A 71,702-nucleotide genomic window follows, 5' to 3' on the forward strand; every position below is an offset into this window, starting at 1 on the left:
CCCAGCTGGATTTCCCCTGTATCTTGCTCTCCAGATAACCCAAATCAAAGTGGATCACCCCTCCTTGCTGCTGCTAAACACTCATCTCCCTCACCTTGGCATGCTTAGCATCCCGAACCCCTCACCTACCAAAAAGCAGTTCAGCATTCTCAGGGTTAAATCAGATTTGGTATCCAACCAAGACCTGGCAGCTGAATTTCAGCCCAGCATGAGACTTTTTATGATCAAATTATAGACCCCAGGAAAAGAAGAAAATATACCCCAAAAAAGTCCAGTCTGAGGTTTATAATGGAAATCATGACAGAGCCCTGATTGTAGTAGCAGGAACAGCATCACCCTAACACAGTCGTAAACTGGTACTGTCCTGCGGGGTATTGTAAAAGGGAATAAAGGCGCCTAAAGTGTGCTTGGTACCCACAAAACCTCTGAGGGGGTGGGTGCCATGAGTGGATGGGAAAAGGGCTGCTTGCCAAGATGAACTTTAAAGGATTAAATCTACTTCCTGGTGTAAAACGTCAGCCATGGTGTCCATGTGTTGAGGGAGGTGAGATGCTGAACCGGCCTTTTTGCAGGGCTCATGGTGGATCTTTGCACCCTTGGGGTAGGGAAAATGAAACATGTCCATTTCCAGGATGGATGGTTGTCTATATGGGAATAAATTCAAATTATATTGGGCTAAGCAATGCTGGACTGCAGTGATTTTTTCATAATGTGGGTCTAACAAGGTGGAGGCTCAGCCTTTTCCAACATTAAAGCAGAAAAGCAAAAAGTAATGAAGCTTCTGCACCTCATCTTTAGTATTATCTGGGCCATAAAGGGAGGCAAAGCATTTGTGAACTGTTTGCAAATCCCAGCTTCTGAACTCCTGCTCTAGATGTTGGGTTTGCAACGAGTTTGGTCCATCCTCTCCAGGACCTCTTAAAGATCTAGTGTGAGGCATCCCTGCCCATGGCAGGGGGGTTGGAACTGATCTTAAGGTCCTTTCCAACTCAAACCATTCTATGATTCCATGATTCTATGGAGCAGAAATGATGTTAGGCTTCAGCAGAGAGAATGATACAATAAAGAACAAAATACTCACATTTTATTGCATACTCACCCATGGTTTCTTGAGTATGACTTATGGAAGCTTTGATTTACACTGGTGCAAGGTTTATCTGCTGCTGTCTTGGCCAGCTCATTCTTAATACTGAGACCTATGGGCCTCTGCTGACTTTCTTGGTTAAATAAATTCAGGCAAATATAAATGTTAATGGAAGGCTCTTTATTTATGGCTAGATTGGAGCACAGCCTCTTACACCATGGGTCCAATCCAAAACCCATTAATCCGAAGCCTACTGACATCCCTGCATCAGGCCCTATCTTTGGGCTTTTCCTTCTCACTATAAAAAGGGCAGTTCAAAATTCACTTTAAACCCAACTACATTATCCCACAAAAGCCATTCTGCACAAAACTCCCAGCCTTTGGCACCTCCAGGGAGGCCGAGCATCAGGATGTTTTAGTGGCTGTTGTTTGAAGGCTGAAGATATTCCTCCCATAGCGATGCCTCTCCCCCTTCTCCTCTCCATGCCAACCATCCCACCCTCTAAATATCTCCTTGTGAAGCGTTTTGCAATGCATCACGAGCTGTTTGTGGCCAAACACATTTTTGGCTCTTCTGGATGATACAGAACCTACTTGCAGCAATTCAGACACTTTCTCAGATTGTTCCTTGCCAAACCCTGATTTGTTTTGGCCAGGTTGCATGGGAGAGAGCTTTCTGCTGCTTTTATTAGTATTATCAGTATTGTCTTGTTATTGTTTATTCAGGGATGCTTTCTGCCACATGTGCTTGGATAACCGCTGGCTTGTCATTCCAGTGTCTGCCTGAATGCATTCTTATGCTTCTTCCCTTCGCCCCTCTATTTTACCTTCTCCAGTTCAAAAAAACCCCAAACCAACCCCAAACCACCACCAAAGCAAGAAAACAAAACAACACCCCAACAGCCAAAGAACAGTTGCGTGCTCTTTTGGTGCTGAAGAAAGAAGAAGCAGCACAAAACGTTAAAAGCGTGGAAAAATATAGGAGTTGTCCCACAGCGGATTAAGATGAGTCAGTAGTTGAAGCTGTTGTGTTTTCACATGGAAGTAGCAAGTTCTGGGTTATTCTCTTAGCATAAAGACTTATTGTTATCACAGCTGTGGGAGAGATAAAAGGAGCAGTGAGAAGGAGGATCAGCTCCTTGGTGAATATGAATTATTATAGTTTATTAAGGCTGGGGCTTTTCACATCTGATCGTGTCTTGTTGGTATCAGTAGAGCTTTTACACGGAGTCAAGTGGGGACTGGATTCAGAAGCTAAAAGGCAAGAAGAAAGTGTTTGGTTAGACCTCCAGAATGGTGAGAAACAGCAAATCTACCCAAAGCATCAAGCCCTAAACCTTTGTGTGAGCACAAATGCATCCTTTAGGACGGCATCCAGACTTGTCGGGTTCATAGACAGCGTGGTCCTTCCCAACCGTGCCTGTTAAAGCATGTGAGCATGCAGGCATGGTATGTGTGGCTCTGTAGGATTAGGAAGCTGCCAGTCTGACACAGTGGGATAATTCAAGGCTTCCTGATGCCTTTATATCTATGTTTAAAAATAAAGAATACTATTTATATTGCAACAGTGGTGTTTGGGAGCCCTGGCTTGCTCTGTGCCAGGGAACTTGTATGCATATAGTAAGAGGGATTTTGTACCCTCTGGTGTACCATGGTACTATAGTCCAGCCTACAGACCAGATCTGGGGACTGCTTGCAGGTTGGCTGCACTATTTCTTACTGAATTTAGGATAACAACCCTGACTTCCAGGGAAAATGGGGTGTTAGGCAGGAGGGATGGGATGTCCTCTATAGGACACAGCCTATGTGAGCTGGTGGAATAGCACTATACTCCCAGCTAGGTCATACCAGCATGGCCACACTCTGCCAGGCACATCCTTTGGAGGCATCCAGAATCCTCCTTAGACTCATCTCACAGGGCCTAATGGGGACCCGGGATAGAGGTGGGATCAGAAGAGAGGATTTTGCATGCTGTCTTCAGGCTTTTGTGGCTGCTGGGCATGCAGCTCAGCATGGGAAAAGTCTGCTTGTGTTTTGCCTTCCTTTTCATGCACATCAGCACTGGTGGGATATAGAATCATAGAATGACCAGTTCCAACCCCATACCATGGGCAGGGACACCTTCCACTAGAGGAGGTTGCTCCAAGCCCCTGTGTCCAACCTGGCCTTGAACACTGCCAGGGAAGGGTCAGCTAAGGTGGCTCAAACAAGGCCCTATTTCTCTTTCCCATTACCTCACCTTAATGAACTCCCTATAACCACCCTCCTGCCAAGCTCTTGACTTTTTGAGTGAAGTGACAAATGGCTTTCAGATCTGCCTTGCATTTTGCTGAGGAGAGAAGGAGCTTTGTGAATATTTACCCTGCAGATTTCCTCAATTAAAATAGCTTGGAGAGTATTTGTTCTGTAGATTCCATGCAATTAAGTGAATAAGCGATAAGGAGCAGCCCATGTTTTCCAAGAGCAGGATGATGTCCAAGCCATAGTGCAGCAATGGCAAAAGGAACAAATGCCTGCCTGTGTTTTTATGCCAACCTATAATTAGCCCTTGGAATAGCTATGGAATAAAATTCAAGTAACTCAGTGCAAAGTCAGGCCCTGAATCCATACTACAACATCAAAAGGTTAACCAAGCCCAGTGCAAGGTCGTACACCTGGGTCGGAGCAATCCCAGGCACAGCTACAGGTTGGGCAGAGAAGAGATTCAGAGCAGCCCTGCAGAGAAGGACTTGGGGGTGTTGGTCGATGAGAAACTGAACATGAGCCGGCTGCAGTGTGCGCTCGCAGCCCAGAAAGCAACCGTATCCTGGGCTGCATCAAGAGGAGCGTGACCAGCAGGTCGAAGGAGGTGATCCTGCCCCTCTGCTCTGCTCTCGGGAGACCTCACTTGGAGCATTGTGTGCAGTTCTGGTGTCCTCAACATAAAAAGGACATGGAGCTGTTGGAACAAGTCCAGAGGAGGCCACGAGGATGAGCAGGGGCTGGAGCAGCTCCTGTATGGAGCCAGGCTGAGAAAGTTGGGGCTGTTGAGCCTGGAGAAGAGAAGCTGCGTGGAGACCTCAGAGCAGCTTCCAGTGTCTGAAGGGGGCCTACAAGGAGTAGGGATGGGCTGGAGTAACCTGCTGTAGTGGAAGATGTCCCTGTCCGTGGCAGGGGGTTGGAAGTGGATGAGCGTTAAGGTCCTTTCCAACACAAACCTGTCTGGGATTCTATGAATCCATAAAGCAGAGTCATCTGGGACAGATTTTCCTTGTCCAAATGGTTTCCGGCTGAGTTTCAAGGCATTGTACTTTGCCTGGGACTTGCCAGCTCTTGTCAATTAGGTCACGATGTGATTATGCCATTAATTCCCTTTCTGTCCCCAGTCTCCATCAAAAAGGCAGCTTTTTCTCACAGTTGCAAATAGAAATACTTGGCTAAGATGGGGCTTTGGGATCCTTCCCATTCTGGGTGCTGTAGGTTCTCCATTCTGTCCATGGATTGCAATGAACCAAAGTGATCCATGTCTCATCTTGGTTTTGCTTTGTTCTGCCTTGCCTGAAAATGTGTCCCATCAGCAAAGTCATGACTGGATCTTTAGAAGCGTTCAGCCCCTTTGATCACAGCTGGGGTTGAAGGATGTGCACCCAAACAGCATGGGAATAGTTTCCCAAGAGCTTTGACAGCAGAAAGTCCACGTTTCCTGCAAGGCAATCTTGTCTGAAAACCTCTCCAAAAGCCCTTTGGATAACCTGGCCCTCATTCTGCCTTGCATGAGGTGGTCCCAAGACCCACTGAGTAAGAGCAAAACCTGGCGCAGCTCTCTCCTGGTCCCTGCTTCCCACTACGGAGTCTGAATGGATGTTGGGATCAGGGACTAGGTTAAAAATGGGCAGAAATAGGGATGTCTAACAAATGTCTTGCTCACAGATGAGGTGTTTTCACTCTCAGCCAGCATTTGCAAAGCCGGGACCATAATGGCAGATGCTCCTCTGAATATTTAACACTATTCCCTCTATTCCAAACAGGCTATTCAGGCATTTTATCCTTTCCAGTCAATCTCCATCTCTTCGCTCTTGCAAATCACTGTTATTAATTACGCACCCACTGCTAAGCCCCCATGTGAGGAGGACTCACAGCACCATAGCAAAGGAGGGGTTACTGGGCTTCATAGGGAAGAGAAAGCACTACCCCACCCTGAAGGGATCCTTCAGCTTTGGAGAGAGGAGCTGACAGCTGGTTTTTATTAGGATAGAGGCCTTTTAAAGGCAGTGTTGGGGTAGGGGTGGGACCTTTGGTCCGGAAGAGAAGTGTGTTCTGCTCAGTCCCAGGGCTGGAAGGTCGGGCTTGCGTGGTCTGCAGCCAAATGGTGCAAGAGTCATGAAGCTCTGCTTTGCTTTTCCTCTGGATGGTGATGGGAACTGAGCTGGTGCAGTGGGACAAGAGCTGGCCACTGCCGTGGCTTGGACTGGGCAGGGACTGGGCACTCCTGCAGCGTAGGTGATGAGTGATGGTGTTAAAGACAAGGTGAAGGAGACAAACAGCACTGAAACATAGGGAAAATGAGCTGTGGCTACAGCTCTGAATGCAATCCCTTCACAGGCAGGTAAGCAGGGTGTTAGTGCAGGAAAATCTCTGTTACTTGATGGCAGGGTAGGAGGAGAAAAGGGGCAGAATAAAGCAGAGCTGTGAGGCTGCAGGCTTGCATTTTACCTTGGAAAATGCTATAATCTTCTGTAAGGTGTCTGCTGGGGGAGAAATCTCAGGTTGCTGCAATCTTGATGTTTTATAGGGATGGCTTTGCATGCCAGAGGTGGATAAACTATGGCCTCATCCCATTTTCAAGCTGTCCATGTTATAGCTACAAAGGAGTTTGCCTACAGGCTCTGTAAGATCTTGCCTCTGTCACCAGGGTTTGGGCTCTAAAAGAACCACAGAGCATTCACCTCCCTCTGACTGCGCCTTCTTGGGACAAAAACCCTATTTCCATCATTTGTCTCAGAGTTGCCATGTACCACTGACGCGTAACTGGAGCTGCATCCCCTCCGCATGCATAGCAGTGATGTGATAGATGCTCACCCATTGCTCCTCTGCATCCCATTACCTGCCATGGTGTGCTCCTGTTTTAACTCCCTGGCTGGCCTCAGAGCAACCTCATGTTAAAAGAGGAATAATACATTTCTGAAGGAGCGGTCTTCCTTTTCTCAGCCATGTGGCATTTCTCCCTGGATGCTGCAGACCAGGAAGGGCTGTACTCAGTCTTGTATTTACCCCTCAGGAATATCGATGCTTCCCATAAGGCAACCTTGAGAAAGCACTCCTTGAGTCCAGAGTGCTGGAGTGAGTCCAGAGGAGGCCATGGAGATGCTGCGAGGGCTGGAGCAGCTCTGCTCTGGAGCCAGGCTGAGAGAGCTGGGCTGGGGCAGCCTGGAGAAGAGAAGGCTCCTGAAGGGGAGACCTTAGGGCAGCTCCAGTGCCTAAAGGGGCTGCAGGAAAGCTGGAGAGGGGCTTTGGACAAGGGCCTGTAGGGACAGGCCAAGGGGAATGGCTTTAACCTGCCAGAGGGGAGACTGAGATGAGCTCTTAGGCAGAAGCTCTTCCCTGTGAGGGTGCTGAGGCGCTGGCCCAGGGTGCCCAGAGAAGCTGTGGCTGCCCCATCTCTGGCAGTGTTCAAGGCCAGGTTGGACACAGGGGCTTGGAGCAAGCTGCTCCAGTGGAAGGGGTCCCTGCCCGTGGCAGGCGTTGGAGCTGGATGAGCTTTAAGGTCCCTTCCAACACAAACCAGTCTGAGGTTCTGTGAAACCAGTAACTGAATAGGGTCAAGGGCACAGACCTGTCACTGACCTCTAATTCACCATTAATAGGCATTGCTAAGTAAAATCTGGCAGGGCTTGGGGGAATTAAGATAGATATTTCCCAATGTGTGGATGTGATCACCCTGTTTTGGGTACCAGAGCTTCGTTTCCCATGCCAGTTGTGCACTAGGCCGGTAAATGACTATTAGCCTGAAGTTATTTCTATTGATAGCTGAAGCCTATGGCTGAATATGGCCAGAATACTTGCTTAAAAGGGAGGAATGGCATCCTGTCCCTGGCTGTGCTGCCATATGGCACTTTCCAGCCACCATTCCCAGCTCTATGAGATTTAAAACCCCCTCCAGGACATTTATCCATGGCTCCTTTGAGCTTCACATGCAGAACACACCCCGACACTGGGTGAAGTTCTACCCTAACCCCTCTGCGGGTGTGATGGCTTTCATAGCTCATTCATAGCTCACAGCATCTTGAAACTCACTGATAAAACCCTAATACCACAGCCCACAGTGCACATAACTCTGTCATATTGATAAATATTTGCAGAGTGCCATGACTTGGCACAGCTCTATGGAGATTTGTTAAATAAAGGAGCACAGCCGCCTGCTCCAGGAGAGTTTATGCTTCAGTCTCAGTTCTGCGTATGTTTAATGTTATCCTGAGTCACCCATAGAAGGCCTTCTCCTATAGGCAGGATGGACGAAGAAGAAAGGGTGAGGAGACACATGCATAGAAATGACTGATAAATGACGCTACTGAAACAGCATGGGTGGGCCTGTGGGTTTAGGGATGCAATATGAGCCCTCAGCATGTTTGCCGATGGCATGAAGCTGTCATCCCACTGGAGGGAAGGGATGGGATCCAGAGGGACCTGGACTGGCTGGAGAGGTGGGACCGTGTGAACCTCATGGAGTTCAACAAGGTCCTGCCCCTGGGTCGGGGCAATCCCAGCACAAACCCAGGCTGGGGGAGACCGGATGGAGCAGCCTGAGGAGAAGGACTTGGGGTGTTGGGTGAGGAGAAGCTCCCCATGACCCGGCTTCAGTGTGCGCTTGAGCCCAGAACCCCCCCGTGTGCTGGGTGCACCCCCAGAGCGTGAGCAGCAGCTCAGGGAGGGGATCCTGCCCCTCTGCTGTGCTCTGGGGAGACCCCCCCTGCAGCCCTGATCCAGCTCTGGGGCAGCAGCACAAGAGAGACGTGGAGCTGCAAAGCCAGAAGGGGTTCTTTGCTCTGCAACCACTCGTGTCCCTTGGGGTTAAATGCGTTTGGAAAGCCCAGCTCTGATTTATTTGTTGTCACACTGGTGGAGCGAGTTCTCTTTCATGAGAAAGCCTGGAGTATGGTGAATCAAGTTGCCTGCTAATGGTGAAAACTGTAATAGCTTTGACTCTTAGAAGCAGTGGGAAAGGTAACGATTGCTAAACTTATAGATTTAGGCCCTGGTTAGCACTCAGGTCCCTTGAAATGAAACCCCGTATGTTTCCCCATATGTACCTCTTCATTTTCCAGGTACCCCAAAAGCATCCGTGCTTTGCCACCAGACGCCACTGTGTGCATGAGGAGCAGGAGGCAAAGATCTGCAACGTTTCCGCTATCGGCATCCCTGATTCATCAAAGCGCTTAAAGCACACAGCGTCACATAGAAATTAAAAGGAATTAAACATGTGCTGAAATTCTATGGCACAGGGCCTGGGGGGTTTTCTATGCACAAAATTGTCTCAGATTAAAGGTTTTGGTTGGTTTTACAGTTCCTAAAGCTCTTCCTGAATAGCCACTATATGCACGTGGTTAGTCCAGAGCACAGCTGATCTTAAGGTCTTTGCCAACCCTAACCATTCTGTGATTCTGTGGTGATATCCTTCATGTATACATCCTTTCTAACTAGCCTTCTGGTTTCTTACTCTTTATCCCACCTTTTGGCTTCTGCCTCCTACACTGTGGACAAGCAGCTCTCATGAGCACTGCAAGGAGCAGATAATTCTGGTCCTAGTGCCATTATTTAGGGTTCCCCAGCATGTTGTCCTGTCAAAGGAAACCTTAACGAACTGTTAGGGCTGAAGATAACCACGTAGAACCATCTCCTCCTTTTCATATTCCTCCTGCACACCATCATTTTGGGCCATTCAGCTCATAGCCCTAATATTTAGACCATGGAGGGCTGGTGGTAGGACTTGCCTTGGTGTGTTGTGTCTGCACAGCTCCAAGCACAGCAGGTGCCTCCTGCACAATCATGACTATTATGACTGCCGCTACTCTCTACTTCTGCTCCTATTGATTAATAACAACCACATTTCCCCAGCAGCCCTTTAAAGATTAAGGTAATACGGAAAAAGGCTGTTTGTACAGAAATCAGGGCATTTGCACAGCGAGCTGGACAGCAATCGATATTCCAGGCAGTGTAAATAAGTCCTCCTTGGAGAACCCTGACAAAACGTCCTCCTTGTAGGTACACGTATCTGGGGGGCACTGGAGTGGAAATGGGAGTCTATAGCAGTCTGAGCACTAATGGGCAGCTATCACACATAGAAAAATGGACACACTGTGCAAAGCTGCTGGCAAAACCGGGTCTTAAATAAGGAATATAGTGCCTTGGGGAGCTTGGGATTGTGTGTACAGCGTTCTTTGCAGTTCACATAGGAAAGCCCATTAGTGACCTGTGTATATGAGCGCGATCTTTCCGGCACAGGGACACACATAAACGTATGATGCTGTATAAATAGCTGTTCCCAAAATAGACCTTTAGGAAATGTATTCTGGGTCTCTTGGTCCTGGGACTAAAGCGTTTATTCTGCTCCTTCCTTCCACCTGACAGTCACAGTTACACTCAGTGGTCAAAATGACACCGGTGCTTTTGCAACCAGCACCCGTTAGTGCAGTCCACAGCTGACACAGACTGCTTAAGTTCAGACTCATGAGGTTTGAGGTTGAGGAACCAGTTGTGCTTTTCTTTCTTAGGGGTATTTTTTCTTAATCTTTCTTTTTCCTTTTCTTTATATTTCCTCTTTATCTTTTTCTCTTCTTCCTTTCTCCTTTTCCTTTATATTTTCTCCTTTTCTCCTGTCCATTTCCTTTTCCCATTTTTAATTTTCCTGTTCCCTTTTATACTTTTTTTCCTTTTCTTCTATTTTTCATTCTTCTTTTCCTTTTTTAATTTCTCCTTTTCCTTTTTTCCTTTTCCCTTTCCTTTTTCTTTATTCTCTTTCTTTTCTTTTTCTCCTTTTTTTCTTTTCCTTTTTTTTTGTTTTCTTCTTTTTCTTTTCCTTTTCTCATTTTTCCCCTTTCACTTTTCTTTTAGATTTTTCTTTCCCTTTTTTTCTTTCAAATCTCTTTTCCTTTATATTTCCTCCTTCTTTTTCTTTTCCTTTTTTCCCTTTTCCTTTTAATTTTCTTCTTTTTGCCTTTCTTTTTTCTCTTCCTCATTTTCTCTGTCTCCTTTTTATTTCCTTTTCTTCTTTTTATCTTTTCCTTCCTTTTCCTCTACCATGCAACCCCCATCTCCAATCCTGCCGGGAAATCAACCCCCAAATCTCAACATCTGAACTTCCCCCCGCTTAAAGCCAGATCAAAGAGGAGGAGGCTGAGGACGCCGAAGGCTGCGGCAGGACCCGGCGCGGCAGGACGAGTACCCGCACCCCGCGGGGGCAATGCCGGGCACTGATTTCTTCAATGCCGGGCACTGATTTCCTCAATGCCCGGAGAAGGAAATCCACCTGACGGCATGAAAACTATCTTTGTCCTTTAATTGCGGAGCGCAGCAAAGCGCTGAGCGCCCTCGGGAGAGGTAACGGCGGAAAGTTTCCGGTGAACACACGAACGAGCTGTTTCTGCTGCTAATCATTAACCGCTCATTACAATAACGCCCGTAGCACTTGCGGCACCGGCTCCCGGCCCCTCGGTGGGGCAGGGGGGGGATCGATCCCCAAGGGGGGATAACTCAAGCCCCGCGGAGCCCCGGCCCTGCCCGCGGGGGGATGCGCGGGGCGCGGAGCCCTTTGTTATGCTAATCCGGGCTGACATCACGCCGCATATCAAAGCCGAGGGGGCCGCATATAAGGAGGCTCCGCGGGCTGCCCCGCCAGAGCCGGTCCGGACCCCGCGCAGCCCCTGCACGGGTGCAGGTAAGCGGGGACCGGGAGCGGGGTACGAGCCGCTGCTGGGATATGAGGGAGCGGGGAGTGACCGGATGGAGCACCCCGAAATGCTGAAGGGGTGGCCAAGAGGAGGGCAAAAAGACTGGGGGGGGGTTAAAGGGAGGGGGTGGCTTGGAGGCTGCAAGGGAGATGGGAGACCTCGGGAGGGAGGTGCAGGGGTTGCGGAGACCCGGTGGGATATGGGGAAAAGTGAACCTTGGAGGCTGCAAAGGAAAGAGGAGACCCGAGGGGATATAGGGGCAGAGGAGGTTTGGAGGCTGCAAAAGAGAGGGGGAGACCCCGCAGAGGAAGGATGCAGGGAGAAGGGAGACCCAGGGGAATGCAGGGAAAGGTGGATCTTGGAGGCTGCAAAGGAAAGGGGAGACCCGGGGGAATGCAGGGATTGAGGAGGTTTGAGGGCTGCAAAGGAGAAGGGAGACCCCAGGGGGATTCAGGGAGAGAGGACACCAGGGGGGTGAAGGGAGGGAGGAGACTCAGAAAGCTGGGACCTGGTGGGGTGCAGGAGAAAGCTGGGGACCTAAGGGCTGCAAGGGAGAAGGAGACCCACAGTGTGTAGAGAGACCTGAGATGGATGCGCTGCATGGGAGAGGGGCTGCAAAGGTCCCATCTGAGGATTGAAGTGAGAGGGGACAGCTGGGGGCTAAAAGAGAGGGGGAAGATGGAGAAGGGTATGGAGACACCTAAAATGCAGAGGCTGCAAGGGAGAGGGTGCAAGGGACACTGGTGGGTTGCAATGGAGAAGGGAGATGGAAAGAGAAGACCTGGGAGCTGCAAAGAAGAGGAGAGGCTGCATGGAGAGGGGAGACCTGGGGCTGGAATCAGCCCCACCACCCATTATTCCTTGTCCCTGCTCCCCATCCTCACTGCAGGTCAATTGGGGATGTGCTACCCCGGGGGAGAACTGGAGGCTGGCACCAGGTTCAGGTGGATCTTTCCTTCTTGGGTGGGAAAGCTGGAAAAATGAGGTGGATACTCACACATTTCTATATAATTCATATTGCCTATTCCCATCTTTGGGAACGGACTCTTGGAGGCTTTGGATGGAAGCATTCTCAGCGCACAGGAGTGGGGCTGGCTGCAGACAGCCTCGGGTAAAGAGAAAAGAGAGCATTGAGTTAAAACCAGCTCCAGTTTTTAGGAGCCCACAGGCCACTTGCTGCTGGTTTGATCAGTGACCCAGAGCTCTCCAGAGCTGTAAACATCACGTCTGCCCCTAAGAGTCTCCCTCCCCTCCCCTTGCAAATTCCTCTTGCAAACGTAACCTGTGCTGGGCTGAGTGGAAAAAGGCGTTATTACCTCCCCAAGTAACAGGGGTGCGATTGCAGGCCAAGCTTGCAGCTCTTAGGGTGGGCATAGGGGGGTACATCACTTCTATTCCTCCCTGGGGGTTGGAAACACCCCCCAGAGTGTGTTTTCGTTAAGGTAGGGGGTAAAGCAGAGGGTGATGTTGCCTGGCCAGGGACGGTTTTAGAGCATCTGAGACATTTTACACCCGACTCTTGTGTTGTTCAGCAATTCAGCGGAGGGAGATAAGGGGTCTGAAATATCTAAATGGACACTAAAAGGCATGGGCAGGATTAAGGGCTGAAGGTTTCCAGTGTGCTCATGGAGGGGTGGGAAGAAAAGAGCTTCCAGAGATTAAGAGATACAGAAATACCCCGAAACAAGGAGTATGCCTGGATGCTCTCAGGAGCGCTGCCTTCAAGGGACACATTGAACCCAAATCCAAGCAGGCATTAAGGAAAAACAACCCATAGTGATGAAATCCTGCCTCTCTTGTAGTCAGTTGGAGTTTTGTCTTGGACTTCAAGGGAACAGGGAACTTGCCCCTAGAGGTTATTAAAATCCTTTGTAATAACAGCACTTCTCTAGTAACCCTTTACACCAGGCGCTGGGGTTGGAGTAACCAAAACCCAGCCTGAATGGAAAAATACACTGTAGATAGCAGAGAAAACACCCCAAAATATGCCTTCCCCCAACCCAATTGCTCCCAAAATGGACCTGTCGGGCCAGAAAGCTGCAGATGGGACAAGTCCCAAGCTTGGGATCAGGTGGGATGTGCTTTTCCCAGGGAAAGGCATTCGCTGAAGTGATGCCGACTGCTCCAGCCGTTCCCAGCCCCATCCCAAACCCCTTTGAGGGCGCAATGAGGGGGGATGCCAGCATGCAGTGCGACTCCCGAGGTGCAATGTGGCAGGCAGGGTTTTCTGTTTATTTTAGTATTGGCTTTCTGCTGGGGTGGGAAATCACCGCAAAGACCACAAAGAGCAGCCCGGAGCGGTGTCTGAAGTGAATAAGTGAAGGGAAACCCATTTACTGCTATTAATACCACTGCTAAAATAAGCAAGCAGTGCCCTGGAGACACAGAGGAACCCCTCTCTAAGACTTTAAGCCCTGCACCTGGTTTGTTTGTGTGTTTGGGCTGAAGAAGAGACCAACAACAGTAAAAGGCAGAGGGAAGGGGGGGATCCTTGAGAGCTTTTGCGTCCTCCTGGCTGCTCCCTAGAGACAGAACCGTGATTTCATGTTTACGGAGTTGCAGCCCTTTCCGTGAGCTCCAGGTGCCCGAGGACTTGGAAGGAGTGAGAGGCAGAGTTAATGAGGTGAGAAGGGAAAAGAGCAAAAGGCATTTTGTTGTAACAGATCAGACTGAAACATCTGCAGGGCACGGGCACCTGCGTTGAGTTGGGCCGTGCTGCTTCCATCATTTGTCTTCTCCGCAGGGGAAGAAGGGAGAGGAATAAAGAGGGAAATCTGGAGAGATGAATTTGGGCTCGTTTAAGGATTTATCTTCTTTTCTTTTTGTTACACAAGCCTTTCGGAGAGAGGGAGGGGAAGAGAAAACCTGAAGCCGTGAATGAAGCCTTGCCATGTGCAGGGTTAAATGGAAACACACAGACCATAACTCAGGGTGTAATTCAAGCCATACGGTTTGTCTGTCTGTTGACTCGGAAGGTTCTATCAAGGCTTGGCGAGGGAGGGGACTGAGAGGGGAGAATCCAAACTCTTTGTGATTCATAAACCACTCCTTTGCAATTGGGATAATAAGAGCTCTCTCTCGCGACGGCTCGCTCAGCCTCGGAGCTAACCGTGGCTCGTGCTCTTTCTGTCTCCTTTCAGGTTGTTCAATCTCCAAGGACGAGCAACACTCAAACTGAAGGGAAATACGTTGTGCAGAAAATCAGGAAAACCCCTTTTTTGTGTTATTCTTTTCCCTTTGGAGAAGCCGATTTCCATCATCCAGTGGAGAAAATGAAGCCGAATCCGCGATTTTTCTTAGCTGGTTTTCTGTCCTTGATTCTGCAGACGGGGCTTTGCTATGGGATAAAATGGATGTAAGTACCTGCCTATCTCTGTGTTTTTAAAGCCTTTGTAGGCATTGCTGTTCTCCTGCCCAGTTTTTGCTATTTGAGGCACGCTGTGAAGCTGTTTAAAGAGCAGCGAGCGCTGCGTCTCCCCAGGCATTCATTGATTTCAAGTGTGTGCGTACTAGGGGCTTGTGCTAACATTACGTCTCCATCTTCTTTCCAAAATATGCATGATTTAGGCTCTCTTTTTATCTTCTCCTCATTGATACCCAAGGAAAAACACACACTTGAGTGCTCACATGAGCCACTTCATGAAGTTTCTAGCATTAGCTCCTACCACGCTGGGAAACTCTCCCACCGGGACCGCTGGTCGTGCTGAGTAGGAGATGAGAGCAATAGGGACGGCTGCTAAGATAATGCCACCAATCTCCAACCACAGGGGATGCTTGACAGATAACATGGGGCTTTTTGTGGACCTTTTAACCTTTGGATTTCATGAAGGGTGTTAAAAACGAGGCAGGGGGGAGGAAGGAGGGTGAAGAAATACCAGGGAGTGTGGTCAAGTCTGGATTGAGTTTCCTCGGAGGTAATGTCACTGCAAACAAAGTGAAAACATCACTATCTCATTTCTTTGCTTAAGCAAGCAATCAATTAGTTGCTTGCTGCAAAACAAACAAGCAAGCCCCTCCAGCACCCATCTGGTTTCATGTCTTCGATGAGTGATCTGTCTTTTCTACTCGGGTTTGAAGCTGTGCACAGAATAAAGAAGGGGATGTGGGCTAGCCCTAAATGAGCATCTTCCGTAGAAGAAAAAGCCCAGTTAAATGTGATGACAGGAAGAGTTTGCTATGGAGGGTATAGCTTGTTGAGGTGAAGATCTTTGGGTTAGGTGGAGAAACTGGAATGAGAGGTCCCTGATTTGTTCTCGTTATGACACTGGCCCTGTGCTACCTCTCATTCCCATTTCACTGCTCCAGTCATTGCCATTTGAGGCTCTCCTGGAGTCACCTTTTATAAAGGCTCTCTTAAACCTGGATATCTGCAAATTAAAATGTCTTGTTGGAGCCAGTGTTTTCAATGCCCTGCATGCAGTCAGGGGAGAGGTGACCTTCCAGGTGGCAATTCATCCTCTTCAAAGAGCAACACCCAGCACAACTGTGAAGAGATGCAGGGAGCTGCTCGAGACCACAGTTATATGTGTAAAGAGAAGCAGGGTGAATCCCTCTGTAGAGTGTTTAAATGCACATGGCTGGGGGGAGGAATAGGCAGCCTACTTTAGGGCATAGAATCATAGAATAGTTAGGGTTGGAAAGGACCTTAAGATCATCCAGTTCCAACCCCCCTGCCATGGGCAGGGACACCTCACACTAAACCATGGCACCCAAGGCCTCATCCAGCCTGGCCTTGAACACCGCCAAGGATGGAGCATCTTTCATTTGCTGTCTCCATCCTCTAAGGACCACCTTGGAAGTAGAGGAGAGTCAGGATCTGATTTGCTCTTCACTGTCTTAGCTTTGCACCTTGTAGCAGTGACCATGGCTAAATTACACAGCCCAGCTATTTCTTTCTGTCAGCTTCCTCAAGTATTAAGGCTCTCAGCTCTGCATATATATAAAGTATGAGATAGATATATATATATCCAGCACCTTGCACAGGGAGGGCATCTCCTCTCTGCAAGGCATTTATCACCATGCCCATGAGCTGGCAGAGCCTGGACTCACTCAGAAGCTTTATTTCTATGCAGCACAGAAATCAAGCTGGTTTGTGGCACCCTGGTTCCTCAGGGCACTTACGTACAGACCCATAGTGAGTGGAGGGGCTCTCTCAAACACTTGCCATTAGGATCCCACATAAGGAAGATGCTAAATCCTGAGCAAAGAGCCTGGGTTTCCCCAAAGGGGGATGAGTTTCAGAGGGAAGCTGATAGCACTGTGACAAGCCACAGACATGAAAACAGGCTGAAAGGCAGCACAAGGTCCCCGTTACTTTGTTGGCAAAAGCAGCTTTTTGGCTGGTAAGTGGTTAAGTGCAAGAGTTGCTTTTGGGGATGGGGGGAGAAGCGGTTGGAGGAAAGACGCTGCAGTTGCCGCTCCTCCCCTTCCCAGCAGACATATCCCCCCTATCGCAGGGCGAGTGGGGAAGATGAAAGCCAGGATTAAAGTGGCATTTGAAGCACGAACTGCATCCAGATGTGCTCCCCTCACACCTGTTTAAAGCCTGGCAGGGACCTGCACTCCCTGTCCCAGGGCACTTCACCACTGGGATGCTGCCAGTTGGGATCTCACTGAATTATAGGTTTTCTTTTTGCTTTCATTTGCTGTTTTTCCTCACTTCTCCACCCTTATTTTTCTATGGAAACATGGGCCAATTTTCCCCTCCTCCCCATCACTCTCTGTTGCCTGCCGCCACGGGGGCTAGGGTACCATCCTTGGAAACCCCATGGGTAAACTCTTATGGAACAGAGATTGATGCTACTGAATACCAAGCAATACCTCAGAGCTGCAATCACAGCCCTGGACTCACATGCTGGGTGCTGCACAATCAAACCTTGCCGCTTCCAATGCTTGTGGATGGAGAAGGGGGGTGGGGGAAAGGGACGGGATGAAGAGGGAGGAAAGTGCTGCGAGATGTTTTCGGTCTTAGGCTTGTCTCAGCGGTCTGCCCGCTGCGATGTTGTTGTAGGCACGGTGCCAGGGAGAGCTTCAAAGAGGGTTTGGGAGGGAAGGGGGAAGATAAGGGGGTGGGTTTTGCCAGCCTGGGGAAGAGGGAGTGACTGATATGAGAGGCGATAGGAAATCCAATTTTGATGCAGGGTGTGATGTAATTGCAGGGCGAAGAAAAACACCCTCTTCAGCTGTTTAGTGCTTCCCTGTAACGCAATTACCCCCCATAAATTAGTAGAAGCAGGGAGAAGCTAAAAGGGAGTTATTTGTTTTGTTTTAGTTGGCTTAGTTTTATGAGTTCTGTGGTCTGGATCCCCATGGTTGTAAATCACCACTCTGCCCTTCCTTGCCACAGATGCACTGCTGAGCATCCAGTGTGGTGCATGGATGGTCAGCAGCTCATAAACCTGCTCTTGCTGCTGGAGAGATTGCATTTTGGCTTCTTCCATCTGAAATCCAGGGAACTAATGGAGAATGGACAGATCTTTGCAGGATCAGGGCAGCCATGGAGAGGCAGCCTTTCAATTCAATGCATATAAGACCCTAAGTCTTCTTTATGCATGCTGCATCCTGCAGTCACTTTTCCATCCTAGAGCAGGGCTCTGTTGCATCACTTTGTGGTCCTCAAGGCTTGTTTTGCATGGGGAGGCGAGGCAGCCATCGGTTTCAATGGCAGATGTCTTAGTGGCAATGCCTGTAGGGACTCTTATCACACTATCCACCCCCCTTTGCACCCTCTTTAGCTTTCCTAGGGGGGCTTGGGTTTGGCCAAGCAGGTTGCTGAAGCAACGTTTTTGGGTAGAGCTGAAAACCAGATGAGCACTAGAGGGAGCTGCAGCCAGATGCGCACACCGCGGGTCTGCAGATGTTGGGATGTCCAGGCACCAAGCAGTTTTAGAGACACTTCTGTCTCCTTAGGGGTTGGCATCTCCTCTGTTCAGGACACAGGTTGGACTGTCCCTCTGTATTGAGTGTCATCCACCTTCACTACAATACTGGTTGTAAAGAAGCCCAATGCAGCAAGTGGTTGTGAGGCTTTCGGGATCAGCCCACAACAGCAAGTGGTGGCATTAAGAACCCCATCATTTATGCATGGAGCTTGGCCACTTCGAGAGAAGCCCCTGTTGTGGTGCCCTGGACATACCCCATGCCCTCTGGAGCCAGCCCAGCTTTGCTGCACATGGTTAAATCACTGCCCTTCAGGAGCTCTTTGGTGAACCCAGGATGTCCCCCAGCTCCCCAGCCTCTGCAGGCAGCAGAAAGCAAGGAGTGGGGGGGGGAATGGAAAGGGTTTGTGCTTCCCAGAACAGTCTGCTTCTCTCCTTTAACCAAGGAAGGGGGGGAGCTGGGACATGGGGGCACGGGCGCCTGCGAGGAGCCCGTCTGCCTGGCAAAGGGGCTGCTAGATGAGCTGCTGTGAAAGGAGTGCAGGACAGGGAGCGAGGGAAAGGGGGGGGGACACAACGGCTTTGAAGTTTGCTCTTCGCTCGGGAAAACTTGACAAAGCTCCATGGCCTTCCTCAGCGCTCGGGGAGCCAACGCGCTGCTGGCATCCACTTCAGTCGAGCTTGGGTGGAAGTCAACAGCCCTGTGCCCGCTGCTGCCAGCGCTGGATTTGGCACCGTGTCTGAAAGCAGCTCTTATTTGAAGCTTTTACTTCTGGGTTGGTTCCCCCCCCCCCCCCTTTATTCCTTTTTTCTATATAAATCTTGCTGTTCTGTTTAAAAACTCTTTGCAGAACCAGTGGGATGTGGTGGCTTTTCCAGCGCTTGTTGGTCCCAAGACCAGAACTGATGCAGGGCAGGGCAGCAGGAGCATGGGCTCCCTCTGATTACCAGGACAAGGTTGTTGTAGAAGTTATGCAAGGCTTTTCCAATTGAAAACCTGGGAAAATGAGGCTTCTGCAGATTAAAATCCCTCGCTGAGATTGAATGTAAAAACCCCACAAATTCAATCTCTGCCTCTCTTTATTAAAGTTTACCGCACACTTCACTGCGCTTAAATCTTTCTTTTCCCACCCAAATCTCTGCAAGATCAAGCTGTTTAAGAATAGGCATAAAGCAGTGCCTTTGCAGAAAACAAAGTGGACAATTTGGAGCAGAAGTTCATGGTTTCACTAACAGTCCTTCTGTGAGGCCTTTCTTGGGTCACATCACATAAGGGAGGACAGCGAGATACCCACCAGAGAGAGCCCACATCAGAAAGAGAGAAGATTCTTCCACCCTTTAAGGGTGTTTTAAAGGGCATCAATGCTTCACTGCTCAATTCAAGGAGTTTTTCCTCCCTTTGGCTTGACCAGGAGCAGTTTCCTGCTCACAGTGGCCCTTAGTAAACCAAATAATGTATGGCTTTTACTGATACCTGCTCAGTTCTGATGGTACTTATCCCAAGATGCTGCTCCTATGAATAGTCTCCTCACAGAGCCCAGATCTGCAGGAATGGGCCCATACCTCTCAAAGGACCTAACACTGTGAAGCATTCATATTTTGGAATGAATTTATTAACTGCCTGAGATAATTAAAAGAGTAAATGAAAGTCATGATCCATCCATGCATCATGTTTCCTCTGTAATTATGTTTATGGTTTGCTGTCAGTACCCATAACTTCAGTTGAAAGCTCTGCTATGCTATATATAAAGCAGGAGATGTTTGGCTTGGGGCCTGTTTATTTAAAGGGATGGGTCAAATATGTATGTATAAAAAAGCCCAATCATCCCCTCCGGTGTCCTCAGCTTTCTGGAGAATGAAAGATGGGGCCGGAGAATCAAGGGAGGAGAGCATGACATTAGGAAGAGGGAACAGTGAAAACCAGCGTTTATAGGGTGGTGGCAGGTAAAAGTGTGAGTCCAGATAGAGGTGTTTATCAGGTTTTTGCCACCAGATGGAGGACTAAAGGCTATTCTGCAAACTATGCCCTTGAGGGCTGCTTTATTCAGGCTGACTGTGCCCCATCGGTGGCTCCAGTTCCCCTCCCATTGATGGTGGTCAATGGAGACTGGGTAGAGATAGGCTAGAAACCACCAAATCCCACCATGGACAAGCCTTTTCTGGGGGAAGATGCCCTTTACACTGCCCCGCAAACGGACTTTGTCCCCCATTGATATCCTTTGCGAGCAGTGGGCATCCCTCCATGGTGCTGCCAGAATGTGGGGAGCGGGGAGGGTTGGTGCCTTTCCATTGGGAGGGTTTGGACCGGCAATGGGTGGAGAAGACATTTCTGAGTGCAGGACAGAGACTGAGCAAACCTGTGCTGTCAGGGCACGGACTAGATGACCTAATAGGCCTCTTGCATTCCGGATCTGTGATTTATTGATGCCCTTCTCAGGCTCGGCAAGCGACTGCCGTAACTGTGAGTTTTCTTTTCCATCTCCATTACCCTTTACTTTTTCCTCCCGACGCTTGGAGATGTTTCCAATTATAGGTTCTCACAAGCAAAGGCATGAAGGTCAGGCCTGGGAGATGTTCGGAAAACACCTTTCTGCCTCTCGGATCTTTATTCTTGGTGGGTTCCCTGGAGCTCAGTTCATTCAATGGGAAAAAGCCACTGCTGCCATTTAGTGAGCTCTCCTCAATGGGGCCATGGTCCTTCCTCTCTTTACTGTCTGGCAGATATTTTCCCTCTTCCATGAAGCAAATTTCTTTCTTGTTGCATTATGTATTTGCTTCTGTAATGGTGATCATTTCAGGCCATCTATAATAACATGATCTTGTTGTACCACATCCCCTTTTATCACAATGGGGATGAGTTTCAGTCTGTATTCAGCTCTCATTCCATCCTGCCAGTGGTTATTTCTGCTGTTCCCAGCTTGCCTGTAATGGTGAGATGCAGGTGCCTCAATGTAGGCTTCCAGGTCCTTTAAAGATGCTGAAGACATCTATACAGGACAAGAACATGTGGTGCAGGACCTAGGGGTAACATCCTAAGGCCTCTAAAGCATCCCTTGGTACCTCTGATTAGAAAACTGAGCTGGTGCCCTGTAGTGCAGCATCTCTCAGAGCATTCCTCATGTGCCTGAAGCTCAGAATATGAAGCTCTCTCATTTTGCGGCCTCACCCTGCCTGCTTCTTTTGCTGCTGGGACACACTGTGCTGGAGTGTTTGTCATTTTAACTCTACTGGTGACGAGCTGCTTTGGCCTCTTGCCTGATTTGTGTTTCAGCCCGTTCCTGAGGGTTGCTGATAGGCTTTCTGGGATAAGCTTTCACAGGTTGCTGGTGCCAAGTGCTAAGGGTTGGACGCATCTCACCCAGCTCTGCGCTTATACAATCCAGATGTCTGCATCCGAGCTCAGTGCCTGGGTTTCCTTTATAGTGCGGAAATGAGCACTCCTAGGGCATGATGTTATCCTATTGTAGATCTTCAAAGCACATCAAGCTAATTGCTCCCTAGATGTGGCTTTTTCTTTCTATGGGCTGAAGGAGGACCCTGAAGGACTGCCGTGAGGTCCAAACCATAGAGTTTAGTAGCTAGGTGATATTCACATTGTCCAAAGACTCCTGGCTCTACCTTCAAGGGCATGATGCATCTGAGATACCTGAGCATCCAAAATTGCCACCAATAGGTTTCATCTCCATGAGCTCAGGTCCAGCACTGGTTCACATCTAAGGCAGGATGAGTTGCCTTCTGAAGGTGCCCCTTTTCAGATAGGGAGCATCACATGGGCAACAGTGGGCAAGGGACTCAGATGAACTACAGGGCAACTAAATACTCCCCTTTCCCTTCCCCTTGAAACTCACTGGCCAAAACTTCTGCTTGCTGTACATTTAATGGACCTCTTTAAATGCATGCATGATGTATATATTTGCATAGCTAGCAGAGTGGTGGTTTCCCTTCCAAGTTTGTACCTGATCATCTAGTGCCAGCAAAGCCAAACTCCAGCCACCTGGGAATTTGTCAGTGCAGACCTAGTCAGCCCTAGCAAGGATCATAGGTTTTCCCAGCTGGAATAATGGTTGGGGTTAGCAGTTATGTGCAGCCCAGAGAGAGCTCCAACATACACAGCAGCTGGTTCAAGCCAGGCTTGAGGGAGCTGGTGGAACATAGATGTGTTTTCCTGAAAACCGGAGATCAGAGCTAATACCCACGGTCTTGGTTAGGGCTCAATTTTAGCTCCGTTTCCATCTCATTTAACTTCTGAAGGATGTGGATGTTACAGTAATAAAGTGAAATGCACCCAGAAATGTGTCTGCTAATAAGCCAAACTAACCAAGATGGCTTAGGATGAAACTGAAAGGCAACACATTTAACAAGGAGAGAAGGAAATATGTGTTAAGGCACTTGTGTTGCCAGGATCAGATGCCAGTTACTGATGCAGCCAGCTAGAAAGTTGTTTTATGGGAATGAATAACATTTATGACTACCCTAAGCAGGTCATAAAGATACAAAGAGAGTTACACACCAGGCTTCTGCTGCTCGCTGTGGGTGCTTGGGGAACAAGAGCACGAGTGGTAAATGCTCCATCCCTGGCAGTGTTCAAGGCCAGGTTGGGCAGAGCCTTGGGTGCCATGGTTTAGTGTGAGGTGTCCCTGCCCATGGCAGGGGGTTGGAACTGGATGATCTTAAGGTCCTTTCCAACCCGAACCATTCTGTGATTTTATGATTCTATGCATGGCAGCATTTGCTGTTTTCTTTTTCACTTGGAAACATTGGCAATTACACACTATAAGAGCCAGTGAGGTCTTTGGGGTGCTGTTGGTTTCTTCCCTGGTGCTAGTGGATCCCTCCTCAGTATGTGCTTTCCCTGCACAAACTCTCATCGTGCTTCCGCACTACGTTTTTGGAGCCTACAGGAACAGGCTTATCTACACACAGCAGTGATGGATTTGGTGAAGGCCCTTGGCGTTAATGCTAAGGGAAAGCATCTGTTTTGCAAACGTGGTGGCTTTTCCCTGGGCCTTGCAGGGGATTTTCTCCATAATTAATTACATGACATTCAGCATAATCCTCAGAGAGTGAGTGAGACAGATGCTGAATGCAAAGCACTGATAACAGCAACTTCACTTTCCCTCCCCCCTCTGAATGCCACAGTCTTGGAAGATCCAGCTTTCTGTTATCGTGGGAATGATGGGTCATTTTTCACTCTGCTGGGGGGTCTGTCCTCTTCATTCTTCAGCAAAAACCCTTCCCATAAGGATTTACACGTTCAATCAACTTGGCATGTGCCCCAGGAGCTTTGTCCAGGCTCTCCGAGATGATGGAGAGAAACGTGCACTTCTAGCGGGTGTTTCTTCCCACCTACCTTAAACACCTACTTTAGATGAGATAAATCACTCTTCAGACTTGCCTATCTTTCTCACCAGCTTAAACTAAACACCTATTTACAGGTAGCTAAAATGAAGTCAGATGAACTTCATTTGTAGTTCACTAGACTGGAGGTGATGGAGAAGCGTTCATTAGACTGGAGGTGATGGAGAAATTCACATTGACCTGCAGATTAACTGGGATTTTTTGCAGGTTTTAATGCCTTTTTGCATGTGTTTGCCTCCGCAGAGCCTTGTCCAAGACTCCTTCAGCTCTGGCCCTGAATCAAACCCAGCACTGCAAGCAGCTCGAGGGCTTGGTGGTTTCCCAGGTACAACTGTGCCGCAGCAACCTGGAGCTGATGCAGACCATCATCCAGGCGGCACGGGAAGTGATAAAGACCTGCCGTAAAACCTTCTCGGACATGAGGTGGAACTGCTCTTCCATTGAGCTGGCTCCTAACTACCTGCTGGACTTAGAGAGAGGTAAACAGCACTGCTGTCAGCCGGGGACATGAGTGAGTAGAGTCAGCCAGTGCGTGTGTGTATGTGTGCTGGGGCTGGGAGGGTCTTGCTACCAAGGGGATGTTGAACAACTGCATAGCCTCGTTGTCCTGCTCTCTGAGACCATGTTCATTGTTATGGGGCCAGTCATGCCCAGGTGGTCTCCAGTCCAAAGTCTTCCATAAAGCATGTCCCCTTCCTGGTCTGCTCATCTCATTAAGAGTCATGGTGCCCTTGCTTACAGTCATGGAGCTGCTGCTAAGAGCATGCAGGCTTGTCAAGCAGCAGGCTGCACAGTCAGATCTCATGGGTCAGAGCATCCTTGCATGCTCATGCTGCAGCTTTGTGGCCTCCCATGCTAGCTTCATGCTTGCTTCATGACCTGCTAGCAAGCAGCATCCATCACAGCGGCAAAAGGAGGCAGAAGAGTTCATAGAGGGGCTCCAGGAGTAGATCACATGATGGCAGACAAGTTGTATGTGCCTCCTTGTCCTGTTGGGATGTTGCCTGATGTTGAAGAGCTCACTTAGGTGATGCTTCAAGCTAATGATGCCATGGGAGGTTTCAGCTGCAGTGACTTGGTGTGTTTGCTACTTTGTGGGGCACAGATTGTGTGAGTCTCTTTTTGAGGGACTTAAAGCTGTCCCAGGAGACTGAGCTTGTTCTTGTCTCTTCCAGGCACAAGGGAGTCAGCATTTGTGTATGCCCTTTCTGCTGCTGCCATCAGCCACACCATTGCCAGAGCCTGCACCACCGGGGACCTCCCTGGCTGTTCCTGTGGTCCCATCCCAGGTGAGACACCTGGACCTGGGTATCGATGGGGAGGATGTGCAGACAACCTCAACTATGGTCTTATCATGGGGTCCAAATTTTCAGATGCTCCCATGAAGATGAAAAAATCAGGATCACAAGCCAATAAACTGATGCATCTGCACAACAGTGAAGTAGGGAGACAGGTAACAAATCCACGAGAGTTATTGTAATTGTACAATCATCCGTAGTGGTCGGTCGCTCTGTGAGGTTCAGTGTCTCTATCAGCTAGCAAAGGAGCAGGCTTCTCCCACATTGCTCTGAACTCCTTTGGCCTGCTGGAAACCGTGGTGCTATAACCCACACTGGGACTCAGGAGGTCCTGAATGCTATTATCAGCCCTATAATATAGAACCATGGGTGTAATGTTTCATTGCCACCCTCTCCACAGCCAAGGATGGCTCTGGCTTGCTTATACCCCAGGAGGTGTGCTGGGGATGGGTCCCGTCGTGCTCTGCCAAGGGCGTTGCACAGGCAAAGTGCTGTGTAAGCGTGGAGGATTATCATCTGCCAGATGCATCCAGCAGCAGCTGCCTCCCTCCCAGCCATCCCCTGCAGCCAGGAGGGAGGTGTCTTCCTTTCCAAACTGCTTTGCTAGTGATTATTCCCATATCTGGCAGAAGCCGCTTTTAACAGCTTGCATCCAGCGGAGGGATAATGCTTACCATGTGCAGTGCTTGGTGTGCACCGAGGTGTAAATCCCTATCTCAGCCCTCCACACAGTGGAGAAATGGGTAGGGGGTTGTAAAGCTGAGCCCTGCACCCATCTCTGGGGATGCACTGTGGTTCCCGAGGCTGGTCCTACCACACAGCTTGGACCTTTCCAGGGCACTGGAGAGGATAAACCTTGGAGCATGTTAAGCTCATTGGCAGCTTCCTGTGTAGCTACAGGCTGAACTCACCTTTGCAGAGCACAACCATGCCAAACCTGCCTCCTCTGGGTGTTTTACTCTACCATTCCCACTCTATCTGATTTATTTTTCATAATGTTTTAAGCTTTCATTTTAATTTCAATGGGAAAATCTTCGTTTGGGACATAGCATTGCCATGGTTGCTGGATGCAGCCCTTCTTAGCAGTGTCCCGCCGCAATTAAACTAGTGCAGAACCAAAGTAAAAGGCTCTTCTGGCCCCACAGCCAGGAGAAAGGCAGGCTGAGAATGCCCTGAATTCATCAGCGCCTTGACATCTTTTGCCCAAAGAGCTGCTGAGGGCAGACATGGATGTTAATGGTCTATTTAACGGATTGCTTTGATTTCCAGCTCCTTAGGAATTTAGAGGGGAGCAAATGCAGCCCTTTTGTAGATATCTGATCAAAATGCAAAACACTTTTCTGTCTGCTGGCTGCAAAAGTACCTTGGTGAAAGCAGTATTGAGATAACCCAAGCTATTCCGTGATCCTATGATAGCGATCACCAAGGAGCTGTTTGGTATCTCATTCTCTTTGCACAGGAGCTACTCTAGAGTGACTGTGCACAAATCAGAGCAGCATTCCTTTGCTATAGCACGCCCTACTAAGAAAGTGCTTTCTTTAGCAAGCTTGTGAGATGTTTGGAGGTAAGAGAAGGGCATTTCCTAACTCCTGCATTCCTTTTTGCAGGTCTTGAAAGCCTCTCTTGAAATGAAATGTAAGTGCCATGGAGTTTCTGGGTCATGCTCTATCAAGACCTGTTGGAAAGGCCTTCAAGAGCTGCGAGACATTGCATTGGACCTCAAAAACAAGTATTTATCAGCCACCAAGGTCGTTCACCGGCCCATGGGCACACGCAAATACCTCGTGCCAAAGGATATTGATATCAGGCCGGTTAAAGAGACAGAGCTGATTTACCTGCAGAGCTCGCCCGATTTCTGCATGAAGAATGAAAAAGTGGGGTCGCACGGGACCCAGGACAGGTGAGGGTTTCTGCAGTGGGTGCTGACGGTGCTCGGAGCCCCAAAGAGGGAAGGGGAAGAGGGGAACATGTATGGATGAGAGGCAAATATCCGTATGCGTGCAGGTCAAGGGTAACGCTAACACATGGTGTGGTCTATAGATACCTAAGTGATGGCTGCGGTTAAGAAAAGGGCTGCAACCCCTTGCGTTATACAGGCAGGCACAAGATACTTTTTGAAATCCCCCACACCTCCACAGCAGCTTATAATGATCAAGCAGATGCTTTATGCTGTGTTGATACTCTCCAAGTCATTTCCTGCAGTCATTGCTGATGTGAGGAGCTGTTACTCTACTGTAAGGCTCCTCTAAGTAGGCAAGCGTTGACTCCATGATGACCAGCACTCTTTGGCAGCATTAGAAAAGCCCTGATAACTACAAAGGTTGTTTTTTAGGGATTTTTTTTTCCATTGCATTTAAAAAATCCAGGTGTGTTTGTGTTTCTTATGTCCCTGCAGAGGAATGTCTTCATCTCATTAATATTAGTGATTTAAGGTCATCCTACCCAGCCTCCACTGGGTATGGTCCTGCCCCCTTTCACAGGCAGCAGACATGCTTGTCTCTTCCATGATCTGTTTAATTCCACCCAAGACAAACCATTTCCATGTTTCAGCAGTCTGAGCATCTCTAGGTGGGCAGCAGACCCTTTGACAGCCAAATAGCTGTGTTTTCAAGATGTCTCATTAGTTGCTGTCTGCTGGCTAGGCTTTCTTTATGTAGTTCTCATAATTCATCTTTGCTCTTAGTGTTACTTTATGGTAGAGACTTGGACAGTCCAGTTGCAAGGAGCGTGTGCCTGCCCTTTTGTGGGGTGTTTTCATTTTAACTCCTGTTGGATATAGTGGTAATTGCACTGCTTTGGTTCAGTGGATGGAAGGCTTTGCTGTAATGAAAATGAAGTAAATGACCCAAATGCAGAAAAGATACTCTTTGGATATCTTCGATTCATACAAAGTATTTAGTGGGGGGATTTTATAAGCTATCCTTTTGGCAATGGCCATTCAATCTGGAACTGCAACTCCGTAGACAATATAACACCATTTAACTGCTGGAACTGATCAGGAGATGAAGACAGTTGAGTGAGACAAGTGTTTCCTTTCTTTTGTCTAATGTTTTGGGCCAGTTTTAGCTTTGTATGCTTGAAAACCACTGGCTTGACTGCTCTACAGCAGCACTCGTCTGGCAGCTTTGTGATGGGAACACCAGGCTGATGCTCATTGCCAGCCCAGTGGTGGAGCAGTGATTAGCAAGTGAAGATGTTTATGAGTCACTGAGGACTGTAGGGAAAATATGTGTGTTCAAACTGGGGTTTCTGAGGGAAAATGTAATTTGAGTGGAAGCTGTGTTTTTGTAGATTTGTATGGATTTTGACAAATTTGTGTCTCGAAAAAGGCCTCTTTGTTGTGTGCTTTGCAATGAAAAGAACTGCGGAGGACATTGGGAAATTAATTTTATAGGAATTGTGTGAAATCAACAGACTGTGTCAAAAACAAACCGAAGCCATTCCGGATTTGCCAAGCTAAACACTTTCCATGAGCTGAAATCCTTTCAAGGGAGAGGCATGGCTGCTTCTTCATCTAATTTCATTTTACCGCAGATTTCTGCCTTTTTATCCCAGCTAAGGATGAAAACTATGTCAAGTTCTTGACTGATGTGTTGTTTTCTTTTCCCTTCTGAGGATAGGAAAATGTGTATTGCAGGCATCCGTTTATCCTGAGCTGGGCGACAGCAGTGATTGTGAGCCTGCCAGGCGAGGGTCCAAAGGAAGTGAGATTGAGTGAGGATTTAGAGGCCCGAGATATTAAGGCAGGAGGGGATGGCTTTCAAAAGGAACCTGTCAAGAAATGCTCCTGATGTTCAAAATGATGATGGCTGTGGGAGGGGAGGAGGGCGAGATAGTCCCGTGCTGAGCTGCAGGCATCTCTCAGGCCAAGTTTTAAGGTCGTGTGTAATTACACTCATTTTCATCACAGTCCATCTGCAGGCTCTTGAGAAGATGCCTGGTGCCTCTGACTTGACACAAGCCATAGCATCCCTCTTTCTGCATTGAAATAGCAGAGGAAATAAGTGTAAAATGCACACAATGTGTTTGTGGATCGGTCCGTGCTTTCTGAGGGGAGCAGGGAGAAGGAAGGGATCTGGCTGGATGTGGCTCTGAGCAATATGGTCTGGTGGAAGGTATCCCTGCTCATTGCACGGGGGTTGGAACTAGATGAGCTTTAAGGGCCCTTCCAACCCAAGCCATCCTATGATTCCCTAACCTTCTCCTCCCATGGATGCCTTTTTCCCTTCACAATTATTCTCTCATGAAGATGACATCTAAATGTATTTTAAACGCAGTGGCTCTGTTCCAGACAGCCGTGGGGCTGCAGATAGCGCCTAATGACAGGGATGAGGAAGAAGGAACACAAAAGGGATGCTGTTAGAGAGGGCAGGGGAAAATGTGGTTCGTGCTTACTCTGCTAAGTAAAACACTCGCATGGAAATAACCCAAGCAGCTTTTTATTTTATAGGTAAAGCCCCAGAGGCATTTTAACACTTTATCCTTGTGCACATTAATTTCTTCTGGGGGGAGATCCTGCTGCTTCTTACTAGGCTAATTGTTAAGGTCTTTTATGGCAAATGCAATCAAAAAGGGATTTTTAGTAGTGGTTCCTCAGTTCCTTTTCTCTCTTCTTCTGCCACCTGCCTATTCCCTCTTTGGCCTTATTCTGGCCATGAGCGTGGGTGCAGGGGTCAGCTCACTGGGTGTTACAGAGCACACCCTGATCACCACGGTCCAAGAGACCTCAGTTTGGGCATCTCCAGCATCTTTCCAGCCCCACTTTCTGCCTTCAGTGGGGTGCAGAGAGGAGGAGACACCATTAATGACCTCGGTCATCATATAATTGTTTGGGTTGGAAGGGACCTTAAAGTTCATCCAGTTCCAACCCCTGCCACGGGCAGGGACCCCTTCCACTGGAGCAGCTTGCTCCAAGCCCCTGTGTCCAACCTGGCCTTGAACACTGCCAGGGATGGGGCAGCCACAGCTTCTCTGGGCACCCTGGGCCAGCGCCTCAGCACCCTCACAGGGAAGAGCTTCTGCCTAAGAGCTCATCTCAGTCTCCCCTCGGGCAGGTTCAAGCCATTCCCCTTGGCCTGGCCCTACAGGCCCTTGTCCCAAGCCCCTCTCCAGGTTTTTGTTTCTTGTCCTCAAAAATGGATGGTTTTGCATCATACAGAGAAAAAGCCCTTTCCCTCCACCCTTTCCCCCAGGTCTGGTGCTTGCTCAAAGCACGCTGGAAGGAAGACAGCGATTGATGGCTGAGTTGCAACACCTCGGACATATTGCGTTTCAGTGTATACTGTAGGGAACAATCCTGCACTGGCAGGTGGGTGGAAGGGATAACCGAATTGGTGGCTTCCATCTCTGTAATTATCCCTTGCATTATGCGGACTTGTGTGTTTTTCAGGCAGGAAAGGGAATTGAGTTACCTTGTAGTGGGATCACATGAAAATCCACTCGGAAAAGGTTCACTTGGTGGCTCAGGAGCCTCTCAGAGCTCTTTGCTGAAAGGATTTCAAAGTCTTCTTTGGAGCAAGCCTGAAATGTTTTCTGAGATACCTTTGCCTTTCTTAGTCAGTTGAAATCAGAAGTGGTTTGGAAACCCGCATGCCCCCAAGCATTTAGGGTGCATCCAGATTCCAAAGTCAGGGAGCTGGGCCCAAACCTGAGATTTGAAGCCTCTTTGAAGTGCTCAAAATCTGATTAAGGAGCTGAGTTTTGCAACCGCTGTCCAAGGCTCCTGCAAACAGGCTTTTTGCAACCGCAGCCCTCATCGACTCCGGCCAAACTCCATGTGCTTGTGTGCCACCATCACAGTTTCCCAGCTAAAGAAAGGATGGTCTGGATTAAAACCTGAAGGAGCTGATCTGCAGAGCTGCAAGTGGATTGCACAGATTTCCATACAACAAATTAATCACTGGGAAAAGGTTGATGTTCCCATTTCAGAGCTTTCTTTGATAGAAGCTCCCTATAATTCATCTTTTAACAAAGTAGTTCAGTTTCTCCTGCCTGGAAATTTTGCTGCTGGCTTTGGGTAAATGATAAATAATAATTTATTGCCCTAAATAATAGCAGATTATAAACTTGAGATCTCCTGTGTGAGAAAAGAAGCAAAAGTATTAACCTTCTTTATCAGTTGGGTGCAATGTATCCCATTTCAAAGGCTGTTTAAGGTCCCTTAAGGGATCCAAGGCAAGGGAAATTCTGCCATGCATGCAAAAGCCTTGCAGAGATAACCAAGCTGCTTATTGCTGATCTTTCCCAGAGCAGCCTTGGAGCCAAGTGAATGCTGTTTCCTCCCTGCTGAAGATGGGAAGGAGCTCTCTTACATTGCAGAAATGGGGCTGCAACCTCGTGCTGCAGCTCATCTGGGCTGGTTAGCCACCGCTCCTTAGGTGATTCATTCTGGCAACGGATCTGGCTGCTCTTTGGTGCTTGCTCCTTGCTTATGTATTCATCCTTTTCTGCAGCATTATTAGTCTGAAGTGCCTCCCAAGCTGTCTTAGGCTGGTATATTTTCTTGTATAGGAGCACACATGAGCATGCAACTGGCGCTTGATGATGACTGTAAAGACTTCGTGGCTGATGGTTACCTCTTTGGCATCTTGGTGGTCCCAACAGTGGGGCTGGTCAGATGCTGCAGAGAACATTGGTTTTCAGTGTTCAGTGGCAGCCCTTGCTTCCGCTTGTTCACTGCCACCTCAAAGATAAGCTTTGCATTGCACAGGTAATGGAATTTCTTAGCAGAAGCACTCATATTTAGGTGACAGAGTGGTAGTTATGGGTAGACAACAGCATTTGGTGTTTGGTTTTTGTTACAGCCTCTTTCAGTTTCTGTCCCTCAGTAAGGGCACAAGAAGTGATACGATGGACTTTGCCTTTGAGTAGCTCATAATGTGTGTGACGATCTAGTCTTTTCGGGAGCTGTTTCCATGTGTGCCACCTTTTTTTCATGGGATCCAACAAATGATGAATAACGAACAGCAAATAGCTCTTCTGTGAGTGTCCTAGAAGTTAAACTGCAGAGAAGTCAGAAATAGGCAGCATTCTGTTCCTCCCACCTGCAGTGCTATTTCATAGAATCATAGAATAGTTAGGGTTGGAAAGGACCTTAAGATCATCCAGTTCCAACCCCCTGCCATGGGCAGGGACACCTCACACTAAACCATGGCACCCAAGGCTCTGTCCAACCTGGCCTTGAACACCGCCAAGGATGGAGCATTCACAACTTCCCTGGGCAACCCATTCCAGTGCCTCACCACCCTCACAGTAAAGAATTTCTTCCTTATCTCCAACCTGAACTTCCCCTGTTTCAGCCTGAACCCATCACCCCTTGTCCTGTCACTGCAGTCCCTGATGAAGAGTCCATCCCCAGCATCTTTGTAGCCCCCTTAGACACTGGAAGCTGCTCTGAGGTCTCCACGCAGCTTCTCTTCTCCAGGCTCAACAGCCCCAACTTTCTCAGCCTGGCTCCATACAGGAGCTGCTCCAGCCCCTGATCATCCTCGTGGCCTCCTCTGGACTTGTTCCAACAGCTCCATGTCCTTTCTATGTTGAGGACACCAGAACTGCACACAATGCTCCAAGTGAGGTCTCCCGAGAGCAGAGCAGAGGGGCAGGATCACCTCCTTCGACCTGCTGGTCACGCTCCTCTTGATGCAGCCCAGGATACGGTTGCTTTCTGGGCTGCGAGCGCACACTGCAGCCGGCTCATGTTCATTTTCTCATCGACCAACACCCCCAAGTCCTTCTCTGCAGGGCTGCTCTGAATCTCTTCTCTGCCCAACCTGTAGCTGTGCCTGGGATTGCCAAGGCAATGTGCTCATAACCAGTGCCCATTTCAGTATTTGGGCCAGCTGTGTTTCTGGGGGCTTTTTCTAGTTAATCCCTAGGGAAGTCTGAATCCTTCCTATTTTGAGAGACCTGGATTTGACCATAAAGTGTGCTGAACAGATTTGTGAATCACAAATTTAGCAGTGGAAAGAGTAATTTCACACAGTAAAATTACAGTGGGCAGGGAATAAAAATATTGCAGCCAGCTCTCCTAAATGTGTTTAATCCCCCTGCATCAAACCAGTGTTAGAGTTCAGGAATATCAGGGTTAGGAATGTCTTTCCACAAAGCCTGATCTTATTTAGGAGCAAGACTGAACTGAGATTACCTAGTTACTGAAAATATTTGTGTACTCTGGTGTAAAAGTTTCCCAAAACAACCTGGTTTAGGGTTTTATTATCCTCAGAGTTATGTTTTTCTTGATCTGAATTCAAACTAATCATAATCTGAATTCAAACTCTTTTCTTGTCTTCTTTCCTCAGCACATAAAGAACATTTATTCCCTCTGCTTTTTGCAATGATCTTTTATAGATGTGAAGATGCATCTTACAAACTTCCCTGCATCAGTTCCTTTGTCCTTCTCCTCTTTCTCAGCTTCTCCTCTGGTTCTCCTTGGGAACACTCCCACATTTATCTGTATCTTTCTCAGACTGTGCTGCTTACTTTGCATTTTAATCCATGCTCTCAGCTCCTTTTGCCCCAGCCTTATCCTCAAGTTTTTAAGCTCATTCTCTACTCCTCATTAATGAAAATACAGGCTGGTTCCAGGATCTCCCTCGACATCTCCTCGCTGACATGTACTATTGATAACTCTCTTTGGCACAGTTGTTCAGCATCAGCCTCTAGTCATTCCTTGTGGATGAGAAAGCAATTTAAACGTAGTCAGGTTTCTGCCCTCAAAATCTTCTGTAAAGCTGTACACTTTGATGTATTTTTAGCATTGTCCATTGTGCTACACATCTCCAGGGGCATTTGAGTTATTTTTCTCTTTCTTTCTTCTATATACTGCTGTAAGACTTGGCATTATCAGAGCAAGGGGCACCAAAGGAATGAATAGGAATCTGATTTAAAAGAGAGAAAGTGAATTGCTTCTTTACACACCAGTACTGTCTTTTGGGACTTGTGGCTGCTGGAGTTCATGGAGGCAGATGGTTTCCCTGAGGTCAGAAAGGGATGAAACAAGCCCACGGCCAAGATGTCCACAAGGGGATACTGAGATGTCTAGGCAGGAATATATCTTCAATCATCCTTAATGTAACAGCCCAGGTGCTGGTGATGTATGAGGAAAAGGACTACGGAAAGTGGCTGGATTTGTGTTTTCCTCCCTGAAAAACATGTCCCACAGCCATTGGGAGATGTATTGGGCCAGGCACACAGTTGTTGTGACCCAGAATGAGTTTTAGATATACATATATATATACATATATATATATATATATATATATATAAAAGCAGCTTCCACTTAGCAATAGGACTAATGGGATGAGGTCCCAGTGGACATCTGGCCCATTACTTTGGATGAAACATTACAGACTTGGTCTCAGTGTGGCCCTCAGATGCCAGATGGGCAACCAAAACATCTATTCTTATGTCTGCTGGAGGGGCAGAAGTGAACTGACATCCCCAGCAAAACTAAGTGTGGCTGCCCCATCCCTGGCAGTGTCCAAGGACAGGCTGGAGGGGGCTTGGAGCAACCTGCTCTAGTGGAAGGTGTCCCTGCTCATGGTAGGAGGTTGGAACTGGATGAGCTTTAAGGTCCCTTCCAACCCAAACCAGTCTGGGATTCTATGATCTCCCCATAGCTTTTAAAATGAAAATCCCCCAGGAGGTAACTATGAGACAGATTAGCTTCTTCATCTGCAGAAAGACTCTTAGAAGTGCTGTGATGTCCTTCACCACCTCTGCTGAGGAGCCACCCCATGATGATGCTCTATGATGTTTCTCCAAATGAGGGCTGGAAGGGGTTGATTTTGGACGGGCGTATTGAGTGGGATTTGTCCAGTCAGCAGGGCTGACCTCCTCCCTTCTTACATAAAGAAGGAAAACGCACTGTGACAATGTGAAAGCCTGTTCCTGAGCCAGGACCTTGGCTGGGGTTAAGCCTGCAGCATCATTTTTCACCGGTCTTCCAAGTGCTTCTAGAGGTTACGGTGTTGTGTTAAGATGCAATCGCCTGCCTTCGTGTTTTCTCTCTGGGGCTCAGGAGGAGGGCATTTCTCTGAGTTGCTGGAATCGTGCTGGACAGAGACCAAAACAAATGAGATTGAACTTAACCCATCAGCGGGGAGCTTGGTGAGATCGCAGCCGCGGGCTCTGAAAGCAGATGCTCAAGGGCAGCTTCTGTGGATAAACTCTGGTCTTTGGGCTCCTTTGTCTTCTCACACTTGCTTTTTGTACGTATAGATACAGCTGAGAAAGTAACTCTGTTTCAGCTTGTTTAAAGAAAAAATAAAGATAATTCATCCAGGCCTATACTTTAGAATAGAAAACACAACCTCTGGTGAGTGGCATTGCAGGGAAAGTCTTCTAGAAGCTCATTTAGGTTCAGAATGTGGTCAAAAGCTTTGTTTTGGCTATTCAACCCGTCCATCCAGAATGTCCCTGTTCTTTTATCCAGAACTGACGGAAGATTGTGGATTTTTAAATAAGATTTGGGGTTTTTTCCTTTGTATTTCAGGCTGGGTAGGATGGGGACATCTACGGAGAGGAATATCTCATAGTAGATCCACTCATTTTCTACAGACTACAGGAGTGGGTGCAGGGAAAGGGAGATTCCCAGGTCCCAACAGAGCAGGTAGAAGAATTTTGCTCTTTGAATAGGGTAAATTTGACTGTTGGGTGCTTTGTACATTTGAGCAATGAATGTCCTCAGTGATGAACTGGAGTCAGAATGGACCCATAGAATCATAGAATAGTTTGGGTTGGAAAGGACCTTAAGATCATCCAGTTCCAACCCCCCTGCCATGGGCAGGGACACCTCACACTAAACCATGGCACCCAAGGCTCTGTCCAACCTGGCCTTGAACATTGCCAGGGATGGAGCATTCACAACCTCCCTGGGCAACCCATTCCAGTGCCTCACCACCCTCACAGTAAAGAATTTCTTCCTTAGATCCAATCTGAACTTCCCCTGTTTCAGTTTGAACCCGTTACCCCTTGTCCTGTCACTACAGTCCCTAATGAAGAGTCCCTCTCCAGCATCCTTGTAGGCCCCTTCAGACACTGGAAGCTGCTCTGAGGTCTCCACGCAGCTTCTCTTCTCCAGGCTGAACAGCCCCAACTTTCTCAACCTATCTTCATGCGGGAGGTGCTTCAATCTAGTCCTTTTCTTGGCCATTTTATTGAGCTGTCAGCAGGAGGTGGCACGGATGCACTGCACATCCATCACCACACCTCTGCAGACTCCCCATCCTCCTTAGGTGAACAGCCGGGGATCCACCTTTCCATCCACCAGTAAAGCTGAGTAAGGATGTCAAATACCCTCCCCTCTCCTAATGTCAACAGGCCTATATTTGAACCTTTGCTCCGAATATTTAATGCATTTACTAATACATTTATGAGGAGTCATTTGGAGGTTTCCTGGCGGAGGGGCCCTGGCTCGCAGGGGCGGTAACAACGCCTTTGGTTCAGCATTCGGCAAACACGCTCCATGTGGCTGCAGCCCTCGGCTTCGGTAGAGGCTTTCAAAGGTTGGTAAATATTTACACAGCTCCTAAAAGAGGGGGAGCAAAAAGGGGAGGGCCCTTAAACACTGAACCTGGAGAGGAATGCGAGTCAGGAATAACAAACAGGAGGCCCGCCTGAGTCAGGAGAAAAGAAAGGAAGAACAAGGACACAATCTCAACACCTCATTAATCCCGTAACTTCTCCTAAAGCATTACCTCATGAGGAATTCCTATAAATCTCATGGATTTGTTTTCTTCTATTAATGGAGTGCTCAACTCATGCTTCTCTCTCCTTTCTTTGCCCCAGAACCAGCCTTAGAGTGTTTGTGGTCAAATAGCCATGAAGAACAAGATTTCTCCATCCTTAGAAGTGTTCAAGGCCAGGTTGAATGGGCTTGGAGCAAGCTGCTCTAGTGGAAGGTGTCCCAGCCTGTGGCAGGGGGGTTGGAACTGGATGAGCTTTAAGGTTCTTTCCAACCCAAACCATTCTATGATTCTATGTCAGCAATTGCTCCACTCTCCATCCCACCTTTCTCACAGTAGTTTCAAGACTCCATCAATTTCACAGCCTCATGGTCTTGGGTGCATAGTGAGACCTGTTACCCTACAGTGCTAGTGTCCAGCCAAGGACCTGACCAAACAAGAATACTTCCACCCTGGGCTGTTTTTAGAGCCCATAGAGAAACAGCATCTCTAGGACATGCTTCTTTACATCCAAAATGGGTTGGATGGGTTGACATGGGCTTTCATGTCAAGTGTGATCCAGATGACGCAACTGAGTAAGACTGGGTCAAAATATGCCAAGTTGGGTCCAAATGACCCAACCTGGCATATCTTAGGAGAAAGAAATAGCTGGTTTTTGAGACTGACCGTGGATCAGTGAGCAACGGATTGGTTCTGGGAATGGCTGTGGATCCATGACCAGTGGAAGAGAATCCCCAATCCACAAGTTACATCTGAAACCCTCAACCCAGCCACTTGCAAGTGAACAAAGCGAGGCAACCCGACACAACGGCCAACTTCTCCCGACAAGTCTGGCTTTAATTAAAAGCAGAAGCAAAACAAGCAGTGGAAGTCTGTGTGATACTTGGCGACTTGTCATCCTACACTGTGCTGCCGCTGTGCCGCCTGCTCCTGGGTCAGCACTGGGGGTGTTATAGTGCCAGCTCCCCGGCTGCTCTACCGTCCTGGGAGACACTTTGAGGGGAGAAAGTGCAGAGTCCAGCCCTGCCAGTATCGGTTGTGATTTCCCTGATAGTGTCAGGGCTGGAGAGTGGCTGTAACAGCCTGTTTGGGAGCTTTCCCAGCCCTGAATCGTTGGCATGGAGCCTGTGCAAATACTCTGTGCCTGCAGGGTTTCTCCTCCATCCTTTGCAGGTTAGGTAGTGTTGGACAAACACCGGGGTTTGGGTTTTGAGGTGCCATCTCCTTCTAGCTTCTTTCAAACAGCTTCGGAGCCTGCCTGGGGATGCAGATTGCAGGGACTATGAGGTTTTGATTTGGTGGAGGTATCATGATTTGCTTGTCTGCCTGTACATGAGCCTTGCCTGACAGGCAGCCTGAATGCTGCTGAGCCCGAACTGAGAGTCAGAACAGTTTAATGTTAGTTTGGGTGTCAGAGCTGGTGATGTGAGTGGAGCCCTGGGGCTCTCCCCACCTCCTTTGAAGGTGTCGAGGGCTGCTTGGCTGGGTGCTCACCCCTGCCATGTGCTGGCTGCAGCTGAGATGCAACCGTGCTGGCTTCACCCAGTGCCTTGCAGAGCTGTCAGATGCCAGCACCACCACGAGGCAGTGCTTTGGAAAGCCCTGCAGGGAAAGAAGTGTGACCAGCAGGTTGAAGGAGGTGATCCTGCCCCTCTACTCTCGTGAGACCCCACTTGCAGCACTGTGTGCAGTTCTGGTGTCCTCAGCATAAGGACATGGAGCTGTTGGAGGCCACGAGGATGATGAGGGGCTGGAGCACCTCCTGTATAAAGATAGGCTGAGAAAGTTGGGGCTGTTGAGCCTGGAGAAGAGAAGCTGCGTGGAGACCTCAGAGCAGCTTCCAGTGTCTGAAGGGGGCTACAAGGATGCAGACAGGGACTCTTCATCAGGGACTGTAGCGATAGGACAAGGGGTGATGGGTTCAAACTTAAACAGAGGAGACTTAGGTTCGATATAAGGAAGAAATTCTTTACTGTGAGAGTGGTGAGGCACTGTAAGTTGTGAATGTTCCATCCCTGGCAGTGTTCAAGGCATGGAGCAAGCTGCTCTAGTGGAAGGTGTCCCTGCCTGTGGCAGGGGTTGGAACTGGATGAGCTTTAAGCTCCCTTCAGCACAAACCATTCTATGTTTTGCACTTGCTTACTGCGTATTCTTTCTTGCAGGCAATGCAACAAGACCTCCAACGGGAGCGACAGCTGTGACTTGATGTGCTGCGGCAGAGGCTACAACCCCTACATGGACAAAGTGGTGGAGCGGTGCCACTGCAAGTACCACTGGTGCTGCTACGTGACCTGTAAAAAGTGCGAGAGGACTGTCGAGAGATACGTGTGCAAGTGAGATCCCTTCTGTCTCCACCCGGGGGCTGAGATGCCAGCGGCAGCCCGGCACTATACAGAGAAGAGAAATCATTTCCCCGACTAGATGTCGTTTATCTTGTAAAGACACAGACTTGGAGGAAGATGGTAGGAGGAAAACAACAAGCATTCACACCAGTAAAAAGAACACCCTTAAACCCCCAAAACAAATGTTTCCCCCGCCAATAAAATGCTCTCTGAGAACACAAAAACTCATTCGGGATGTTATCTTCTTCCCGAATATTTCCTGCGGTCGCCAATGATGTTCAACCATCAAGTGCCTTAGTATTTTGAGAAACAGAAGTAGAAAGCAACTCTTGTTTGAAGACATCTAAGGCTCACACTTACCTTCCAGCACAGGCGCTCGGTCTGCATTAGGACCATCCCAAAAGGGATAACGCTACAACTTCTCATCAACTGCCTTTGTTGCCAAAGACTTTTAGCACGGAAGCATCCACCCTGGATGATAAAGGTGGAAAGATTTCAGGTCAATCCCCTGAAATGAACAATTCATTTTAACCTTTATTTTACGCAGGTCTGCGACTTTGAATTCGCTGCTGCAGGAAAAGCTATCCTTGGTTTATCCAGGCTGGATGGGGGTTTGAATTCAGCCATGCAAAAAAATTCCCTGGGATCACGGAGGCAGAATAGGACTTTGTGGGATCTATGAGATAGTACTGGGGACATTAGGATAAAGTATCAAAGTGAAGGCAAAATCCAGTGGGAAAGTGGAAAAAACCCAGCTCCTGCTCTCTTTCTGTCTTGCCCTTTGGGTACGATGCCCTTAGTCACATTGGGCCACATTGGGCTATCAAATCCTTAAGGAAATATGCCACTGGCTCATTTTTTCCTATACAAACTATTGACCCAGCCCCAAGAAACTGAAGAGAGCGGAGCAAGTCTGGTCCGGGCTGCAGGGAGCAGGGCAGCAGCTATTCCCAGCAGGAAGGAATGGGAACGTGTCAGTCCTTCACACGGCCCTGCCTTGAGACAGCAGAGAACCACTATCTGTGGCTGTACATATTTTGTATGAGAACATACAGAAATATTTATATCTCCTGCTTTTGTCTACTCTACTCCCTACATAAATATATCGATATGTTATAAACAAGCATTAACAATAGTATGAAATAAATGCTGAAGTTACTGGTGCAACAGCAAAATGTTAGATTATTATGTTTCACTCTCCTACTTGGAAAGCAACCCTGGTTTTCCTCCCAAGGACAGGAGAAGAGCATGGCTTGAGGCACTTGCTGGCGTGGGATAGAGAAGTTCCTTTATTCCCCGTCTCCCCAGCCTCTTCATTTGGAGCAGAATTAGCCAAGATACAGTCAAGACAAGGAAACACAGCACTTGGAGAAAGGAAGAGTCACCATTCTTGTTTTGTATCAGCCATCATTCTCATCGGTAAAACATCTCAGTGCCCCCAAAAGAGCTTGATAACAAACGTGACTAATGCCTCTCATGGTGGTTTGCTCCTGTGTGTGAAGAGAAGCTGCTGTGCAGGGGAGGTTTTAGTTTGGGAGTTTGGGTTAGGTTCCATTCCTTGCTCTTTTACTCTTGCACCAGGCAGCCAGCTCTGTGTCCCTGTTAGGAAAGGGGATGTTGGAGGAGGGTGTCTGCTGTAGGAGTAGAAGGCAGTGGAGCCTTTGAGGTTCTTCAGATCACTCTGGGAACCCCATTCCCTAAGGAAGTGCTGTGCACAACTGGAAAATCCCTCCTACAGAAATGAGGGGAAACAGTGGCTCTTTTCTATGGGGAAATATGTCCATAACACTGCGGTCTTCATCCAAATCCCCTTTTTTCCCCCTCACCCAGCTGCTTTCTAGGAGGCAACTGCCTCTGACATCAACCTGAGCAGCCCTGAGACCTGGAGGAGAAAAGCATCGCTGGCTATAGAGCAACATTAGAGATATTTTGCTCTCCTCAGCTACTTTGCTTTGCTGTAATGGGTTTGGTCTCCTCGCCTCCTTCCCTCCCCCAGCCACGAGCAGGCAAAAAGAGGCCTTTGGTAGTTTGTCAGTGGTTTGTGTTATTGTCACCCCATAAAAGCTGGTGGACTAAAACGTCTCTGCAGCGTGGTGTGATGAGCGGTGGGTGTCTTTAGGCTGACATGCAGACAGGCTGGTGGCACAAATCCCACTGCTCTCCAAAGCCAGGACTTGGCTTCGTTTGAGATGTAGAGAAACGGTCCACTTTCATTCTCTTAAGGAATTTTTATTTCCAGTTGCTGATGGAGCCAGCAAGGCAGGGATGTTCTGAGCGAAGAAAAATCTGAGCATTTCAATGCTATCCCGTAATGACTCCTTTTCTTGCTCCCTTGCTGATGTCCTGAGTCTTTCTGCTTGGCGAAAAAAGCAGTGAGGTGGAAGAAATGCTCTATGTGCACATTGTTTTCAGCTGTGTTTCACTCCTGTGTTAGAGCTGTGCTCCTCAGCTGTTTTTCTCATGTCAGAAGAAACTTTGCAGAGCACGAGAAAATGTGAGGAAGCCTACCAAGCATCTGCCGGTCCATCCGGTGGGACATGACCCTTCAGCAGACCTTGAGCCAAGGTGGTACCTCACTCTTTATATCTGCCTCTGCCCATAACTGTCTGTTACTGAAGACAGCAGCCTCCCAGTATCTGATGAGGGCTACAAGGATGCTGGAGAGGGACTTTTCATTAGGGACTGGAGTGATACAAGGGGTGATGGGTTCAGACTGAAACAGGGGAAGCTCAGGTTGGAGATAAGGAAGAAGTTTTCCCTATGAGGGTGCTGAGGCGCTGGCCCAGGGTGCCCAGAGAAGCTGTGGCTGCCCCATCCCTGGCAGTGTTCAAGGCCAGGTTGGACACAGGGGCTTGGAGCAAGCTGCTCCAGTGGAAGGGGTCCCTGCCTGTGGCAGGGGGTTGGAACTGAATGAGCTTTAAGGTTCTTTCCAACCTAAACCATTCTATGATTCTATGATTCTGTGCTGAACTGAAATGCTGTGCTGTTTGGAGGTTTGCAGTTTGGGGCATCCAGGCTCAAAATCTGCCTGCTCCTCAAGATAACTGATCATAGGCTTCATCTGAATTTTGCTTCTTTGAGCTGACGCTGCGTGTCCCCAGCCCATGTCCTAGGCTGTTGGTCTATGAACTAACATTGTTACACCCCTTTTCCCATAACTCCTAAGTTTCAGAGCCCTTGTCTTCTTTGGAGCAGCTGCACCCTGCATTGACCATGTACTTTACCAGGACGAGTAATGCACAGGACAAGGTCTGATGATAAACTGCAGCTTCCCTTGTTACACAGCCCTGTTTCATCCTGCAAACTAGGGTCATCTCCCTCCTGATGCTCTGGCATCTTCTGTTTTGCCCAGAAAATAGCTTTGTATAAGAGGAGACAAGGGCTTTCTGTTTTCTTTTCCTTTTAATAGAAACTAAGCATAAAAAGAGAGCCTATAACAAAGAGTCGATAACACGGGACCATGCTCTGAAAGCTCTAATGGTGCATCTTGTTCCTTGCAACCTGGCTTTGATACTTTCCTCCTGACATCAGCAGCAAAGCACAGAGAGACCAGAAGAGAGGTGCCCTTGCTCCCGATTGCAATTCTCAGTGCAACAGGACTCCAGACTGTAGCTGCCAAGTTATTTTCTGTGTGGTCTGGAAGATATTTGGGAGAACATTTGTCACAACCCAGTTTTGCAAGGAAAATCTATCCCTAACAGCAGGGCAGGACCTTCATGTACCACTCTCCTTCACTCCCCCAGCCCCTCAGCAACCAGTTTCCAAGGGTTTGCTCTGAAACACTGAGATCTTTCAGCTTCTGAATGAAATGGCTTTAATTATTGTGAATGTCTCAGGTGATGCTGCAGTTCTCTCTCTTATAACATTGCCCTATCAGATCCTAAGAGCTGGTATAATCTGGCCGAGGTCCATGTCCTGCTGCACAGCTCTGTTGGTTTACATTAGTTGGGAAAATACAGCTGATATGTTCCCATAAATACTATTATTTCCAACTATTACAGTATTAGCCCTGAGGGAAGAAGACAAGCCATCTCGAGAAGTATTATATCGGTGGCTTTGTAGCATTTACTCACTTGAAATAATAGCCATGATTTAATAACCAGTTTGGACTTGATTCTATTTCTACATCTGAGGATTTAGACCCTGTGTGCATCCAGCTGGATTTATATGTTTTGATGAATTCCTCTTCCAATCCTCACCCCCTTCCACTTTTATATTGTTTAGGTTTCTCCCTAAGGTAGGCAAATGATATTCATCATAGAAAACTCCCATTGGATGTTTTAGTCCACAAAATGGAAAGTATCTTAATCACACTAAAGCAGTGGCCCATGAGTACTTCATAAGCAGCTACAAAAGCTTTTGCTCAGGGGAAGGGGGGTGAGGAAAGGAGGCAAAAATCAGAATGGAATGGAATGGAATGGAATGGAATCATGGCATCACAGACTGATTTGGGTTGGAAGGGATCTTAAAGCTCACCCAGTTCCAATCCCCTGCCACAGGCAAGGACACCTTCCACTAGAGCAGCTTGCTCCAAGGCTCAATACAATTAACAGTGCCTTTGTCAGGAAAGTGATAAACGAATCCCTAAGGGACCATTCCTTTTCCTGCTAGAAAACAGATCCCTGTAGACAACCATTAGCATCCTCCAAGTGAGCTGGGCTTGTGCTGTCTACCTGCTCAGGGAAGAGGTGGGAAGAAGCTCTAGAGGTACTTGGGGACATGGGGAGCAAGAGGAGAATTCAGCCCTGGGATGACTTGTCCTTGACACCCTCACCCCACCACGATGGATTTGCCTTCCCTGCATCAGGAAGGGTCGTCGAACACCATCTCTTGGGGCTTTGCACCCAAGAGCTGCTCAGAGCAACCACAGACGCGACTTTGTCCTCGGCACATGGGAGGCAGAGCAGAAACCAAGATCTGGGAGAGGGGGAGAAGGAACAGGAAACAAAATCCACCTGAGATTAATGACTTTAACATGTACAACGTGTTGTGTTGGGGTTTGTTTTCCCCTCGGGACCCGTTTCATCAGTCAGGCAGAGTTTGATTAAATATCTCAGCAGAGCCATGGTTTATTCATCTAGAGCAAAAGTTACCCCTGTTCAGGGGAGCAGCATTAGCTTTGTGTTCTGATTGTAGGAGCAACTATAATAATAAAACCAATAACAATAGCATGCATTGTGGATGGGTTTTATTTGCTTCTTGCTCAGAATAAGTGGACTGGGTTTAGTCTGCATTGTAAAGATGAAGTGAGTTATTTTAAAGATCCTTTCTGGGCCGTGTGGAAGGGGGTTTTTTTGCTCTTTTAAATGGAATTTTTCAAGGTATTCACCAGAACCACATGGCCTCGAGATTTCTCTTAAGAAAACAGAAAGGCAGAGAGATTATAACACAAGTGCACAACTTGGAGAAGCTGGAATGTGAAGGAACGCGCTTCGAAGGCTGCAGAGCTTATGGGAAAGGCATCGGATCCAGAATGCTGGGGCTCTTGTGCTGCCATCAGAGAAGAGCTTGAGACCCCCAGATTGTCATGGGCTGAGTTACTTTGGGTGTCTGCCCACCAGTACAGCAGAGCGACAGCTTGAACAGGGATGGCTCCTATGTTAAGGCTAAACATGTGTATAAGTGCTTTTCTGGATGAGGGCCAAAGCACTGAAAACCACGGAGAATTGAATCCTATAAATGCCAGTTATCGATATCTCAGATCTGTTTAAGTGGTAACCGCTGACAAACATGGGCTGGTTTAAATGGAAACCCGGATTTCTTTGGGATTTTCTAATGCTGGGCCCCAAACTCACTCAGTCTGGGATCAGGTCCGTAGCATTGCTGGGTGGTGATGGACAGTGAAATCAGGCTGGAACAAAGGTGGGACTACAGAATAGAAACAGGTAAAGTTGGATGCTTACACCCCCGTGTTTGAAGCTCTAAGGATGCATGAGGGCTCAACTTCAACATGCTTGAGGATTGGCTGTTTTCTTGAAATTCATACCGAATTTCAGGGAAAAGAGAGATTTTAAGTAAGTCCATCAATCTATGGGGTTTCCTTCTGAACCCGTTGTTTCTCATCCTGTATTTCAAGCAATTTGGAGCGAGGCCAGAGGAGGCCATGGAGCTGCTGCGAGGGCTGGAGCAGCTCTGCTCTGGAGCCAGGCTGAGAGAGCTGGGCTGGGGCAGCCTGGAGAAGAGAAGGCTCCTGAACGGGAGACCTGAGAGCAGCTCCAGTGCCTAAAGGGGCTGCAGGAAAGCTGGAGAGGGGCTTGGGACAAGGGCCTGTAGGGGCAGGCCAAGGGGAATGGCTTGAACCTGCCCGAGGGGAGACTGAGATGAGCTCTTAGGCAGAAGCTCTTCTCTGTGAGGGTGTTGAGGCGCTGGCCCAGGGTGCCCAGAGAAGCTGTGGCTGCCCCATCCCTGGCAGTGTTCAAGGCCAGGTTGGACACAGGGGCTTGGAGCAAGCTGCTCCAGTGGAAGGGGTCCCTGCCTGTGGCAGGGGTTGGAGCTGGAGGAGCTTTAAGGTCCCTTCCAACACAAACCCATCTGAGATTCTTTGATTCTATTGAGGGTTATCCTAAAATAGTTTGAAATATAAGATAAGATGCTATAATTTGGGCCATTATAAAAGGCATTAACAGCAGCAACCGCATCACCAAAGGAAACCAACTGGTTGGCATACCTCAAGCCAAATGCCCTCCAGGTCCAGGAGGTTTATCATGCAAAGGAGTATCCAGACCTTTGTCTGCTGCGTGCAGACACTGAACACCCAACCACCTGCAGCTACTTCCCCCTCCTCTACCTGCTCAATGTGCAGTTAACTTTACCCAGTGCTGCACGTGTTGACCAGGGCCAGGCTGAGGCAGGAAAACTGTTTCCTTTTCTCAACTCCTGCTCTATCCAGGGCTGCTTCCCTCGTCTGGTTTGCACAGATCAAAATACCTCCTCGGTGCTCACCTCTGCAGGTGCTTCCTTCCTTGCTGCAGGCAGCATGCAAGCTGCAGGGAGGGCGAGCTGGAAGTACCTTTGCATTGGGAGAAGTGGGAAGTGATGTTTAGTAATTCCCTCTGTATCCACGCTTGATGAGCAACCCTCGGTGTGACATAAAAGTGTCAAGCTGACAGCTGCAAAGAATTGGCTGATTTAAGGCATCCACAACTCCCCTGCTCACCCTGACCCCTGTAATGACTCCACTGGACATATGGCTCTTCTCAGCAGTCTGTAGTGAAGCATCTGGTGCCATTTGAGGCTTTCCTCAGGACTTTGGAGTGACTTTGGTCCTACAGGAGCCCCCTGCCCACCATGGCTGGAAGAGCAATGTCAAGGGGACACCCAAAGGCATTTCAAATAGCATTAACCTTAAGTAATTAAATTGCACCCCTGCATCCAGTGATGCAAGGACTCAAGGATGCTTTTTTCCCCTCTACAGCACTGATCCCAAGGGCTCTTTCAGGTCCACAGATGACCAATAAACTGGGTGACACTCAAAAATGAGCTTTGCAAAGCCATCAGGCCAATCCTGCTTCATCATTGCCACTGACACACATAGAATCCCAGACTGGTTTGGGTTGGAAAGGACCTTAAAGCTCATTCAGTTCCAATTGCCTGCCACAGGCAGGGACACCTTCCACTGGAGCAGCTTGCTCCAAGTCCCTGTGTCCAATCTGGCCTTGAACACTGCCAGGGATGGGGCAGCCACAGCTTCTCTGTGTCAGATCAGATCTGGTCCTTACAGCCCCAATTCACCAAGAGGGATGCTGAGTTAAACAGGATCTTAGTGAAATGTCCCAAGTTGTTGAACTAATTCCCTCAGGAGGGATGCCCCAGCTCTGACACTGCACAGGTTGTGTTGTCCTCAGTTCCCTGTGCTGTCAATGAAGATATTTCTAGAGTGCCTGAATCCTGGCGTGCCTCCATAGAGGGGGTCAGGATAAGATGAATTGTGTCCTTTAGGAGTCAACGTGGCCCTTTTCATGTAAACATGATAGAGCAGATGTCAGAAGTCGGCTGAGATTTATCCTTAACCTGATGCTTGTCATATAGGTCCTTCTGTTTTGATGTTTGGTCTTCTTATAAACCAAGCTAATTAGTTGTTAAGCATAGCTGGACTATTAGAGCATAATCCTAAATAGCTCCTATGCCCCAAATGATTGCAGCTGCCGTCTATTATTTTACATAAATTGCTTAAAGACACTTCCAGATAAAACAATGAAACACAATGGATGGAATCAAGCATTGTAAACATGAAAATATAGCTGGTTAGATTTAACTTTTCCTCTTCTCCCCATTAGAGGGAACATTTTCATCTTGGGATTTGCACATCATTCTATGGAAACCCGAAAACGTTACTTTTTGTGGAATTAATAAAGAAATGAAACCATTCAAGTGCATTGTCCACGGTGCTTGCAATCAAACGTCAGGCTCAAGGCCCCGGAACTTGTCTCGTATTGTTAATTGCTCTGGTACAAAGTAACTTTCTTTTCCCAACCATTAACAGGGGTATTCCAGATAATGAAGTATAAACAAAGGAACTTCAAAGAGCAAAATGAGTGCCATACAGTAAGTGTGGTTTACATGAACAGTGAATTGCTGGTAGAAGATTTCTCCTCACAAAGTATTTTCTGTTGCTTTATGTAGGCTATTTAACAGCCTAAGTGCCCTGGCTTACCTTTAGGAGACTTAGATAAGCTGAAAGATCTTGCTGCATAGAAATACACTGATGAAATAGACTGATCATCCTTTCAACATCATCCTTTTTCTGCTCAAAATGATGTTGGCCAGTCTAATGAGATTGACCTTCTTTCTTGTTGCTGATATCCTGATGATACTGTTGAACTCTTCTCCCAGTGGTGTACTGGATGGAATACAGGAGAATAAAGGAATCATGTAGAATGAGCTGATATACTCCAAAGCAAACAAATAAGCACTCAGGGAGAAGATGCTCCAAAGGGTCTTTTGGATATCAAAACCAGTGAGAATTGAGTGCCTCAGTGACTAATATATTACTATATTTTGTCTTTTTTTAGTCCAGACCAATTGTTCCTTCCCAGCTTGACAGTTGATGTAGGTTTATAGAATCATAGAATGGTTAGTGTTGGAAAGGACCTTAAGATCATCCAGTTCCATTTACCGTTTCTCTGGGCAACCTGTACAAGGGCCTCACCACCTTCACAGGGAAGAGTTTCTTCCAAAATAGAAGAATTTTTATACATAAAATTGATATAAAGGAATTGGGTTAAGGAATTCACCAAATACATTACTAAGTAAAACTTTCACCTTGTTTTAGCACAACCAAATGCAGTTCCACAGATCTCAAATCCCATTCAAGTTTTCCTTCTACTCCATATCCCACATCTTTTCAGGTGCTGTCATGCAGAGAGGTGAAAATCATCTCATACAGCTTCAGGTGACACTGATGAAGGCCCCTATATCTGAGCTAACCCAGCACTTTCCTCATGATGGATGGGTGTGTAGAAGGGATGAAATGGCTGTGCTCCCTCTTTTATTCTGCCTTTCAGCCTAGTTTGGGGTAGGAACATATGATTTGAGTTTTACCTGGTTTGCCTCTGAGATCTGGCCTCACCTAATTCTGGATTGTAATTGAATCCAGGACTGGGTCTACTGCATTCCATGCTAAGGGACTCTTCAGTGAGCTGAAGGTAGGTAATGGAGTTATGTTATGTTAGAGATCCAGTGGAGGTGGGTTTATATTTATCATCACCCTGTAACTAGGACTGACACAAAAAAGATTAAAGCAATAAAACCCAAAATAGAACATCTTCTTGCAGCATGGTTTTTCTTTAAAGTCCCAAAGTCTTCAACCAGGATTTGCCTTGACAGAATAAAACACATTTTCAGACTCAGCTTCTTAATGGGCTACATCTGCTTAATGTAATTTTGCATCTCAACTGTGTGTCTTGTCAGACACAAGCACAGTCAGAGCTGCACTCAGCAGTACTCACTTTCCCTGGAATCAGATAAACTCAAGCCAATAAATTAGTTTTACTGCTCTCGGTATCACCCTGTTATCATTGTGAATGATTTAGTCTGGGCTTCCCAAACTTTCCCATTCTTTCCCAATGAAAGGAATTGAGCTCTCAAAATAAATAAAGATTATGTTTATTTCTTTCTCCTTTTCTTTCTCTTTCTTTTGCTTCCCTTTCTTTTTCTTTCTTCTGCTCTCTTGCTCTTTCTATTTTATGCTTGCTTTCTCACTTTCTTTATCTTTTTATGGGCTATACACAGTAATTCACAGTTACACTTTTAAAAGTATAGCTTTTTACTCAAAGAAAAGCTATTTAATTAGGCAGTTGTGACCTGGTTCTCAGCTGGTGTCAATCAGCAGCAGTGATTTATACCAGCTGAACATATGAATTCTGGTGTTTGGTAGCAGGTTTTAGAGGCCCTGCCTTGTAAAGTGCATTGGACTGTGTGTTATATTAACATTTTGTAAAAATACAGTTGTATTTTATGCCATCTTTTATTCATATCTTTTATATTCCCACGTTGTCTGCGTGATTAAACAAGAGGAAAGATGGACTTGTCATTGCAGAACAGAGCAGGAGCTGGGTGATAATGGTCTAAGCTCCGTCTTACATCATGGGCAAGTCACTTGAAGCTGAGGTGCTGAATATCCCATATGAGGTATTGACAGCTTGCAAGGCTTGCTGGAGCCCACGGTGCTTTACAGGGATCTAAGAGGCCTCCAGAGGCATTTGGAGCTGTGGTGGATGCAGCTTTGCAGGTTGGATACTCAAGAGGGAAGGAGGTGGGAATGGATGTCTACCAACCACGGCGATGGATAGGAAGAGCAGTGCAGCAGGAGGGAAAATATGAAGAAGCATTTGGGGTGGTTTTTGAAATATATTTAATTTTCTCAGGCTGATGGAGCTGTTCCTGGGGCAAGTGAATCCATGGGTGGCAATCGATATATGGACCTCTGATTCAAGGCACCTGAGAACCTAGTGACTATCTCCTCCTCTCACAGGGTTAGCTAGGCCTGACAGAGGGTTAGGAAAGCAATGAACACTTGAGAGGGGGAATATCCTAAATCTCCTAGCTAATTTGGCCAGAGCGGTCTATCAGAGCTGTAGGAGAGGTGGCAGGTTCTGGTAAGGTGCAGGGACTGCAATTAGGACACTGATTTGCTACGGGTTTAAGCCTTTTGCAATGTTCTTCTGCCTTCATGAATGGCTGTATGTCTGTCTTCCACTTCTGCTCTCAGTGGCTAGTTCCAGCAAACTGGCAAGGGGTTGAGGTTTCAAGCACATTCAAAGTGGACAGTGTCCTGTCTGCATAGATACGTTAGCTCTGTCGTTGAGCTAGTTCGTTCTAGACCTCTTCTATAAGAAGTGATAAGAAATTGGCATTAGGGACATGCTTTATCTGTGTGTAAAATAACCTTGAAGTTCTCTTAAGGTATCACACTGCCAGGGTAGTTCAGCATCAGTCTATTAAATGATCAATTATACTTTGGATACTTGGAATTAAAAAACCAAACCAACTGTACTCCTTGTAGAGCTAAGTAAATTAATTCAGTTATAATAATCCCAAACTCTTGGAGCTGAGATCTTGTGTCTATTCCGGCTAAATATCCTTTGAAACCTGCTATAGATCTATGGGCATAATAAATCAAAGAAAGGCATTTCTCTATGAAACAACAATTAATTTTCCTGCTTTCCTTTGTGCTCAATTATAACCAGGATTTCACATGTGTGCTTGAGAGTGGAAAACTTATAATCCTTTAAATATGGTGTCCCAGCTATGGCTGAACTTTCTGTTTGGACTTTGACCAAGCTGCTGGGCTTAAATCCCAGCTCTGGAGCTACCAGATGGACCACATTATTCTCACTTGCAGGAACCCTATCAGACAAATCATTTTGACCAGAAAAGGCCTCCTGCTCATGGAAGGTGAGAGGTGCTAATGAGATGTTGTGTTCCTGCTCCTTCTGGTACCCATCTCATCTTGCATGTTACTTGGTTTGTTAAATTACCTAGATTAGAGGAATGGGGAAAGGTCTGGTGAAGATACAGCCTGGCTAGCAGATGGGGCAAGGCCAGAGGACCACTGGCATCTCAGCATCACAGCAGCCTGAAGTGCTTCACAGGGGATTGTCTCAGCCCAGCCAACTTGCATTGCCAAACAGAGAGACGTGTTGGAAATCACACTTCTTTCTTGGACTCAAGTGCCTGTGTACATCCCCAAGATACCTGCGCCTTTGGCTGTGCTTGACTCGTAAATGAACCAGGTTGGGGCCTGTTGACTAGCTGCCCATGGCAAGTGGCACAGGAGAACCAGATGGCTTTTATCACCCAAAGAGATGACTTCACCCCTGCTGAGTTTTGTCCATGATTGTTGCTCTTTGCTAGCATGACCATGTGTGGATGTTGTCTGGATTCACTAGCTGGTGTGGGCTTCAGACACGGTGGGGTGTAAGCTAAGGTTTAAGCAGCCTGGATAATCACGGAACAGAGCTGGAGCCATTGCTCTAGCTCTACCTGGTTCTTTAATACAGACACAGCCTTGGAGACATAAAGCATTTCACAATCCTTTTGTTTCCCTTTCCTGAAATTGTACATTCTCCCCTTGAGCTGCTATCATAGAATCATAGAATGGTTTGGGTTGGAAAGGACCTTAAAATGATCTAGTTCCAAGCCCCTGCCATGGGCAGGAACTGTCACCTTTTCATAGCCCAGCAGTCCTGCAGTTCAAAGAAGAGCTAACTCCCTTGTTTGTCGTGAACCTGGCTCCCAATGCCTTCATTTGGTGTCCCCTTGTCCTCCTTCTACAACAGAAGGATCCTGTACTGAAAGAATAATCCCTCCTTTTAAATCTCTTAATCTTTTTAAACTTTTAATCCCTCTCGGATGCCATTCCAGGATATCCTCTCATTTTCATGTAGCTATCACCCTCATAATCCTCAAGGATGCGTAACACAGATGTAAGTGGGATATCCTGTTATAGCCTGTAGCCGGGTTGGGTCACATCTGCTTATTTTTCTTGTCCTAGTGCCTCCCAGGAGATGCCATACCTAAAGGACAGAGCTTAAGCAGTTCTCTGAGCCACAGGCTGATGAAGGGCCAGGAGAAAGATATCCACAAGGTATGGACCACATCATCCTCCCTGGTGGTATCAGGTCAGGTTTTGATTTAGTCATTTACCTTCTTGCTTAATAAATTGGAGGCTGAGGAAGGAGACTGAGGAAGAAGTGGTGGATCCCTTACTGGTTCTCCTGAGCGACTGCCTTTTCTTCATAGCCTTTTGCAGGCAGGCAAAGAGGATGGAGGTGCTGGCAAGCCCCAAGCCCCTGCAGCAGGTTGGGAACAACAATCAGTGCTTTGCCTGCATGTAGATGAGATGTAGTTGGAAAGGCTGCCCAGCCAAATGTTCTTCTGGAGCAAAACCAGCAAGTATCACTCTGAGAGGTACTAACACAGGTCACAAAACCCCTTTCTTCCATACCTCCCAATGGGAGGAGAACAGAACAGCTAACCCAGAGCAAACTGCTCTTTTCTGCATTGCTCAGATTTGGTAGAAAACCTCTGTACCCCTATTATACTTGGTCCTCCTCCGTAAGACCCCTTTTTATACTGCTCAGAGAGAGGAGCTCACAATGAGGACCAGAGATTGATCCCAAAATGCTTCAAGAGTGAGTAGCTTCCCTGTTTCCTCAGCTCAGCTAACTTTAGGCATTGGGTGTTCAATAACAGACTCCAGAGAGGATCATTGCATGGGGTACACCTGGACCACAGAAATCTGTGCCTCAGAGGGAGGTTTTAGCACCATTCCTGAGACCATAGAGTCATGTTCAGGTATCACAAGGCGAGGTCTGCAGGGAAAGCAAAAGGCTCCTTGCCTCGAGAAACTAGGCAGGAGCTGGTGAATCAGGCTGCAAGATCTTCATGGTACCACCAACCCTCACCAGTGTCCAGCATCCTCCATCCTGATGCACTGGCAGGAGGGTGAGCAGCTGAGCTCCACAAGCATCTGCGGAAATGAAAAGCCAACTGGCTTTTCTGGCTTCATGTCAAGATGGAAAACAGATGGGATCCTTGTACTGTGGCTTTCTTCCTCCTTGGCGAGCAGATGCTGTACCCTATTCTAGAGCAGGCTGGAGAAACGTGCCCTCTTCTCCAAGAGCTGGCCAAGCTGCCTGCCAGGAGAAGGAAGATGAAGAGATACAGACCTCTTCTTGGCCCGATTCACAGTCTGCAGCCCCATTGGCCTGCAAAGAGGGTGCAAAAGAGCATGTATAGGGGCACTGACACCCTCTTCATCACGGCTTTGCATCCGTGGGAAAGGATCTGCAAAGAGAGCCAGGAGTGTTGGCTGGCTCAAGGCGGAGTTCCCAGCACAGCTTGTGTGGGGTTGTTTTAAGCATATGTAGTCAATTGTGACCTGGTTGTAGGAATGAGTGGGAAGCCTGGGTCCTTTGTGTGCAGGAAAAGGCAGGTAGTAAGTAGGTTTAAGGGTGGGCTGGAAGGCAGAGTCTTGGGAACCGTGGAGTAGAGAAAGTGCAACAATCGAGGAAAAGAAGGGAATGAAGTCACTGATTGCTTCCCAAGGCTGTATTTTAAAATGTCACCTGATTGGTTTTCAAGCCAGAAAGGTTTCAGGTCCAGTGGGTTTCCAGTAACGATGGTAAAATAAGGAGGAGCACTGAAAGGAGTTTGTAAACTCTGTATTTCTGTCCCAGTTTCTTACAGTTTCATGAAAAGGACTTTTGTCCTTCCTGGCTTGGAATCAAACTGGGAGTAAAAACCTGTCTGTGTGCACCAAGAGAAAAGACTTTCTCAGCAAGATTTCCAATACTTGGATTTGTTAAATTGCAAGGGCTTTTTTTCAGGAGGAAATATTTTTCTGGGGCTGTTTTGCAGGATTTCACGTTGTACTCACTTGTCTGTGTGGAAACAGCCTTTTTGTAGGCAAAGGCCCCATAGCCACAGGATTCCAGCCCCAGGAGGGAAGTGAGACATTTACAATGAAAATACAATGCTTCCACCTCAGTCATTTGAAGATAGCGTTGGGGATGGACTATTCGTCAGGGACTGTAGTGACAGGACAAGGGGTAACGGGTTCAAACTGAAACAGAGGAAGTTTAGATTGGATCTAAGGAAGAAATTCTTTACTGTGAGGGTGCTGAGGCACTGGAATGGGTTGCCCAGGGAAGTTGTGAATGCTCCATCCCTGTCGGTGTTCAAAGCCAGGTTGGATGAGGCCTTGGGTGCCATGGTTTAGTGTGAGGTGTCCCTGCCCATGGCAGGGGGGTTGGAACTGGATGATCTTAAGGCCCTTTCCAACCCAAACCATTCTATGATTCTATAAAGTGCATGAATGTCTTCCAACTGATCTGAGCTCTGTCAGCTGGAGCAGTGCCACCACTGCCAAGGGTTCTTCTGGGTCTGCTCTTCTCCAGCCACATCTAGTGTCAGTGCAACCTGCAAGATGTGCAGTAATGAGGTTCTGGAGCCCTCATTAATCCATATAATGATATCTTGGTTATATCAGACCATGGGCAATTCACCGCAGCCTTCACATCACACCAGAGAGCACAGACAACTAGAAAACAGCAGGATGGAAGCAGACATAGATTAAGTAGGGAGCACACAGCCTCTTACTAGCACTGCAACTGACACTGGGACTGTGCTTTGACCTAAACCACTTGTCCAATAAGTCATAGCCAAGCTTTGGTTCCTACAAAGGTTTCTTTTCAAGAGGAGGAAATATGACTTCATCATGCTAGCAAGAAGCAGAGAAGGGATCATGCACTAAGTCCCAGGGGCATTCAGGAATCCAAAATGTGTAAAGCCAGAGGCAGGGACAGGATTGCTGGAATAGGGAAAATTGCATAACTCTGTCCTGGCAGCTTGATCCAGCATTAGTCCTGGAGACTCACCTGCAAACCAAGCTGAACAGCACCAGCTTGTGCAGACCGCAAAGCAGAGGGAGTCAGCTCTTACATGCTTAGTGTGGAACGGCTTGCAAGGGATTTGGTGAATCTAGCTTAATTTCCACGTGTCTTGTGATGAAATCTGTATTGAAGTCATTATGATAGCGCAGGCTTTTCCAGACGTGACAGTAAATGTCTGCAGGCACACTTCTAAACAGTCTGCAAGGGTTAGGAAGACGTTTTATGATCTAGGTGGACGAAGCTGTTTAATGTCTGAGCAAAAGGAAACTAATGGCAAAGAGCTGCCTAACAGGCCTTTTTCTGAGTGATTGCTAGCCAGGCTAATGTGTATTTGGTCATAAACCAGCTGGGACATTTGGGGTGTATTAGCCAACTTTTGCATAACATATGCAGGAAGATGCTGAGAAGATAGAACTGGTATGTATGATGTACCAAACTATGGAGTTATCTGGTATAAAACATGAGTTTCTTTAACAAGGTGACCCTTGTCACTGGTGTGGACAAGGTTCATGTGAAAGGCTGAGATTTTTTGGTGTGATATTTTCTTATGATATTTCATCTGTATTCCCCTTTTGCCCCCCTATCTGCAAGATAAGGTTTTTACTTCCCTATCAGCTTGAGAATCATTCAGATATGACAATAATGAGAGGTAGACACTTACCTCCAAAAAAGTGTGGCCACTTTGTTTTAGTAGTAAGAGATCAGTGAGTGTTTTCTCACTGTTTGGGAAGCACTGAGTCTGCTACTTCCATGTGAAGTTATACTTTTTAATAATAAGCCTTATTTAGTAATGGTGCTATCTATGTGAAAGACCCATAGTGGTCTTCTCATCTGGAGTGGCCTTGTACTTGAAGGTGGACTGTGCTGCTGCTGTTGCGTTTCATGGGCAACCATCTAATTTCAGATGGTATTATAAATTGCAACCTGAAGTCCTTAGCACTCCCCATAAGAAGGTCGTTACTGCTTCTAAGCCACAGGGAAACTGGTTTAAATACCCCTGAAATCATTCCTGGGACCTCAGGGGTTACCTTCACTGCTAAGGGCAGTCCAGGGCGCAAGCTCAGGTCTTGAAGCACCGGTTGTCCACACTGCTTTGCCATTAGCTCACTCCCAAACCCTGCTCTCAAGCAGAGGAGAGCCGAGGTGTTTGGACACAAGCCATGCTGTGACACTTGGCCTCAGGGCCAGCGGATCGGCCCCGGATGGCTTTATTTAGTAGAGTAGGTGTTGCTGATGAGACTGAACCGCTTTTGGCTCCCTTTGCCCTGCTCAGTCCTTCAATACTGTCCCGGCAAGCTTTGCACCTTTGAACACCCCCACAAGTCTTCTTGCCACATCTCAGAGCTCGTAACACCTACCCTCTGTTTCTTGCTGTAAAAACATTACTCTGGCAGGCTGCAGCGCAGCCCACTTAATATTTCAGACACTTTGAACTGACCCCCCCTTTCCATCCCTCCTCCAATAATTACTATGAACTAGGGCCATGGGGCATCACACAAGACCCAGAGGAGGCTGAAGGCCAAATGCCATGTGCTATGAACCAGGCAGTCTGCTGGCAACCCCAAGCTGTGTGTGGAGATACAAACCAGGCTGTGGGAGTGGACTTCAAGATGGGAGCACAACTCTCTTTGCTTTAGCACTATAGAGGAGATCACTGTGGATTTTGGGGGAACCGTGCCCTTAGAAGGCAAGAAAGGCTTTTGCCAGTGCATTGGAAATAGTTTGTGAGATGTACATTCATCTCACTGACTTCCCAGCTCACTTTCATGTGATGAAACTTATGGCTTAGAGAGATCTTTGCTAAGACACGTGGCAACACTCAAACCCCAACAAATCTCCATAAATACCCCTGGTGAAGCCCCCAGCACAAAAGAGTTTTTTAATAGGGTTATCAAGTCCAAGCTAAGCCATGGGAGCCAAATGTGAGGTCATTCACATCAACTCAGCTTACCGTGCAGAAGTGTCCAACTTCTGCTTGCCTTGCATGGAGAATATGCCCTGGGATAGTCACTACATCTCAGCCAACATGTGGCAATGCCATATGGGCTGCCACGACCGGGTTATGTGTTTGAACCCCGGCATCCAGCTGTTCACAGATGATGGGTTGCATCTCCACAAAGGGGTGGCAGATGTGGGCTGCTCTTTGAGAAAGCAAACCCAGCTTGTCTTTAATCCAGAATGCATGGGTTTGACATTCCAGGCACATCTTGACATTGCTGCAGATGTTAGAGCAAACCTCTAGGTCCCCATGTAGCATGAGCATGCCTATGTTGTTATATATGCAAAAGGAGCTTGCGCCAAAGCACTTGTGGTCTAAATTTGTTCAATAGCTCGGATGTGATCTACAGCAATATGAGTGCATTGACTTTGTAGGAAGAGGTGAGTAGGTAGGTATGTAGGTATGTAGGCAGATGCCCCAGGCAACACCTTAGTATAAAATCGTGGACACACTCTGGGCTCTGTTTGCTTAATGAACAAATGACTGAAAGGTCATCACTGGAAAAGCCACCCTGGCTTTGACCTGAGGAATTTGCATCTCTTGACACAATGGCCTTGCTGTTGGCCTGCAAGAGCCAGCCTGTGGAAGTGTGAAAGTCAACAGCTCATCTCCCAGCCAGCCTTTTCCTTCACCCCTGGGAGTACAAGGACACTGCTGTCCCATTTCTATAGGTGTTGCGACAAGATTCCTCAAACCTTGCATCTGGCCCACCTCAAAGGAGATAGCTGCCCCCATTATTTTATCTTCAGGCATCCATGTGTGAAGTTGCTCTGGAGCTCCCGGGTCAGGTAGGGCAAACAGGGCAGGTTTCCCAGCTGAGATAGATACCAGTTCATCTGCAAGGGTGGAAGTGGCGTGCCTCAGTCAAAAGGCAGAGAGGCTTGACACATCTTCAGAGATAACGTGGAAGAGAAAAGGTCTCTCTTGCTGTGAGCCTGGAGGAAGAAGCAGCTCCTTCAGCACCCACCTCTCTCCTGACAAAGTGATCACAGGGGGCAACCATGGCTTTTATAAGATGGATATAAGTCTACTTATTGACTCCAGGCAGCGAGGAGATGGTTTTCACCCTTATCAAACCAGGCTGTATTTGAACTAGCATCCAAAACATATCCCAGCAGGCTTACAAGCCCCTGAATGTCTCCTTTCTCTACAGTACTCTCCTCTCAGAGGCCATGGGTGTTATTACTATAATAAACATTGATGTTAGCTCTCTATCTGCCAGGTATGTTTCACTTTAGAAATGCCACACATATTCCCAGCCTTTAGGAATTTCCCCAAATCCTGCCTATTCAAAACAGATCCCACAGCTGCTTCCCCTGCAGAAATCCAGCTGCATCTTCTATTGTGCCTTTACAGTGATTATCAGGTTTTCCTCCACTATAGCAGAGCTGCAGCTTATACAACCTTCTGAAGCACAAAGAGAAAGAAGAAACTAACAGGGCACAAGGTCTCCTGTAGCCATTGTTCTACCAGGGCCAACCAAGCTACTGAAAGGGAAATCCCTGCACAAATTAAGGAAATTCGAAGATTTCTTTCATTCCCAGAGGCATTCTCAACAGAACCAGGGCTTATTTCCAAAGATATGGCTGCATTCCAGCATCAAAGAAACTTCATTATGCGAATATTGACCAGTGTTGAACGAAACAGCAATAGAAGATTGTCAAAGGTGACAAAAGCTATTGCGCTTGGGCTGTAACGTCTGAAGCCAGACTTGGGGAGCATTGTTTCACAGATGAGACGGTTGTCGCAAGGAGAGGGTAGCACTGGATGGTTTGTGTTTCTTCTTTTTCCTTTCTTGTTACTTCACTTTAATTGGGGAAATTTTAGGCCTGGAAATGATGACAGAAACACCAGCGAATGCACCGAATCCTGTTATTGTCCAGGACTGCGCAAGGATCCAAACAATAATCCAACACGGAGACCAAAACTAATAAAGACCTACCTGGCAGGAACATGAAGAGGAACATTATGTGTTATGGACTGGCCCCAGAAACGAAGGCGCTGGGTTAGAAGAATATTGGAAAAAGATGGGAACTCCACCTCCAGTGAAGCTGATGGAAAAGTCCAAAGGAGGCCCTGGAATGATGGGGGAGGACCTCAGTAATGATATACAAGTTGTAAGGTTTGAGGCAAAAGTCAGGGGTCACACAGATGAGGGTTTAAGTTACACATTGGTGAGGAGTCTGAATGTTTGCAGCTTATGTGTGGAGGAGCTGGAGAAGACATAAGGATACAGCACAACCCCGCAGGCTTTGTAGGTGTGAGCTGGGGCAACATCTTGCCCTTAGAATGGCTTCATCTGCCTCCACAGCAGAACTGAATTAAACCTTCACTAGCTGGGGAGGCACACTTTAAACAGTCATCTCTGTGCAGAGAGAATTGTCCTTATAGAAGTAATGATAGAAGAATGACTACATTAGACCATATATACACAGATGGTGTCCTACTCAGCTGCAGTCAGAAAAAAACCTTTGAAGAAGTATTAAATAAAGCAAGCAATAGTTCCTCTTTCCTTTGCAATACCCTCCTGGCTTCTGGCATGGGTGACCCTAGGATACAGCTCCCTGGCAGTGTTCAAGGCTGGGTTGGATAGAGCCTTGAGTGACATGGTTTAATGTGAGGTGTCCCTGCCCATGGCAGGGGGGTTGGAACTGGATGATCTTAAGGTCCTTTCCAACCCAAACTATTCTATGATTCTATGATTAATTGATTCTATGACTCTATGAATATACCAGACACACGTTTCATCCTCAGGAATTCCTACTGAAGCTGAATTTGGCCCTGAGATAAGGGATTCTTTAACTGTTATTCTCTTTTCTGCTGTGTATCTCCTTCTGTTAGACATGCCAACTCTAAGCCATGTTCACAGCTATATATAAGCACTTCCCAATGGTTCTATGGGATATCTTAATTTATTCAAAATAGACCTTTTCCTTTTCCTTTCAGGCTCCCCTCATCAGGTATATTATCAGCAGCACAGACAGTGTGAAATATAGGCTTTACAGCCCATCCCTGAGCTGGCATATGAATCAGAAGCCAAGCACACACATTGCTTCTAGGCACCTAGCCAGAAATTGTTGTCCATGTTCCCTCAATACGTCATCTTCTATATCTGAACCACGCTGAATAAACCATCCTCTTGCATTGCCCACCTCCTTTCATTGACTACAGAGACAGTGTAGTTGCACCACACCGAATGCTAATTTGTCATGACAATTAGCAAACTGATCCAAAAGTTCACAGAGGGCATGAGCTTTCCATGACCCCCTTACTCCCTCTGTGTGCATAGGGAGCATTAAGCGAGTGCTTGTTCAACCACGTGATGCTACCTTGATCTACATATGATATTGCTCTTTAGGTTTGACATCTGGGAGTGTTTTCAGGGCAAGATGTTAATTGGGACCTTTGGGAGCATCACAGGTCCTTCAAAAGCAGCCTGTGTTGTGGTTTAACTCCAGCCAGCAACTAACCCCTACGCAGCCACTTGCTCACTCCCTCACTGGGGAAAAGAAATGGAAGAGTAAAAGTGAGAAAACTCATGGATTGAGATAAAGACAATTTAATCAGTAAAGAAAAGGCTGTGCATGCAAGCAAAAGCAAAACAAGGAATTCATTCACCACTTCTCATCACAGGTAGGTGTTTAGCCATCTCCAGGACAAGCAGGACTATATCATGTATGGCAGTGACTTGGGAAGACAAACATCATCCCTCCAAACACCACAGAATCCCAGACTGGTTTGGGTTGTAAAGGACCATCAAGCTCTTCCAATTCCAATCCCCTGCCACGGGCAGGGACACCTTCCATTAGAGCAGGTTGCTCTAAGCCCCCGTGTTCAACCTGGCCAGGGATGGGGCAGCCACAGCTTCTCTGGGCACCCTGTTCTTGTGCTGGGGCTTCTTCTGCAACTTCCAATGTTGCAGAGCTGGTGGGGGGAGACAGCATGCCAGCACATGTCCCCATGGCTCTCCCCTTCTTTATCATGTTTATTAAGGTGTAGGAGGCTGATCTGGCTCTGAGAAGGACTCTGTGTAACCTGATGTGGTCTCAGCAGTAACAGAGATGGGCAAAACATTTTACTTTACATTTGATGAGAGGCAGGCATCGAACAAAACCCACCAGGTAACACCTTCTGCAAATAGGTTGCAGTGGCAGGGGGGCAAATCTGTGAACATACTCCCATGAAGTGAGATTTAGAGGAGGAAAGGTAGAGTTATAGGGATTGCTTCTTCCTATGTACCAGGCACAAAGTGGTCCGGGGAGCTTTAGCAGTAAGAATCACACACGCACATACACACACAGAGAAAGAGATGCAGAGGAGTCTAGACTTCTTAAAGCCTTTTCCTTGCTGGCTCTGTCTGGCAGAGCCTGAGTTTTTAAATACCAATGCCTTTTTGTGTCATTCTCAGCTTTAATTTATTCTTTTTTTGAATCAATAAATATCCCTCCACTCCTCCATCTGGAGGATTCCTCCTTCATCCCACCACTGCCAAGCTGATCAGAGCCACCTATGCAATGCCATTTGATCCAGAACATATTTCAATCTTGGCCCGTTCTCAACCTCATAAATTCCTGACATGATTCGGGAGGCGTTCCTGTTGGAAATAGCTCTCTGCTCCGCTGTCGTATTTATAGAGATTGCTGCTGCCTCTGATCTGAGGCCAAACATTAGGAATAACTGCAGCAGGAAGCAGGACAGAGCTCAACATATTGTTTGTCTGGATTGTTTTAATTTCAGGATCATGGAATACCCCCATTTATTGATGTTAGGAGAAGAGGGGGAAAAAAAGAGGAAAATAAAAGCATTGTTCAGGAATTTTCTATTTTAATTCTTTTCCCTTTTTATTGCTTTTGTTAGAGGCAAAGAGGGAATCATTACGCTTGTGCTGAGGACAGAGAGGTGAATTAGATGTTGGTGACTTATTAATTCAGGAATCCTGTCCCTGCAGATTAGAGCAGAGGTTCCCACTTCTTTATTCTCTGCTTGTTGAAACAAAGCCAGGCAATGCACATGGCTCTGAGTACGTGTACGTGTGTCTATGTGTGCATAAAGTGCGCATGACAGTGCAGAGCTGTAGGTGGGCCCCTGGAAACCTTGTCCATGCACCCCTGAGCATCACAGAAACACCAAGCACTGGTGAGGGCTGAAGCTGCTCACGGACAAGGTGCTAACGCTGGCAGTTTGGAAGGAGCCACACTTCCAGCCAGGAGATGGCCCTTACTCAAGGCGTGAAGCCCTTGGCCATGGGCTCAGAGTTGAGCAGGAAAGAGCAGGATGGGGATGCCAGGAGCCTTCAGATAGGCTGTGTCTGAACTGGGGAGGCTGTGTTTGGAAGCAAGAGACAAATACACATGCTGGGAGCCTGTTGAAGTCGACAGGAAAAGGTTTTTCACTTCAATAGGCTTTGGATGACATTGGAGGTGCAGCTGAGAGGGAGGATGGGGAAAAGGACGGAGCGAAGTCTTCCCTGTACAGGGGTATCAGGCAGTCTATGGGTGCAACAACGGGGTGCCTGGTGTTCAGAAACCCCATCATAAATGTCTCCCACCCCTGTCTGACCATCAACTAACTGTGAGGGGTTTTGGGACACTACGGAAGCACAGAGTGAGCAGATGAAGTGGGACCTCACTGCAGAGAGGCACTAGGTTGTCTTCTCCCACCACCATGCTTTCTTGGTAGCATTACTCTGATACAATGGGGATTTAGACTGCCCCAATCCTACTGCCTTCAAAAAGAGTACTTAAAAACTTCTTTAAGTATCTATTGTTTGGTAAAACCATGGAATTATAGAATCACAGAATGGTTTGGGTTGCAAACGACCTTAAGATCATCTAGTTCCAACCCCTCCTTAGAGTCCTTCTTAGGTACCTGTTCCTGAGTAGGCATCCTGAATTTGTGCTATTGCCTCTTGAGAAAGAAACCTGAGTGTGATTCCATTGCTGGGTAATAGCACTGGGAAAAGAGATCTCTTTTGCCAAATCCTGGGCTGTGCTGGTTCAAGCCTACCCCTGTTGCTGGTTACCAAGAGCCCTGTTAATTGAGCATAGATATGGAGTAAGAGCTGCTGTAAGTTCAGAGGAGAAAACCGTCCACTCTTCCAGCAAAAGCTACAATCATATTAGCTTGACACAAGGGAATTATGAAGGGCTTTACTCAGAGAAGAAAATAGCAAGAGCCAACAGTGGGGAGCTGAAGCCAAAATAACATTGGTTATGAGCAAGTGAGCCTTATAAATTGAAGGGGGAGGTTGACAGCCTGGGGCGAGCTATCAAGGAGTGGTTGAAGGGTTGGCCAATCGCTAGGGTGCCTTTAGGAAAAGATACTTTAAACAAATCCGGGTCACTGGGCTCAGTCCAGCTTCAAGGTGGAAGTGCCTGTGCTGTGCTATGTGGGAGACCAAATGAGGGGTTCAATGGTTTCTGCCACCCTCAATGTTTCTGAATAGAGAAATGCCAGGGATCACTTGTGGCCTTCCTAAGCTGATAGAGAAAATGGAGATGAAGCTATTTCACATTGTGTCTTGGATTGTCAGTGCTATTGTGCATTTGCACTTTGCCCCCAGCAACCTGTGAAATAGTTCAGACACAATTTTGCAGTGGTGGAGAAGAGATAAGGAATAATCTGTGTTGTGTGTCTGGCTTGATAGGGGCAGAAAGCAATTGCCTTGACTCACTGCTATGTGAAAGTTCCTTTGGTATCATAGAATCCCAGAATGGTTTGGGTTGGAAGTGACCTTAAAGCTCCTCCAGCTCCAACCCCTGCCACAGGCAGGGACACCTTCCACTGGAGCAGCTTGCTCCAAGCCCCTGTGTCCAACCTGGCCTTGAACACTGCCAGGGATGGGGCAGCCACAGCTTCTCTGGGCACCCTGTGCCAGCGCCTCAGCACCCTCACAGGAAAGAGCTTCTGCCTTATTATCTCCAACCTGAACTTCCCCTGTTTCAGTTTGAACCCATCACCCCTTGTCCTGTCACTACAGTCCCTGATGAAGAGTCCATCCCCAGCATCCTTGTAGCCCCCTTCAGACACTGAAGCTGCTCTGAGGTCTCCACGCAGCTTCTCTTCTCCAGGCTCAACAGCCCCAACTTTCTCAGCCTGGCTCCATGCAGGAGGTGCTCCAGCCCCTGCTCATCCTCGTGGCCTCCTCTGGACTTGCTCCAGCAGCTCCATGTCCTTCTTATGTTGAGGACACCAGAACTGTGCACAGTACTCCAAGTGTATCCTCCATTACTTTTCTAAGAGCAGAGGCCAGCATTGACATTCCCTTTGATGTTGAGTCTACTGCCTCAGTAAAGCTGCCAGCAGCTAAAGAAGGATGGAAAATAAATGTCTGGAACAAAATGAGGGAAGAACCAAAATAGGTCTTGCTGTATCCAGGCTCGATCATTCTTTCCTGAGCTCCTGCATCTTAGAGGTAGGACAGAGTCTAACCCAGTGCAGCCTTTCCTACATTATTATATGGGGGAAAAATTGTAGACATACAGCAAGAAGTGCAGATGAAAGGGTGGAAAAAAAGGATGGAATAATTCTGGTTTTCATCCAGGAAGCTGAGGCAGCAAAATCTTTAAAGGGAATAGAGCAATTCTTTTGAGTCTAACTACATCTCTGTCATTCCAGTAGCACCTTCCCATGGAGCTGACCACCTCAACCCATAACTGTGGCTGGCAGTGATGTTACCCTGGAGTCTTTGCCACAGTTAAGTCACAATAACGTCCCTCTAGGAAAAGAACTAGCACCGAGAAACCTAACAAGCTCAGCATTGCCTTGAATCTTTTAAGTGACTCCCAATGTGCTGTCTCCCTCAAAACCTATGCTAGTAAAAAATATTCCTTTTATTTGGATATAAGGATAATGGAAAGAGGGAGAACATAAAATAGATGGCGAGGAAGACTGGGACACATGCCAGAAGATCTGATGCTAATCAGATCCAGATAATGTCCACATCCAATATCGCCTTCCCTGGGGACGGTACCCAGGATGCAGCGCCAGGAGGATGTCAGTGCCGAGACTCCAGCGCTTTGCCTGCACCACCAGGGAAAGGGAATCTGCAAATATTTAGTCTGCCAGGAAGACTGTTCCAATCAGTGGATGTCAGATCAAGGCTTAAATGAAGCTGAAACGTGTAAGGGTTTGGACAGGGCTTACCCAAATCACACAAGGGTCATCACTTACTCAGAACTATTAGTATCTGACAAGCATGCACATCTCTAGGCGCTTAAACCAGAAACTGCTTAATTTACACTAGCAGTCATGGGATGGATCCCATTTAATGTGAATTCCTGCATCCCCAGAAAGATGAGCTTGGGCTGATTTCATTGCTTCTTATCCCTTGAAAATCTGCTTATTCATAAATAAAACCCCACCATCATTGTCTGAAATGGGGGAAGGAGCCTTAGTCACAGAAGACAGGGTGTCATCACTCAGCTGTGTTACTGCTAGCATCACCCTGGCCCTTGGTCCTAATATGGTTACGTGTAATGCTTGCACCAAGAGCCGTGGACAAGCGAGGACTTGTTTGGAAATGAAGGGACAGGGACTGCACAGCCCCACATGAACGTTCAAGTGCAGAGAGTCATGTCAGCAGATGCACAACGCCACCACCATGTTGGTTGTGGGACGGGTCCTGTTCTCACCCTCCTTCCTTTTTCCACACTGCAGTTAGGGGCTTTCTTCAAATAAGGGCAGGAAAATCTCTCAGGTCAAGGCAACAAACAACAAACAGATCGAGAACTGACAAGGTGGAATTTAAAGGACACCATTTTACCCAAAATCACTGAATGACTAACAGATAGGAAACAGTTTTAGTCCTTATTCCATTAACATCAAACCAGGTTTTGCAGCTATATTTGCTGCATGACCAGGGCTTCATTAGTGCTTGCTGCCTTTGGGCATATCTGCCTGTCTGTAGCAAGAAGGACATTTTCAGAAGACTGGTTTTAGGTTCAGGGTTGCTGAATTATGTGGCTTTAGTTGAATGAGACAGGGGCAAACTAGAGAAACAAAAACGCTGCTGGTTTAGTGTGCATCAAGTTTCGGAGGTTGAAACTTCCACTTTGCACCTTGTGAAAATCGAAGTGTCTCAAATGAGCGTGTAAAATCCTAACTCTGAGGTTTTGCAACCCTTAGCCTCTTCTCTTTCCTGGTACAGTATACACAGTCCTATGGAGGAGGATTTACAGGACACGGTCTTTATTAATGGAGCCCATCCCAGCCTTGCAATCCTCATGCTGAGGAACAGCAGGAGTTTCTTCAGGCCTCCTCACCACACAGGGGTTGGGTGTTTGTGAAAATGAGATATCTTGGAGGGAAACTTGCATCTGGATTCCTCAACAGGTGAGCCCCAAATGTGTTTTACTTTACTCTTTAAAACACAAAGCCAGGCCTGATGGATTTGATACCCTTTCTGGTCCATCAGTCTGACAGATTGGAAGGGAAAAGGATTGTTTTTCAATTCCATGAGAGCTTTTGGTGCTTTGCAGGTGATCCCTTTCGTGGTGCACCCCATCCTCTGACTGAATAAGGAAATAATGTTTAGATATAAAGGCTGTGATTGACAGTCAGGCAGACAGATGCATTTTCTAGTAACAAAAGCCAGACAGATAGTTGGACTGTTTCTCTACACCAACCTCCAAAAACCTGCACTTGGCATAAAGAAACTCAGGGAAGGAATCTGTCGAATCTCCTCAATCTTAAAACACCAGCAAGAAATTACTCCCAGCCCTTACATTTTCCCTCTGCTTTTGTGCCGTAACCTTCTTCACTTACCCTCCAGCAAATCTGCTGTACCAGATGACAGAGTTCAAGCATAAACAAGAGGTTTCAAGGCTCAAATATGATTCCTTCCTTTCCCATTGCAGTCCTCCCCTATTGACTGTTTCCCACAATTAGGGGTCCCTCCATTCCCAAAACTGCTTTAAGTATAAGCATGCTATCATGTTACCTTCCCTTGGGCAGATGCTACCTTTGCTAAAGTCCTCTTTTCCATTTGTTTTTTGTTTTCCTTTTCTTTTTTATCGAAGAGGAAAATTGCAAATACAAGTAACAATAGCAATAAATCTCTGTCCATGTTTCACGTTCCACCATGCCCCTTTAATATATCTGTTTATATATATAATAATCTATCTGCAATGCACCATTTATGCACCATGCTTAGCACCATTTTGCAACACCTTTTGGAGGAATATCAGCCAAATATTTATTGGTTTTGCAGAATTCCAATACTAAATGTTGAGTTCAGACAGGTTTCTCTGTCTCATCTTAGTCTATAGCTTAGCTATGGAATATATAGGTAATGTAGGGCCTATAGCTGGCCTGCAGTCTAAGAAAAGACAGAGATAAGGTCCATCAGTGGGCTGTACCAGAGATGTTACCCCTTGATGCAAAGACCTTGAGTATTTTCTAACTCTCAGGTATGTTGTTCAATGAACTGGGGCTGACCTTTCTTTTTAGAACAGGAAACTCTCCAGGATGTATTTCTTCTGGGGGTATGTGATATCTTGCATATAATTCTGTATCTGCTGCTAGCTCATGGCCCATGCTCCTTCTCTGTCCCCCCGGTCAAGTCTCAGTGGATCTGTAATCTCTTACATCTGCATCTGTAGCTCGTATGTGCAACGGGCAAACATACTTGTGGATTCAAAGAACTGTTTTCTCTTATATGCCCTTTACTTCTCGGTACGTGGAGCTCTCTTACACATTCATGTTTTGTTCCAAGAAAACAGCCTGGTGCTGGAAAAGACCCCAGAAAGGCATTCTACAAGGCCTCCAGCTTGTAAGGAAGGTAAGGTCTGGTCTTTGCCTGTCTTCTTTCTCATCTTGTCTTGTTTTCCACTCCTCTTGGTTCTTTCATGCTGTGCAAGTATTTGGACTTTGGTGCTTGAATCAGAGCATCATGCTGGCCTTCAATGAGAGGATTTCTCCACTAGAGAAAGACTCACCAGGCATTGCCTTTGCTTCCTATATTATGGTTTTAGCAAATAAAAACTGCTGTTTCAGCTTTGCTCTTTGGTCACAGTCAGAGGGCGACATGCTGGGAGAGGATTTCTCTTCCTGGGTAAATCATGCAAAGTTACTGCAAGTCAAACAAGGTGCCTTCTGAAATGCCTCTTTGCTTTATTGCATTTCCTCTGGCAGTTCATCTGCCTCCCCTTGATCTGAACTGTTGTCTGTAACGATGAGGTAGTTTGTGTGGTTTGCGATGAAGAGGTCCTTTCCTAGTTTGTTCCAAAACCTGCTGGGGATGCTGTATATTTTCCTTGTCTCTGTTTGTTGCTTGGCCAGCATTTCCTTGCCTGTCTAACATCTGCTCACCAGACCCCAGATATCCTTGATTGTATTTGGCCAGTATGAGGCACCTCTAGCGTTCTGGTGTGTTCTTGGGAGTGCATCTGCTCACAAAAATCTGGTTGCTGTGATTCAGCTGCATTTGTGTCTGAGCCATCTCTCCCATGGGGCTCCTCATCTCTCTATTTCCAGCTAGTAGTGTCTCTCTATCTTCTTTTCCATGGCTTTTTGTGCATCCTGTTGATATCTGGTGAACTTTATGTCTGCTCTGCACTTTTACATAGGCAGGAATCCACTTTTCCTATGCTCTAAGCTCTCGGTAGAGTTCTAAAGAGAGCTCAACATGAGGGTTGACAATTCAGAGGTCTGGACAGCTGGGGATGGTTGTGAAGAATTGCTGTCCTCTTTATCCAAGAATTCACTAAAGGAGCTTTGCTTCCTGCCTCCTTCACTCCCCAGCCCCATCATCTTCCTGCCTTTGGTTTCTACCATGTCATCCTACTTAGGCCCTCCATCTCCTCCAACCACTCAGTGCCTACCTCCACCTCTTCTGCTTTACCTCCACTCCTCCTCTAGCCTCTTAATGTGCTGATATTTCAATCCATAGATTTTAGACCTCATTTTACCCAACCTCAGGTAGCCAGCTGAGGTTAGGAGCACCCTTGACTAGTTGCAACTAATGGAGACAGCTTCAGAGGGCATGTCAAATAGCTTGTTCCTTGATGCCCAGGGTAACTTCATTCACTATCCCTGGGGCACTTTACCTGCTATTTGTAGAAATAGCAGGTGAAGAAACCCCCCTTCTTTCCAGAAACCAGAAACCCCCTTCTTTCCAAAACCCAGAAACCCCCTTCTTTCCAATTTTTACATGCATAGTCCAGAGAAAAACATGAAAATTGGTAAGTTCTTTTGAGTCTTTTCATTCTGACTCCCACATCTTTCATTGCTATTACAAAGTCTGTGTAATTTGGCTGTGGTCTGACCTATTGTTTCTCCAGATTTTTGACCTCTGTCACAAATCTTTCATTCAGGACATTTGCTGTGGTCTGACAGTGATTTTAGAGTACAATTAGAGTTTATTCGGGTCCTCTGGTGAGTTGTGGATGCATCCAGATGAGGGCTGACCACGTGACAACCATTGCCTACTACAGCTCGTAGTGCAGCAGCTTGTATTTAGCTTTATTTCTTAACTGTTGCAATACCAGGCAGCAAGCATCAATCTGCTAAGCAGGGTTTGATGGGCGTCTGGCTGTAATTCAGTGCCAGGGATGTGATTTCTCTTTGGCTTTTTTTCCTCTTTCCACTCGTCTCCACTTTGGATTTCCTAGATTTGGATTTCCACTATGATTTCCTAGATTTGATGTTAGGATCATGGCCATAATCTAAGTAGAAAACCAGCAATCCCCAAAACTGATACCATCCTATTTTATTCTTTCTGCCTCAAACACAGACTTATGTCATGAAACACTTCCCCCAAGCAGAGCTGCCTGCATACCCAGATATTGTCTGAGCATCGGTGTGCTGCAATGGTCCCACAGGGAAAAACACATGCCATAACCCTCCAGAAGTAAATTTTCCTTGTCTGGCCTTCCTGCTTCCTGACATCACTTCTTCCCTGTGCACAGCAGGGATTGCAGTGGCTCCTGTGGCCTGGGAGTGTGTTGGAGAGGTTGGAAATACCCCACAAGAGATTTCCAGGGGACCAGAGCTGGGTTTTGTTTGGAAAGCCAGTCTATAGATTTCCTTGTAGCTCTTTGGAGGTGATGAGGGAATGCAATTGCACCCTTCTGTCTAGCCAGAGGCCATGAGATGGAGTGAGTTGCTGAACTGGACTCCAGAGACCTCATCTTATTGCCAGATCTATGGCAGAAACGAAAGATGAGAGCAAGCAAATCTCTTCCTCCTTTTTCTCCCCCTCTCTGATAGCATGTCTTTTCCATTTAGAGATTATCTCTCTCTGTGTATCCACAGTGCACTGGGGGCTCATACTCTCCACTTCCAAACACTGCTTAAATACAAAGGAAATTAGAGGAACCATTACCCGATGCCTGGGGCTAAGCTTGCGTTCCTCATCACCTTCAAAGGTCTGATCTACAACTTGCATCGGGGTCAAATCCCTTTTTCTCATTCTTTGCAGTGCCTCTCTTTATGGGATCATACTTTATTGCTTTCTTTCCAAGTGTTTCATTACAAACTCCATTAATGAACCACTAGGGGTAGCCAAATGTGTTTGGTTGCATGCAGGACCTCGAGAGAGGATTATGGAGCACATTCGCCACAAAGAGCCTCAGCTTGCTTGCAAACAAGGCAGCCTAATTAATCCTGCTTCCTGCCCTAACAGATGAGCTCTCAAGACAGAGACCTCCCTGAACTCAGGGCTTTGGGGAGTTCTGGAAGGACATCAGATGCTCCAGAGCTGAGAACTTGGTGCAGGAACCTGACCCCCTCCAGACCCAACGTAAGTCCAGTAAGATAAACAAATAATGCTTGCCACATGGCTGTCACACATCCCAGCACTAAGGCCACCAGCCTCCCACTGGGGCTATAAAACACACACTGGAGAATATTGGGAATGAGAAACCTCTCCCCTAGGTTTAAATGAAAGTCCTGGGAGGATGAGCTGCAAAAATGGCTGATGTGGCCACCTCTCTTGACAACTTTGCCTCTTGTGAGATGGTAACTTAGGAGGAAAAGACGATTTTGTACAGGTTGTTGTCTTCCATCTTCACCCTCCTTCAGTCTCTCCTCCCTCTGCTATTTATGTACAGCCATTAAGTGCTGTTAACGACACTGTGCAATAAGGAAACAGCACTGCTATAACATTGATGGGGAAACTACATAAACTTAATGACTTCCCAAGGTCACAAAGGCAGCCTGTACTTCGGGCATGGGATGTACCGAAGTCCTCCTGCATCCCACTTCAGTGCCTTGGTGGGCCTTTTCTTCCTATGTTTCACTGCATGGATGAAACCCAAGAGAGTCAAATGAAGCAAGCATGACCCTGTTCTGCTGGAAAACCAGACCGAAGGCAAATGGCTGTGATGCTTTGGGTCCCAGTGGACTTGCATCTGCTTCCTATTAGGCTGGAGGTGGGCTGTGAGCTATCTTCACCACGCCTCAACTGGGGTTGTAGGTATTGCACATAGGATGCGTTGAGCTGCTTCAGCATGAGTTTGACTTATGCAGTCTGGAGTCAGAAGCTTTTCTGTAATGACATGGGAAAAACACAATCTCTTGCTAGAAACTGAGTGCTAAACATTGCCACATATACAGCTCTGCCGCTTCTCTGCTGTTTCAATAAGATCTGCAGATACTCACATCATAGACAGGCACAATGAGAAATGAGTCTGCTCCTTTTCTTGGGACCTGGAAGGTTATGAGGGAACAAGTCCTTAGTAAGGAAAGACATGGAGCTGTTGGAGTGAGTCCAGAGGAGGCCATGGAGATGCTGCGAGGGCTGGAGCAGCTCTGCTCTGGAGCCAGGCTGAGAGAGCTGGGCTGGGGCAGCCTGGAGAAGAGAAGGCTCCTGAAGGGGAGACCTGAGAGCAGCTCCAGTGCCTAAAGGGGCTGCAGGAAAGCTGGAGAGGGGCTTGGGACAAGGGCCTGTAGGGACAGGCCAAGGGGAATGGCTTGAACCTGCCCGAGGGGAGACTGAGATGAGCTCTTAGGCAGAAGCTCTTCCCTGTGAGGGTGCTGAGGCACTGGCCCAGGGTGCCCAGAGAAGCTGTGGCTGCCCCATCCCTGGCAGTGTTCAAGGCCAGGTTGGACACAGGGGCTTGGAGCAAGCTGCTCCAGTGGAAGGTGTCCCTGCCTGTGGCAGGGGGCCCATGTAAGAGACAGAAAACTAGGATTAGGAAAGAAAGATCAATTTTAAACCTGCTGGTGAAGTTCCTTGGGGCTGATAATGAGTGATAAATGATCTGGAAAAGAACGAAGAGGCAAGTAATAAATGGTAAA

General features: G+C 47.3%; 1 protein-coding gene across 1 annotated transcript; it reads left to right on the top strand.

Annotated features, from left to right (window-relative positions):
- Positions 1-14,279: 14,279 nt before the first annotated feature.
- Positions 14,280-38,562, top strand: WNT11 (Wnt family member 11; the record flags this gene model as incomplete). The annotated part of the gene is made up of 5 exons (XM_080612455.1): positions 14,280-14,362; positions 23,487-23,722; positions 24,419-24,696; positions 26,149-26,441; positions 38,388-38,562. The coding sequence occupies 5 exons, from the start codon at positions 14,280-14,282 to the stop codon at positions 38,560-38,562; spliced, it is 1,065 nt and encodes a 354-aa protein (XP_080468581.1).
- Positions 38,563-71,702: the final 33,140 nt, after the last annotated feature.

Source organism: Psittacula echo (genome assembly GCF_963264785.1).
Source record: "Psittacula echo genome assembly, chromosome: 3".
Lineage (NCBI taxonomy): Eukaryota > Metazoa > Chordata > Aves > Psittaciformes > Psittacidae > Psittacula > Psittacula echo.